The 72,089-nt window shown below is 43.8% G+C and overlaps 2 protein-coding genes across 3 annotated transcripts in view; both read left to right on the top strand.

The window, feature by feature from the left end:
• Nucleotides 1-33,211: 33,211 nt before the first annotated feature.
• Nucleotides 33,212-40,146, top strand: IFNG (interferon gamma). Its single transcript, XM_083179675.1, has 4 exons — nt 33,212-33,341; nt 35,678-35,766; nt 38,255-38,443; nt 40,012-40,146. The coding sequence occupies exons 1-4, from the start codon at nt 33,212-33,214 to the stop codon at nt 40,144-40,146; spliced, it is 543 nt and encodes a 180-aa protein (XP_083035801.1).
• A 23,932-nt stretch (nt 40,147-64,078) lies between these two features.
• LOC146072425 (uncharacterized) overlaps nt 64,079-72,089 on the top strand; it is a 19,995-nt gene continuing 11,984 nt past the window's right edge. For both annotated transcript variants that reach the window (XM_083179674.1, XM_083179673.1), the window contains exons 1-3: nt 64,079-64,633; nt 64,786-64,845; nt 72,064-72,089. The exon at nt 72,064-72,089 is cut by the window's right edge and continues 121 nt beyond it. In XM_083179674.1, the coding sequence (XP_083035800.1) occupies nt 64,490-64,633; nt 64,786-64,845; nt 72,064-72,089 (230 nt within the window). In that variant the 5' untranslated portion in view covers nt 64,079-64,489. The remainder of the gene's footprint in view (nt 64,634-64,785; nt 64,846-72,063) is intronic.

The following is a 72,089-nucleotide window of genomic DNA, read 5'->3' as shown; positions in this document are numbered from 1 at the left end:
AATTTTTTCTGTATATTTGGCTGCGATAATATGCAAATGCTAGTTTCAGCCTTCCTCTTTTGCATTTGTATGTGGCGGAAGGTGCAAGACATCTACTTTCAGTGCAAATGGACAGTGTAAATCTACTATTGGTGCATCATCGCTCTCAACATGGACTTGTGCATTAGCCCATGGTAAGTATAGTGTCTCATTTTCAACTCTGGATAAACATGGCCTCTGTGGCTGTGGTGCTGTGTCTGGAAACACAATGCTTAGCATTAACATACCAATGACACTCCCATGAATGGCCTTTTTAAACATTCACTCCTGGCCACCTCCTATTCAACAACCGGGAACACCCCTAATTTTGCTATGCCATTCTTATATCTTTATTGAATTTTCCAGAGAGAAAAACAAAGACATAGACAAGGGGGGATACAGAAAGGAAAAAAGGGAGGGGGAACAGTACATTCATACAACATGAATAATAACCAGGAGGATACACCATAGCGTTCATGCATTTTGCACTATGTCTGACTAGGTTTTACATCGGAGGCTACCACGAGGCACTAATTCTCAGAACTCGGGGAGTTTAGGAGACTAGTGTCTACCACCATATTGTTATTTATTGTGTATCCCATCTCCTCTCTATTGCCCTTATTCTGGTTGGTGCGGTCGAGCCGCATATGCGGCTCCGACCGCACCAGACGAATCCCCGCCCACCCTACGGTTCGCCACGGCCGTCCGTACACGGACGGCTGGCGAACCGCACGAAAATGGTGGAGGCGTACGCCTCCACCATGCTGGGAGCTGCCCCCTGCATTCGATGGTCGTCGACCATCGAAGGCAGGTCCGCACGCCGCGGCAGCTCCCGCAAGCTGAGACCACACGGACAATCGTCCGTGTGGTAGCTTGTATGGGGGCTGAAAGCTGACATCCGGCGACGTCAGCTTTCCGCCCCCATGAGTGGCGTCATGCCCTCATTAGCATGCGTACGCCCCGCGTTTGCATGGGAACGCCCATGAAACGCGGGGCGTACACATAGGGAAATGAGGGCATGATGCCTCTCACGTCCCCTATACGCCCCCTTTGCGGCGGACGAAATACGTCTGCGGCGAAGGGGGCTGCACATGCGCAGATTGACCTCTGCGCATGTGCAGTGTCAAAACATCGGCGGTACGGCCGCACGCGGGCCGTACCGACCGAATCAGAATAAGGGCCTATAAGTGGACCAACACTGCCACTTCTTATGCATAGGACTAATGGAGAGAGGGTTCAGGGCCTCCGTCGTCTCAAAGATAAAATGCTTCTGGATTTTTTCACAAATTGTGTCAAGGCTAGGAATCCCCGCTGATCTCCACAGTTGGGCTATCGCCGCTTTAATCGCAATTAAGATGTGTCCTAGCACGTATGATTCACTCTTAGACAGGTAACCTCCGTAAAGATGAAATAGGGCTGTTTCGGGGTTAGCTCCGATCGGCACGCCCACCACTGAACTGATCATATCGAACACTGATTTCCAGAGTGGTCGCAGTTCGGGGCATTCCCAGAATATATGGAAAATGGTACCTATTTCCCTGCAATTCCTCTAACAAGATTTAGGTATGCTAGGCCAAATTTTATGCTGGCGATCAGGGGTGTAGTAAGCCCTATATAGTAGTTTGATAAACATCTCAGAATGATTTATGCACCTGGATATCTTAAAACACGACCTATACACCAGGTCCCATTCCTCCTCTTCTAAGGATCTTTGGAAATCCTTCTCCCATAAGGCTTGAGATTTAAGTTTGGTCGGGTTTTCCTGAGTAATCAGGACTACATAACACTTGGATATCCCTCCCTTCTGATCAGGGCAACTAGTTACCTTATGGATGTTGGGAGCAATATGGGGGAATCAGTTTGAGGTAGGGAAGAAACTGGATAGCCAGTTTCTCAGTTGTAGGTATTTAAAGAAATCCCCCTTAGGAATGTTATAGTTGTCCTGCAGATATGTAAAAGGGTCTAGTTGGTGTTCCTTATACAAATCTCCTATCGTATTCAGGCCGCTAGCTATCCAAGTCCCTAGATTCAAATTTGGTATTAGGTACATCACGGACCTCAGAGGGGGGGCAGGAAGGGTAATGTTGTCTCTACCGGACATACTCTCCTGCCAGGCTTTAACCATGGCCTTTACTGCAGAGTTTTTTACGTTCAATGAGAGGAAGGACCGGGGTGGCATCCATAGGAGATCAGTTGGGCTACAGGGCAGGATTTCCACTTTCTCCGTACAGACCCAGGGTTTAGGGGAGTCTAGATTAAACCAGTCCTGCTTGGCTCAGAAGACACGCCCTATGGTATTGTTCAATATCCGGGAAAGCAACTCCCCCATCTAGTTTGGGGCATATTAATATACTTTTAGATATTTTAGGTTTAAGGCCTTTCCAGATGTATTTAGACAAAGACCTGTTTATTCTATTGTACATGTGCTTGGGAAGTAATCTCGGGATCGCTCTAAAAAGATACAGTAATTTCGGGAGGAGAATCATCTTTACCGCTGCGATATGGCCCAACCAGGAGACCTCCTGCATCATCCAATCCCTAGTTAAGTTCTCAAAAGCCTTTAAAAGGGGACCATAGTTGCAATCTAAAACGTCTACCTCGGATGCTAGATGAATCCCGAGGTATTTCAGAGATCTTGCCTGCCAGGCATACCTATATTGATCTTTTAATCTGGCCAATATGTCAGGGGGTGTAAAGAAGGGGAGGACTTCTGTCTTACTGGCGTTCAACTTATAGTAGGAAATGGCAGAGAACTGTGCCAATACATCATGCAGGACTGGAATTGAGGTTGTTGGGTTTGAAATACACAGTAAGATATCATCTGCAAAAAGACAGATCTTGTGGGTCAGACCATCAACTCTCAGCGCCAGTTATCAAAGGGGATTCTCTAATTTTAGCTGCCAGGGGCTCAATTGCAATTGCAAAAATGAGGGGGGAGAGGGGGCACCCCTATCTGGTACCATTAGTAATAGGAAAGCTTGATGAGAGACAGCCATTAGTAAATACTCTAGCTGAAGGGGATGAGTATAACGCCAGAATGGAATCTAAGATCCTGCCTGTGAAACCAAAGTGGAGTAAGACTGCTCTTAGGTAGCCCCAATGTAACCTATCGAAGGCTTTTTCAGCGTCCAGGGACATGAGGAGCAGCGGATCCTTCGACCTGTAGTTGTGCTCAATCACATTAAACATTCTGCGTGTGTTGTCAGGGGCCTGTCTTCCATACACAAATCCCACTTGGTCAGTCCCGATGAGGCCTGGCAGTAATGGGCATAATCTCTTGGCCACAATTTTAGCAAATAATTTTATGTCTGTGTTGAGTAGAGCAATGGGTCTATAGTTCTGTACGTTGGAGGGGGATTTCACTGGTTTGGGGATAGTTATAATTTGTGCTTCCAGCATTTATTTTGGGAAGCAGTTCAAGTCAGAAGCTTTGTTAAAGACTGAGACTAAAATCGGGGCTAGCTCTGCTTTAAAGGCTTTATAAAAGTTTGCGGGGTATCCGTCAGGGCCTGGGGCTTTATCACGAGGCATGGAGTCTATTGCCAGTGAGACTTCCTCTAAGGACCAAGGTCTATTGAGCGCTAGGCAGGACTCAGGAGTTAATTTGGGCAGTTTCAGATCCCTAAGGAACTGTACAATCACCTCCGATGTAGGTTGGGGCGTAGAAGGGTCTTTCTCAAGGTTGTACAGATTAGAGTAGTATGAAGCGAACTCATTAGCTATCTCTAATGGATCAGTGACTTTCTGGCCTTGGTCCGATACTATGTTGTGGATTTTTTCTTTAATTCTTCTACCCCTTAGTTTACGCGCCAACAGACGGCCTGCTCTGTTCCCTAAGACATAGTATTGTTAGTTTAGTCTCTTTATGTTCTGTTGGACCTCAGCTAAGGAGAATTGGTTCAATTTGTCTCTTGCCCTCTTCAAGGACTTAAATACGCTTTTGTCTAGAGGGTTGGATTTATGGAGGGTCTCTAGTCTGACTACTTCTGCTTCGGCCTCCTCAAGTTTTTTCCGATACTCCCTTTTTAATTTTGCGGCCACCTGGATTGCTGAGCCTCTGACAACTGATTTAAGGGCGCACCAGTGATTGAATGTTGAGGTATCTGCGGGAGAATTCTCGCTCAAGTAGTTCTGAATAGTATCCCTAATTGATTGGAGTGCTGCTGGGTTAGACAGAGACTGTCTACCCAGCTTCCACTGACCAGGTTGGGCGCACCTCTTAGTGATGTCCCATGACAAGAAAAGGGGGGAGTGATCTGACCATGTTAAGGGGAGGATATCTACCTTCCTAAATGACGGCAGCGACCATCTATCTGAAATGGCCAAATCTATCTGGGATTATGTACCATGTACATGTGAGTAGTAGGTATAGTCTCTTACTGATGGGTGTTTGGTCCATCAGATGTCGAAGAGCTCATATTCTGCTAATAGTGATCTAAGGCTATTGTTAGATTTTTCTCTAAGGGGAAAGTTAGACGATACGCCTGCTTTCCTCGTTCTGTCTATCGAGGGATCTGGTACTGCGTTAAAATCGCCCAGCATCAACAGAGCCCCCTTCACATGTTTTTGTGTAATCTCCATTAGTTTGCGGCTAAAGGCTAACTGATTGATGTAGCGCGCGTAACAGGCGACCAGCGTAACCTCTACGTCCTCCAGCATGCCCACTAGAATTAAATACCGCCCTTCAGGATCTGCCACTTGTTTCAGTAGAGAGAAAGTATAATTTTGCGATATGAGAATAGCTACTCCTGCTTTTTTAACATGACTATTTGCCATATAACAGTATGGGAATCTAGCGTTAGTAAAGAGCGATTTTTTAAAGTGTGTCTCCTGCACCGCCACAATTTGCACCTTTAACTTGGAGAAATATTTCAAGGCAACCTTTCTTTTGTGAGGGGAGTTTAGTCCCTTCACATTCATCGAGTTAGTATTAACCATTGTCAGTGTACATTGTGGGAGACAGCATGAACGATAAGCAACCTGTACATTTGGTATTTACAGACACCTGGTTTCTAGTATAAGCGCTATAGAAATAGGGGAGGGGAACACATAGGTAGGGTAAAAAAACACAGAAGGAGATTGTGGGGAAACTGAAATGCCCTCTTTTGGGGGCACAATGAGGTGCCATACCATGGCAAATTTAGTGGGGGTGTGGTCAGTGGAAGAACCTACTTCCCCCCACCCAGAATGCACCACGTGACTGTTTGCGTTTCCATCAATGTCTATCATCGTGAGCTATCCGAGCAAAAGCCCAAACCGGAATTAAAGGGCAGGAAATTAACAAAACATAGTTTAACTCTAGGCTAGACTAAATACTCCACAACGCCTATATAACCATAAACAATAAGTCCACTTATATAGGTGATGAAACTGTGTTGAAGATATGGATTTAACAAATCAATCTCTTGGTGGTAAACTTATGACAGACGAGACATCGAAAGTTACAGCCAACGTGGATACGAGAGCAACACTGTGTCGATTTGTAAGTATATTGATAAGAGGAGTATTTAGCTCTCAGAACCAGCCACGGCCCAGTCCTGCTGGAGGCCGCGCTTGGGAGAGGCTATTGCAGGGGAAGGGCCCGCAATGTTCCATCTAGAGAGTAGTTGCAAATCGTCTTCCATTGTGGAAATAGCTATCATTGAGCCATCACGGGTAATCAGCAGTTTAGTGGGGAAGCCCCACCTGTACTGGATGCCCTCCTTGCGCAGAATAGACGTGAGTGGGAAGAAGGAACGTCTCTTAGAGAGTGTGGCCTGAGATAAATCCCCGAACACTTGTATGGTCCCCAAGGTAGAGTGGTTATCCTCAGATGGTCTAGCGGCCTTCAGGATCGACTCCTTGATATGAAAGTAATGTAAGCGCATTAGCACATCTCTCGGAGCACCTTCCGGTGCGTTTCTGGACTTAGGGAGTTTATTAATCCGGTCAATCAAAATATCTGTTGCTTTAGTAGCAGGGAGGAGCTTTTTGAATAACTCTACTGCGTAGTCGTTCAGGCTGGTGTTGGAAATATTTTTAGGGACCCCCCGAAGTTTAATATTTTGTAGTCTCGACCTATCCTCTAAGTCTGCGAGCTTGTCTCTCATGGACTCTATCTCAACTTTAAGTGCTTCATGGTGAGAGATCAAGTCATTGTGTGAGCTCACCACTTCGCCCATTTTGTTCTCTAAATGGTCGGTTCTTCCTCCAAGGTCATCTAACGACTGTTGGAAGGAGTGGAAGGTAGAGCGAAACTCCGCTGCCACTTCAGTTTTAAACTGCTGTAACAAGAGCTTCATTGACCCCACTGTGAGCGCGTCAGAGTCACCCAGTGCGTCCGGTGGAGGGACCCCCTGAGCTCCGTTTTGTGGACCTGAGGCAGACGGAGGGCTTGAGGTGGTAGGACCCATTGTGAGAAGGCCGCTTGATTTTGGTTTAGCAGGCTGTACTACAGAAAAGGCTAATTGAGATGGTTCCTCAGATATCAGGTCTGTTACGTCGGCACAGTGAAGATACTGGGTGAGGGGAATGTAAATTAGGGCTACTGAGTGAGCATTAGAGGGCGACTTGGATCGGCCCTAGGGGGCTACAGAGCACAATTATGTAGGCAAACTTTCAGCCCTTGCCTCAATAACCCAGTGTAGGGGTGCGGGTGAGACATATGACTGAGGCTTGAATTAACTATTGTACTAAGCCTCTGAGTGTCAGCTGTTATCCAGTAGCACCTCTGTATGACTTAGTAGCGGTGTAGATATGCACAGAATTGAGGTGTTCCCCTCCCTGGGTGAGGGTGCTGGACTATTACTAGAGACCGGGGGGCAAACTACAGGGATGCTGTGGGTTGGCACACAGTGCCACTTACTGTTCACCCAGACGTCCTCGGGATGTACACAGGAGGGGTACAGCAGCCCAGGAATCCGTGTCAGTCTCCTCGGAGCTCCGGTCCCAAGATGGTCGCCACTTCTGTGTATCAGATCGGCCCAGCCTGCTCTCCTCGGCTCCCAAACGGGTCCAGGGGCAGTGTGCAGGCTGTTTTCAGCTGCCTCCGGTCCTTGGGCACTCAGCAAGGCTCCGTCCTTCTCCAGGGGGCCCGTGCCTCCCGCCACCAGTCTCCTTCTGGACCGCTCGGCGGATCGCCGCGAAAATCAAGGCCCCGGCTTCCCCAGCGAGGTAGGCCGCAACCCGCAGGGACTGCCACAACGTCCCCCGGCTCCGCAGCTCGGTAACACTGGGTGGGGAGAGGGGAATTATGTGTGACGGGGGCTTTTAGCGTCCCAGAAAACAGGCGCCCAACGCTGTTAAAGGTGCTGAGGGTGGAGAGCTCTCTAGGTCCACGTCCTCACAGCACGGCAGCTTGGCCATGCCCCCGCTATGCCATTCTTAATGCAACTCCCTTTGGAATAGCAGCCAGAGTCATCCAGTCTAGGATAAGGGTTCTAAGGATTTCTTTGCACATGTGCCGTAGCAAATCATTTCTCCACTGTTCGAACATTGCCATTGTATCAACTTATGAATAAAGCCCTATATTTTGAGTGTTGAAATATATTCATAATAGGTTTTAACCGCGCTCTGAATTATTAAGCTGCTCCAATTTAAGGACTTTATGATATAGTATGTTTCAAGGAGCGCTAATTAAAATGAATGTTGATAAATTATGTAGATCAAATAAGCAGTGTGATCTGTGGAAAAAGGCGGTTGGTTAAAATATATGTTTAACACCCTTCTGTGGAGTGGTGGAGTGACCAGTAACAGCCTATCTATCCCTGCTATCCAGCATTGATGTTTAACCAGCTCTGTGGCTAGGTTACCTTTTGGCCGCGGCTTTCCTCTCTTCAAGTCCGTGGATTGGCAGCGGGAGGTGCGATGTGGCACTTGCCGGAGGTCAGCTTTTTGGCTGTAATGTTGGGTGCCGTTGCACTCTTGGTCTTGGCAGGATTCAGTGGGAATTCAGCAGGGGTTAACTGTGCCGGCATCCTGGTGTGCTGTCTTTCTAAACGGCTGTTGTTGGTGGTGGGGGGCTTCTCCGTGCTTGCTATGCAATCTTTGCTAACTCTGTACTATTTACAATAACAAGAGCTGGATCAGACCACCAGCTTCATTCATGAGTCTTGTTCCTTCTTTAACACACCGCACCTGACCAAGCCAGAACCAGCCCTAAAACATGAAAAGTCAAAAGAAGTCAACAACTGGCAGATACTTCCAGTCAGTAATGTGCGGTTAGGGTATGCAAGGAAGGTAGAGACTCACCTGTCATCATCAAGTATACAGATGTAGCCTGCCAGAACCTCCCCTCTGGCGAGCGCCGGTGGACAGAGACTACACTGAACTGTGACGCTCATTTTTTTATTCCATCCAACCAACTAGTTGGATGGTTGGATGGAAGTTGATCTGATGTGTGGCCAGCATTATTCTAGGAGGGACAAAATCCTCCATACTCGAATTTCCCTCTTAATTTATGATTGATATCACCTGTGTTAAAATTCCTTTATTATAAACTAAATAGTTCAACACAGGTATTGCCAATCATTCTTATTAAGAGGGAAGTCCAGAGACAGAGCATTGTGTCCCACTTGGAATTGTCCAGGTTGGGAGGTTTGCATAATCTCATAAACAGCCCCCCCCCCCCCCCGCCTTACCCAGGCCCACCTTTCATAAATGCCCCAGGCCCCTCCAAGCCATAATCTGGCCCTGACAACAGCACTGCATTTAGTTTAAAAACATCCAACTGTCTGATCTTTCTTCATTAGTGACCTGAATATTCATTGTAGAATGAGCTCATAAGAAGAATAAATAGTTCCTAGAAAGTGGTTCATTCCATTTGTCCTTGGTTATGGTTATTCCACAATTTAAAAACATACCTCTGTCCCTTGTGTCTAAGCAGTCAGCTACTTCCCCTGGGATACAACCTATACTAACAGAACAGTAAATTCCCTGCTCCCCTATGTGTTTGCACCCAGCACTGTTTCTGCATAATAAACAAAAATTATACATATATCATAGTTTAGTTTGAGTTGATTGCTGGTAGAGATGTGTAGTTTGGATTTACTTGGTTTGGATTTTTACGATTAGCTATCGGCTGTTTTGGATAGCCAATAAGATCCCTGTTTGAGATCTGGTAAATCCGGGTAAAACCAAATTCGCTGATGTCTAATTTTTTTAGCTTTCTGTCGAAGCGTCATATACTGACAGTAATTTATAAATAAAACACATTTGTTTTTCTCTATATACCTTGGTAATTGTTTTTCATTAAGACATTTGGAGGGTTTTTTTATGAACTCATTAATGTTTATGTGCCAGATACATTTTAGGAGGCAGGGATTAATATAGGAATCCAGTTGTGGATGATAAAGAACAATTTATTTGACTGAAACCAGACAATGATAGGACAAGATCATTTATCCAGAAGTATCTGGACAGGAACTCTGTCCCACAAGGATTAAGGATTTTTATATTCTCTTCCTTTAAAGAATACAGCAAGTTTACAACAGGAACCTTTCTTTAAACAACTATTATTTTTCATTAATGAGCTTGTTAATCATAGTACAAATATATAAAATGAAACAGACAAACTATAAAGTATATTTAAAAAGTGATATGCTGAATGAATAAGATAGAGACATACATAAAAGCAGAGCATTTAAAAAAATGGATTGAATATATAGATAAAACAATAAAGCAAACAAATTCATTTTTCATCCCTGAACGAATACATTTAGGCCGGTTTCACACACTCCGGCTCCTGGCGGACGGTGAAATCCCGCACGGCCAGGGAGCCGTGCCGCACACATTAGTTGTGAATGGACACTATTGTGTCCGTTCACATTGGAAGGCCACGGCCCGGCCGAACGGTTGCAGCAGGATCCCGCCACTGGAAGGGACGGCTGCCGGGCTGTGGCCATCCCCTCCATGATAAACTAGTGTGTGCGGCAAGGCTCCCTGGCCGTGCGGGATTTCACCGACCGGCAGGAGCCGGAGTGAAACCGGCCTTAGAATAAGTAGGTGCCTTCAGTTGAAAATACTCTCTGCCACATAAACATAAAGAGTATGCAGTAAGAAAAAAAAATCAGAGGTTGATTTAAAAAAATAATAATAATTAAAATGTTTGCATTAATTATTTTAATAAAAGGCTAATTGAATTATGAATAAGCTTGGGGTTGTGGTGGTGGTGGTGGTGGTGATGTGATGGAACAGAGCATCAGAGTGAGGTGTGGAGCATTGTGAACAGATAGCAGGTAGGCCAGGCAGGGCAGGGAAGACTGAGATGACCCAGCAGATGCTGGTTGTCTTTACTAATAAAAGAATAATGTGCTTTAATCTGTACTCAAATTTTTTTATATGCACAAGTTGGCAATCTTAAATCATTTCCTAAACCTTGCTCGTCCCTACAAACACATTTTTTTAAATTTCTGTATTGACCTTAAAAAATAAATAGGTTAGGTCTAGATCCAAGTTGGAGAAAGGACCTCAGATTTCATAATCACAGGGGTAGGAGCAAGGTCCAAACAGGATTCTAAATGGACCCTCGCAGACCTGCTTTGCTTGCCACGCTATTGCTATTGCTCTGCTACCCTTCGCTCACCATCTGGTTATGTAAGGTGCTAGGTGGTGGCGTTGATAGTTACAGAGCGAGTACAACGACCCTGCACCTCCCCCTTGGTGTGACAGGTCCTTCTCAACTTGGATCTAGCAACTATTTAAATAAATGATAAAGGGATGATAAAGTGGCCTAACCACTATCTTGAGTGGGCGTGTATTTTCGTTAAAACTCCTGCATAAAATGCAACAGTTTTTGCCTTTCCACTGCTACCTGGGCAATGTATCTGACTTCTCATAACTCCATCAAATGGGGTCAGTTTGCTGATTCATCCAATGTCCCTCCTGTGTCTGTGGGCAGCCTACAGAGCAGGCTGGGCATTGTTGCCATCACATGATACCTGACTCTCCTGCTTGCATAATCCAGTTCTGGCTCCTGACTCCTGTGTTTCTGGTGTCCACCGACTTCCCAAAGAGCATCCTCTTTGGGAAGTCTGTGCAGATGACTCCTCTGCTTTGCTGGTTGGGTGGCACTGAAAGCTGTGGTTTGGTCTCCTGTGAAGTACTGTCATTCTGGGCTACAGTTACACCAGGTGGATTTTTTTTCATATTGGTACAATTTTCTGCTACATTTGTGTAATAGGTTTTATAGAGACACAAATTTTTCCCCAGAATCAAATTAGATTTTGGTCACTCTGTCTCAGGGGCCCAATTTAACGTGATATACGCTATGTCTTTCCATATGTCCAAATCCCTGAACCATGCTAAAATGCTCGAGAAGCTTTTATATATACCATCTACACACTATGGGGCCAACACTATGTACATTCTGATGGAGGAGAAATGGATATGGGGAAGTAGGGCAAGTTTTTTGTTCTTGGCCTTTGCTCTACTTTCTAAGATGAGGTCTTATATTAATAAATTGGGGACAACCATGGCCACATGATTTGCCCCAAGTCTTACCATCTTACACAAAGCCCTCTATGAAATATTTTTTGATACAGGGCTATTTCTGCATATGTTACTCAGTTTCACACTACCTTTGTTCTTAATTTCACAGAAATTCACAATTACATTTTAATGATATCAGCAACTGGTGAGAAGATAATGATGGCGACTTTGGGGTAAATTACTAAAAGTCCTAAAAATGAAAAGATGTGATGTTGACCATAGAAACCAATCAGATTCTGGCTATCATTTCTCTATTGCATCCTAGAAAATTATAGACAAAATATGATTGGTTGCTATGGGTAACATTACCTTTTGTGAAAATTAATAAATATTCCCCATACTATATGAAATAAAAATTGAGTGTAACAATTCTCCCAACTGCTATAGTAATCACTACTATAGTAATCTCCAAATGTCAGCTCACCCGCTGTGTTGCTCCACGTGTGTGGGGGGAACTTGCAGGGTGATGCATTGCGGCGCGGGTTGCTGTGGCGTTCCGGGGAGGGATTGCCGGGTGATGCGTCGCGGGTCGCCGCGTCGCTCCACGGGTGTTGGGTGGGTGATGCAGCGGCCCCGAGTCGCTCCAGGGGGTGGGGGGAATTGTGGCCACAACCAGCGCCGCTCACCTCCATCCGGGGGGGACCAGCTCCAAACTGCCATCCTCCAGTGGCCACAAGACTACCTAGTGGTGGCGCCAGCCCTGAATATAATACATATAATAACAAATATTGACATTGATTTAATATATGTTGGTTTTTGTTTTTTATTTCTATTTTTCTCCAGCAGCGCCAGCTTCACATTATATGCTTTCAGCAGCATCAGATACACATGATATTCACCCCAGCAGTGCCAGATAGACTTGATGTGCCCATAGCTGTGCCAGATAGACATGATGTGCCCCCCAGCAGTGGCAGATAGACATGGTGTGCCCCCCAGCAGTGGCAGATAGACATGATGTGCCCCCCAGCAGTGGCAGATAGACATGATGTGCCCCCCAGCAGTGGCAGATAGACATGCTACGCCCCCAGCAGTGCCAGATACATATATGCCCCAACAGTGCCAGGTAAATAAATGACCCCCACAGTGCCAGGTACATAAATGCCCCCACAGTGCCAGGTACATAAATACCCCCACAGTGCCAAATACATATATGCCCACACAGTGCCAGGTACATAAACATGCCTGGAGCCGGCACAGTGCCAGGTACATAAATGCCCCCACAGTGCCAAATACATATATGCCCACACAGTGCCAGGTGCATAAACATGCCTGGAGCCGGCCCTGGCTGCAGGTCTGAAAGGCATGTGGGCAACGGCACCGTGAGGTATGTGCATAGTGGTGCCACCTTCAAGGGATGGCACAGGACCACAAGTTAATGGTACAACGCATCCACGATCCTCTAGTGCTGGTTCCATTCCTCTGTACACTTGAACTACACCCTACAAGTGATGCCGTTCATAACTCAGCAGTGGTTCATATAACTGACACACTGGGGGATTTAGCTGGGGATGGGACGTCCTTCAGTGGGGTCTTGGGGGAGGGAGCTTGAACTCCAAATGGGTAGGTATAAATATATGGATGTAAGGTATGGGTTTCCTGGACCCAAGGGCCCTCTGAACTACATACCTTGCACACATTAAAGATACACCAATGCATACAGATCAATTGATTACTACTGTATGTCTTTTGAGATGTATTATATATGGATTAAAATTCTGAAAGGAAGAAGTCAGTGAGATTTCTGCAGATGCATATTAAGACATTTATGATCTAGTGCTGGACTGTCTGACTATAAACAGGGGAGTGACTAAAGTTTGGTGTTCAGTTATAGTGATTATTTTGGTGGACATTGAGCTACAGTGTGTGAAGTACTGTCTGTGCACATAACTGCTCCGATAGCAAGTAGTGATAAGAGAAATCCAAACATTGAGTCAAAAATTTATATTTTCATCAAATCTTTAGAAAATGTACTATCAACTATATTGATAATACGGCATCGGTACTTGTTTCCTAGCACGGTGCCCACGATTTTCATCTTATGCCATCGTTTCGATCGCATCGCATGCGACCCAATCGCATGCGATGCGATCAGACCCGATTTTTTATTGTACAGGCACCCTGATGGGTGATTACTATGTTAAATGCACCCCCATTGTTAACGCCACCTCCACTATGAACGCCAACCTGATGCGTGGCGAGCGCAGCGGTACGCGTCCTCCGACCTTTTCATACCCCCACTATCCACGTCGGCGTGGAGTTGATTTTATACAGTGTGGCGAGCGCAGCGAGCCTGAAGCGTGGCGAAGCCTGTACAATTAAAAATCGCATGCCATTGTAATGGCATGCGATGCGACATTAAAATTGTACAGGTTGGGTCTTAGGACCCGAAAATCTGGTCCCATCGCATACCTTAATTAGTGGTATGCGATGGCATACGATGGGCGCCGTGCTAGGAAACAAGTACCACGGCATCCAACATCGCTGTGTTATAAAGTCTTTTAGGCAAAGATAAACCCTTTTGTAGGTACTCATGCTGTGTAACTAGTTAGCCAAAACTATTCCTAGACTACAATGGAAAATACACATCAGCTCTTAACATGCAACTTCTGTGGTTTCGTAGAATGTGATGTATCTTGGGTCAATAACTACAGTATTTCCTATAATCTGACTAATATGAAGAGTAAATACATATAGTATGTGTGACTTAGGAAATGTCATGAACTCATCATTTTATTCTGTTGCTTTTTCTTTCCATATTGCTTTTTTTAATTTTTTTTAAATTACAAACTTTCACTTTTATTCTCAACAGATGCCTTCTGATATAATTTAGATAAAGAACTAACCAAACGAAAGCCTCTAGTGGCCCTCTTCACCCTTCCAGTGCTCCCTGAAAGGCATTGTTAAATATGTCCAGCCTATGGAGGGAATCCAGTTAGGGTGCTAGCTGGTGTTTGTGATGGCTCCTAAATGGCACCCCTTGATGTGTCCCCTTCTAGAGACTGACTCGTATTTTATTACTTAGAGTCCTATGGGGCTGTAAAAATAAATATGTTAGTACATCAGTACTGGAAGTGTGGCACTTACTCTCAGTGGTGCCAGTGTACATGCTAAGAGAGCGGCAGAGAGAGGGTGGGAATGGGATTAAAAATAGGCCCTGGCCCACTGTGGAGACAAAAGTGACATAATGCCACAAGGATTGAGCCAAAATTCACATAATGCCACACGGATTGAGCCAAAATTCACATAATGCCACACAGGTTAAGCCAAAATTCACAATACGCTTCATAAACAGGAACATTGTCCACCAAAGGCGTGCATTAAACATTTACACCATAATGTCCATTACACGTTAAGTTATACACCATTATGTCCATTATGTATTATGCCAAACACCATAATGCCTATTAAAAATTATGTTACATAAGTGCTGCTTATCTACATGCTCATTGCCAAGGGTTCCATGCTCATTGCCAGAGGTTCCATGCTCATTGCCATGTGGGATTACATGCTCATTGCCAAGGGGGAATATATGCTCGCTGTAAATGGGGGACAGCCGCCCCCAGGCAGAAGTGAAAGCCACTGACAGTGGCAGAGATTGGCTGTATTCAGAGCACTGCAGGTCCTGGCTATTTGAAATAATACCCCTTTCACACCAGAAAATACATTCCCAGTTTGGCCCCTTTTACACCAGCCTAGTCCCTGCATTTTCTGGTGTGAGGGGGAGAGAAAACCACCCCCCCCCCCCTTTAACCAGTTATCTAATTTAACTGGCTATATCTTCGGAACGAACTGACCCATTTACATGAGACAAGTATCATATTGAAGAACTTTTGAGTGGACTTTGAATGATTTTTGAAAAAAGACAAATGGTGTGTGTTGCGCAATCAATAGCCGTTGGCACAGGGTTTGTCAGACCCTAATTTTAAAGCAGAAAAAAGAAAGATGTGTGCCAGCGCTTGCTGTTTCAATAATTACATGGTTCTCTAAAATAATTATTTAATAAAAATGAACATATAAATACATACATACATTTAATATGAAAAATAAAAATAAATATGAAAATAAAAATAAATTGAGTGCTGGTGAATCATTTAAATCTCATACATATATGTATAGTCCCTTAGTAGGGAAATGTTTGAGGCTGACTGTTGCAATATTGTATATTACCATCCAATATGTCTGGCAGATTTGTATCCAGAGGTCTGTGACAACAATGGTTCTGTGGTGCCATATGATTTCAAAGGCTCAAGATTCCCATGCGACGAACTTCCTTTTAGGTGTGGACTTGAATTAGGGATAAAGCTGTAACCCAAACGATTATATCCAAATTTTCAAAGGGACGTCTGCGGGATGATGAACTCGGTCACTTTAAGGATGTGGTCAGCGGTTTTGAATGTGCTCAACGCGTTTCCCCGGAATATCCTCCTCTGACTTGCTCAGGAGCAAGTGTGACATTTGGAATTGAATGAGATCAACCACAAGCTTCTGTGATGCCAGAGGGGGAACTGGCAGCCATTGGAACCGGGTGGGGGTCTGAATTAACGTGTCCCATATTATCCTATAGGGAAAAACGTTACAGATTTTCCAGGCAATATCTCCGGTTCCCGAGGGGCTAGAGACACGGGGCTGGGCTCGTTGGAAAGCCCTGATGACAGAAGGGGCACATGCCCGGTGCCCCCCCTGAATCTGCCAATGCTTACCCTGGGATGTGAGCTGCTTACACCTTATGTCATATTCTGTCAGATTCCCCAATGTCTGACGTCCATCATTTCTGTATATACCTTAACACTTGACTACTAAATGTTTATGCTGAAAGATATTTCCACTAACAGCTGCTGTGTCTTTCTTCCTGGCTCTGTCTATTTTTGCATTATACCCTAGAGCCTCGTCATGATAATCTTGGGATGATTTTGGACCATATTATGTGCTTGCTGCTCAATCACATTTTTATTCCAGCTGTGTCCTCCTGCAGGAATGTGACCAAGCCTGAGGATTTGCTCTTTTCTGAGGTCATTGCTTATCCTACTTGTGGGTAGGAAGGCTCTTCCTCCTTTGACTGTCCCTTTTAAACCCCGTAGTTCGCCCACCTCTGTACCTAATACCAGGGGTGGGTTGGGGACTAAAACTGGCCCTGGAAAATTTATGGAATTGGCCTCATGTGGGTGGCACCGAATCAACAATGGGCGGAGTCAGCATAACAGTAAGTGGGATTACATCACTATACCTAGGGAAATCGGCATCAGCAAGGCTAAAGCATCAGCCGGCAGGTGACAAATGTCAACAGGGCGGGGGGCTTGAAGTTGGAGCCATTCTGCATTGTGCAGCATGGCCCTCCTACAATATATTACAAATAGACTATGCTGTACAGTCTATTTATACTTGCGATACTGACCACGCAGGGCTGCTCAAAGGTATTGCAAACCCCTTTGACACTGTGCGATTTCTGCTAACTTCATTTACGATTTTCAATCTATGTATCACATTACACCACACACCGCACCAGGTAGAGTCTCTTAGATACATTGCAACAGGATTACGCACACCGTAATGCCCATTATACTTTGTCACACACTGCAATGCCCATTACATAGTATGCCATATTACATATTATACAACACACAGTAATGCCCATAATATATTATTCCACACACCATTACGCCTATTACATATTATACCCCACACTGTAATGCATATTACATATTATACCACACACCGTAATGCCTATTACATATTATACCCCACACCAATGTTCCCTCTAATTTTACGAAGGCTGTGTGCAGCAAAAGATTTTGGCTGTGCAACTCTGGAAGGAAATTTACATTTTTGTGCGTCACTTATATATAACTGGAAAATGACGTTCAGCATTTGTGTTAACTTTACTTCAAAATGATATTAAACATTTAATCATTCAGAACACAGCACACAATGTAGTTAATGGGTGAAACACACATTAATTGAGCCTACAACTGCAAAAAGGGACCACTGCTGCTTTCTGCGCTCTGTTGTAATGTCTGTGCGCACACTCGTTGAGTTGTGTGCGCGCGCACGTGCGCACAGCTTAGAGGGAACACTGCCCCACACCATAATGCCTATTACATATTATAGAACACACCAGAATGCCTATTACATATTATAGAAAACACCAGAATGCCTATTACATATTATACCACAACTGCCTCTTACCTACATGCTTGTTATCATAAATTACATGCTTGCTGCCAGGGGTTTCTTGCTCGATGCCAGGTGTTACAGCTCTTTGCCTGTATCATTGCCAGGGATAGTTACATGCTTTTTGCCCATGAATGATTACATGCTCATTGCCATTACATGTTCATTGCCAGGAGGAGTTTTATTCTAAAACTAAAGGTGCTGGGCTGGGGGATACAAGGCCTTACATTCATCCAGCCTACCTGGATATTCCCGGTAAATTTATTGCCCAATCTGCCACTGCCCAGTACCCTGCCCTTCAGGCAGTGAAAGGCATCAAGGCTCTTAAGGTACGATAGTGAGATGTGTTTACCTGCCTGCACTCCCTACATTTGCTCTGTTGGTCTGAGGACAGACTGAAGCCCCTCGTCCTTATTGGACAGCATCAACAGCCATTTTTGGCACCTTCACAAGTAGGTTAAATGAGAGGCAATATGAAATTAGACAGGAGTGATTATGCTGGTAAAAATGAAGTTTTGACAAGACACAAATTAGAGACATGGAAATGAGCAGCCAAGAAATACAGTAAACAGAGATTTCAAAGAGCACCAGAAATGTGCTGGGCCAGATACAGTACTTGGCATGTGCTATTAACAGAAATATAGAAATTCAGATTATGCGCTGCATCAAAGATGTCTTTATTAAGACAATGAAAAGATGAGACTTGGGGGGAAATGTAATAGAATGAGAAAATCAGAGAGAAATTTGGTAAGAAATATCCATTTTTTTTAAGCGGCAATTATTTACACTTCAAAATGAAACTGGTTTTGCAGTGTAAATGATTGCCGCTTTAAAAAAAAACCTGGAGATTCTTACCAAATCTCTCACTTTCTGATTATCTCATCCTATTACATTCCCCTCCCTGGAACAAATGTAATAGGGTACAATGTGCTGCTCTTTTAGCAATACCAGTGAAATAGCTGCTAGATTTAAAGCAGCAATTATTTTTAATGTAAAATCAGTTTGCTTTTGCTCTAAAATAAACCGGCACTTTAAATCTATTGGCTATCTCACCAGACACATGCTAGGACCAGTTATTCAAACCTAATTATACTTGGACCTCTATGCTTTACTCAAACATTCGTTTCATGAAGCAAAATCAGTCTTTCTTTTTTCAGAAGTGAAAAATTCAAAACTAGCCATATTAAGCATCCGATCCAGCTTTCCAGACACACAATAGATCCTATGTGTGTAATTTCGCATAAGATCTATAGTAAGATCTGCAACTCCCAGCATACTGGTCATTAGCAGCATCTTCAGATCATGGAGGTTATTCTAATTCGCACGGGGGCCCGATTGCAAATGCACATAGGTTTTTATGCGCATGTGCAACCGCTGTGTGCGAGCTTCCACAGCGCTCGCACACATGAGTCTGGGCGGGGGTGCGGAGGGGCGTTGGGAGGCAGGCTGGGGAATTTGCCTATGGGAACGCCCAGCGTTTCATGGGCATTCCCATAAAAACGCTGGGCGTTCCCATGGTAATTCCCCAATGTCGTGGGTGCGGGCAGCTGACATCAGTGGATGTCAGCTGCCTGCCCTGTCCTCGCACAGGCACCTGCAGATCACAGACATCATAGAGGTGTCTCAGATCTGCGAGCGCTGAAAAAATCATTCACTGGTCGGCGACCATCAAATGATTTCTCCCCTGAACCCAATACTGCGAATGCATGATTATGCAAATCATCCATTCGCATGCCTGCGGGGATTGGATTCGGGGGGTGGGCAGCCGTGCGCGTGGCATCTGGGGTAGTCACAGCCTTGCGAGTCAACCAGAGTAAGGACCCATGTGTGCAGCACACATAAGCTGACGATCAACCTCACAACACGCAGGACAGCGCATCATACCTCACAATGTGCACATACAAAAAAAATCGCATGACCTGTCAAAATCATAGTTCGAGCCTCAAGTATCTGATGTGTGACCAACTTTAACTGTTTACTGCACAAACCGGCTAGCAGAGGTTGTATAGCCAGGCAATGTTTAAAATGGAGGGGTTTGGTGGGGTCGCCATGTGCGGTGTGACATTTGCAGACGCAGTTGCCCAGTAAATTCTGGCATTTTGGCAGGTCTGATTGTGCATGGGCAGGTCTGATTGTGCAATCATTTCTGTAGTATCAATTCCATAGAGCTAAGCATGGCGTGGGATGCCTGGACCTAGCAGCCCTTGTGCACTGCAAATCCTACATCTTTTGTAGATATGCCCCCATTATACATAGCAGTTATGTCTACCACATCTTCTCCATCATTTTGGATCATGACAAATGGAACTTTATTTCCTGCAACACTCCTTCAACAAACTGTTGCCTTTGGTATATATGGGTAGTGCAAATACATTTCTGAGAACAAAAAGGTCACACTTTAAAGAGCTAAATTTCCTCACATTTTAACCACATCTTCATTTAATTATATTTCCTTGTATGTCCCAAAATGCTGCTCGCTGGCAGCTTATTTATATCATATATCTATTTATTACTTATTTACAGTTTCTTATGGAGCGCAGCAAATTCCGTTGCGCTTTACAATAGGAAACAGTGATAAAACAAACTGGGTAGTAACAAACCGACATAGAGGTAGGAGGTCCCTGCTCACAAGCTTACAATCTATATATGTATTATACACACACACCACAATAATGGAATCTTATCTTTGACAATATTCACATTGTAAAGGTCATTACCCATATATTAACAGACACAGGGCAGGATGCACTATCCTCCGCAGCCCCAGTCCGACGCACTTCGCCGGTTACCGCATAGATAATTATCGCATATGCACTAAGACATGCGATCATTTTTTTGCAATGCTCCCGGCGATGTGCAGCAGGTTCCCAGCCGCTCCCCAGCGGCTCCCCCTCCTCCCTTATCCAGGGCTACTGCTTAGCCAGCAGGGACCTGCACCCGGAAGGGGATGTAGGGGCTAGGGAGGAGGAGGTCACTGGGCTGGGCAGCACAGCACTGTCGCGATAAGAAGCCCATATGCTTCTATAGGGTATTGCTAGCTTTTGCTGTCGATACCCCAGCACCGAAAACCTGTGTGCGGGTTTTCCTGCCTATCGAAATGCGGTAAACCCTGATAATGGGGTTTTTACCGCATTTTTGCATTAGTGCATCCCATCCACAATATTTTTCTGATTAACAATAATGATTTGCATTTAAGAAATATGAGTTATATATATTATTTTTGTAATGAATACACATGAGTATACCTGCAATTGAATAATTCTGTTTTCTCCTGCTGCTAAGTTATGCAAGTGAAGGTTGCATTGTGTCTTTTTGTATACTCAGAAAACAAACCATAATGGCGCTAGGTGACATGAAAATGTCTGTAAAGAAGTATTGTTGTTTAAGTTAAATTTAGGGGGGTGCTTCTGATTCATTCAGACAAGGCCGTATTCTGCCCCGTTCTGATGTTAGGGGGTCTGCACATGTGCATATGCAGCTCCCCAATGTGAACGCCTTTGACGACTTGCATAGTGTTTCCCTGTATTCAGTCTGGTATGATGATACTGTATGTTGTTCCGTTGTTCATTACATTGTGTAAACTGCTAGCCAGTCATGCAGTGATGTATCTAGGCTTACACTTATCTGTGCAGGCCCCTTATACACTATGGGCCCGGTTCACTAGACAACTTTGTGCAGCCCAGTGATCAGTAAGCTGCCGCCCCGCCACAGTGTAGCCATGCAAAGTTGGGGGAACACATTTATAATCACTCATCATCAAATAGATCCCCCCCCCCCTCTCATGTGCAGTGGCTCCAAGACATACACAGCACTGTGATGGCCTGGGGAGATGCTGATCAGCGTCCCTTCCTCCCAACAGCCTGGAGCCACCTGTGTTTTTCAGCAGATCTCCCAGCATCCCTCCCTCCCACACCCTGACCGCAATTGCCCGCCGCCTGTCAATCATCTTGCAAATGGCCAGCAAAGGCAAGTCATCGCTGGCTTTGTTTGCAGGGGGACCTCGCGTAAGCACCCAGTGTACAGTGTGCATGTGCAATTTTTCAAACTCGCAGCCCTGTGTATGGGTCTAAATTAAGCTCTATATTATTATTTGCCACTCAGGTGAATTAAGCTGTATGACAAGGCTCAGTGTAATCACCTGGACAGAGAAAGCCACACAGTGGGTATCAGCCGCAATGGCTGCAGTGTGTTTCAAAAAGGAGCTAAACATAAAATCCATGCATGTATTGGTTTTATTTGCATCTTTTTGAATTAAGAATATAATAAACACATATTTATTTTGTTTATTTATTTATTGTATTTATTTCCAGTTTCTTATGCCTCTTTCCCACTGCAGCTAAAAAACGGTAAATTGCAGATTTTCAGCGCAATTTACCGTTTTAAGGCTGCAGTGGGAAAGTGACAGAGTTGAAATACCGTTTAAAGTTAAATGGTATTTCAACCCGTTTTTAAAGTCCTACACGTTAAAATAACGTTTAAGAGGCAGTGGGAATGCCTCTTAAACGTTATTTAGCCTCCAGGCAGTCCCAGTGCCTGATGAGACCTAGTAGTTCTCACTTTGTGCATGTGTAATGAGTGCACGTGCATAATAAAGAGCCGCTCATTACATATGCGCATATGTAATGAGCGGCTCATTAGTATGCACGTGCACTCATTACATATGCGCAAAGTGAGAACTACTAGTTCTCATCAGGCACTGGGACTGCCTGTACCCCGCATGGACCCTGCATGGACCCCCGCTGCCTCCCCACTGCCCTGCATCCCCTTGCAGGTAAGTACAAGGGGAGGGGAGGTGGGGGCACAGGGCAGGTACGGGGGTTAGGCACTCTTTACACTTGGGGGGGGAGGGATTAGGCACTCTTTACACTGGGGGGGGGGTTAGGCACATTTTACACGGTTCACTGCAATGGGAATGGTACTTAAATGTATTTAAAACGGTAATCTGCTGCAGTGGGAATGCTAATACCGTTTTAAATACCATTTAAGATTACCAGAACTTTAAACTGGTCTGCAGTGGGAAAGCAGCATCATATAGAGCAGCAGACTTTTGCTTTACAAATGTTGACAATGCTGAAAGAACAAAGTAGGTAAAACAGATATACATAGAGGTTGGAGGTCCCTGCTGCAAGCTTACAATCTATAGGATATTTCAGTGCATTCATTATTATTATCATCATTAAACTGGAAAGGTGGGTGGAAGGGTGGAAAATACAGTTTAACATTGATAAAAGTAAAGTAATTCATTATGGGAACAAAATTGAACAAGCTACTTATAGGCTACATTGAGTTATTATAGGGTATTCTGCTTTGGAAAAGGACTTGGGGGTCATCATAGATGAAATATTGGGTAATAGTGCACACTGCTCAAGTGCAGCAGCAAAAGCAAATCGGACACTGGCATGCATCAAAAAAGGGAATAGATTCAAGGGATGCCAATGTGATATTGCCTCTTTACAAGGCATTGGTGAGACCACACTTGGAATACTGTGTTCAGTTCTGGGCACCGCACCTTAAAAAGGACATAAATGAATTGGAACAGATACAGAGAATGGCAACTACACTAGTAAAAGCTCTCGAATCACTAGAGTACAGGATAGGCTAACCAGGCTGAATATGTTTTCACTGGAGAAATGGAGGTTGAGAAGAGATATGATGGGGAGGAAATTATATGGAACTTGGAGATGATTTGTTTACTAACAGGCCTATACCTAGGACACACGGGCATGTACTGAGGTTCGAGGAAAATAAATTCCGTACTGAATTAAGAAGAGGATTCTTCACCATTAGAGCAGTAAAATTCTGCAACTCATTGCCGGTGGGGGTGGTTACAGCAACTACTGTTAATTAATTTAAATAAAAACTGGATATATTTTTGGCCACTAAGGGAATCCTATAGATATGACTTGAGTCAGTAGTTACAAGTGAAATAGGTTGAACTCGATGGACTCACGTCTTTTTTCAACCTTAATTACTATGTTACTATCATCTAATAATAGTTTGTGGTATAGTGGCCTGACAGTTGGGATTCCAATTATCAGTATATCAACAGAGGAATCCCGTCTTCCAATACTCGGACAGCAAGGGAGAGTGCAAAGAAGCCCCTTACCGGCTCTACTGCGCTTGTCACAGATTCTATTCTTCATCTATGGGGGTTGTGGACACTCAGTAAATATATTAATATAGAAAAAATTATAACTATTTGTTCTTGACACAGATTTAGTACAGTGATATATAAGTTAACCATAAACAGGAACCAATTACATTTGTAGTCACTTTCGTTGTTACTTGCAGTGTTTCTGTATTAATTGTAGGCACAGCAAGAGAAAGGCCACGTGTTCCTCTGTTGTAACTGTTTGGTCATAGCCTCTACAGATACAGTGCTGAAACTGCTTGTTCTGTCTGGGAATCTCACCCGAAAGCCAGTTTGTCTGTATGTCAATAGTTATAGAGGTTTCCCAAATTTTGATAGGTTTCAACAGCTAGTGGACAAAATAAATTTAACAATTACACAACTTTTTCATAGATTTCAAGAGTCTGAATAGACACAAACCTATTTACTGTAGTTTAATTTACCACAATTTACAATTATTTTGATCCTGAAACTAACAACATGTTTAGCAGTTGCCAAGTTAGCATCACACACTGGAAAACTCCTTCCTGTCACAAATGGATGTCCTGAAGACGGGCTTGACCCGAAACGCCGTAGGCACTTAGTAAAACTACGTTTTTTCTGCACCAAGACCTGGAGTGATGTTCTTCATTTGGATTGTTATATATATATATATATATATATATATATATATATATATTGATTTCTATCTCTTTAAATATTTTTCTTTGTTTGAATGTTCAGCATACATGTATTTGGTACTTGTGTACTAGCACGGCGCCCACGATAATTAGTCGCCCGATTTTTGATCGCATCGCATGACATACACTCGATGGCATGCGATGCGATTTTGCCCCATATACGATGTTAAATTGTATAAGCACCCTAATGGTGGAGTTGATTTTATAAAGTGTGGCCAGCACAGCGAGCCACTGAGCCGGAAGCGTGGTGAGCAAAGCACGCCCCGCGAGCGGACGCGTATACCTGTGAAGTTCTGCGCGTCCACTCGCAGGGCTCGCTGCGCTCGCCACGCTTCGGGCTTGGTGGCTAGCTGCGCTCGCCACACTTTATAAAATCAACTCCATGCTGACGTGGATAGTGGGGGTATGAAAATGTCGTAGGACGCGTACCGCCGCCCCTCGCGGGCTCGCTGCGCTCGCCACGCTTCGGGTTCACGTTTATACTTGGGGGGTGGAGTGGGGGTGAATTTAACATTGTAAGCACCCATTAGGGTGCTTATACAAGTTAAAATTGCATCCCATCGCATTGTATGGCATTGTATGCCATATACAATGCCATACAATTTTAAAATTGTATGACATTGTGGAACATCACGCGATATCGCATCGCATGTGATATGGTCTGCGATGTGATGGGCGCCGTGATAGTACACAAGTACCATATATTTTATAGATTTTTTTTTATATGTTGGAATTTGTATAATTAATCAATAGGTTATAGTAACTATTTGTCTGGTTGCAAGTATAAAACATTGATATACATTTATAGGAGACAAATGTTTTCCATTGCTGTCATTTGCAATTTTTCTATCTAATTTTTATGTCCGATTTGTACCATTTTTCTTTTATGTAAAAACTATGTGTTTTCTTATAATGTAATAATTGTGTATTGTTTTTATGGAATTGTTGATTGTACATAAACAGTTTGCACAATGTTATATTTATTATTCTGGAGACAGACAATGGTTGAAATTTGCATTGGCTTTATATGTATAGCCTAAAGTGTATATAAATATTTTTCTTTGTTTGAATGTTCAGCATACATGTATTTGGTACTTGTGTACTAGCACGGCGCCCACGATAATTAGTCGCCCGATTTTTGATCGCATCGCATGACATACACTCGATGGCATGCGATGCGATTTTGCCCCATATACGATGTTAAATTGTATAAGCACCCTAATGGTGGAGTTGATTTTATAAAGTGTGGCCAGCACAGCGAGCCACTGAGCCGGAAGCGTGGTGAGCAAAGCACGCCCCGCGAGCGGACGCGTATACCTGTGAAGTTCTGCGCGTCCACTCGCAGGGCTCGCTGCGCTCGCCACGCTTCGGGCTTGGTGGCTAGCTGCGCTCGCCACACTTTATAAAATCAACTCCATGCTGACGTGGATAGTGGGGGTATGAAAATGTCGTAGGACGCGTACCGCCGCCCCTCGCGGGCTCGCTGCGCTCGCCACGCTTCGGGTTCACGTTTATACTTGGGGGGTGGAGTGGGGGTGAATTTAACATTGTAAGCACCCATTAGGGTGCTTATACAAGTTAAAATTGCATCCCATCGCATTGTATGGCATTGTATGCCATATACAATGCCATACAATTTTAAAATTGTATGACATTGTGGAACATCACGCGATATCGCATCGCATGTGATATGGTCTGCGATGTGATGGGCGCCGTGATAGTACACAAGTACCATATATTTTATAGATTTTTTTTTATATGTTGGAATTTGTATAATTAATCAATAGGTTATAGTAACTATTTGTCTGGTTGCAAGTATAAAACATTGATATACATTTATAGGAGACAAATGTTTTCCATTGCTGTCATTTGCAATTTTTCTATCTAATTTTTATGTCCGATTTGTACCATTTTTCTTTTATGTAAAAACTATGTGTTTTCTTATAATGTAATAATTGTGTATTGTTTTTATGGAATTGTTGATTGTACATAAACAGTTTGCACAATGTTATATTTATTATTCTGGAGACAGACAATGGTTGAAATTTGCATTGGCTTTATATGTATAGCCTAAAGTGTGGCGATCACAAGAGATGTACAGAATATATTAATTATATCAGGTTCCTAAGGAGTTAAGTGGCAAGATACTGTCTGGATTGCCTCTCTCCAGTTAAGCTATTTAAGGGTGGGAGACCGACGCTAGGCCAGCCCTCTGACGAAGTCTATGACGAAACGCATTGGGGTGTGGCCTGACCAAAGAATCCTGGGTGATCTCCTCTGTGCTGCTGGACTACCTCCGCCAGGGGAAACCACATCCAACTGCGGTCGAGCTGAGTGTAACCGCTCCAACAGCCCTTGTGCGGGCAGCACAAATTTATGTGAAGTATCAGTGGTGTTTAATACCGCTGCTTGGGGTACGTAATTTCTGCCTACAGTGTTTTATCTCGTGTGTCTGTCAATAAAAATATTTTAAATTGATTCATGCACTATGGAGCGCCCTCTCTTGTTGTTGTTGTTGTAGCCCCCAATCCCACTGACAGCCCAGCAGGCAAGAGACCGGTGCACTGTTGACAAACAGAGGAGAGTAGCGTGTCATGATTGACAGGCAGGATACGCCCCCTAGCAAGCGGCACACACCTGTGGAGAATGACGAAAGCAGACTGACGTCATCAGGGAGCGCGGAAATGAGCCGGCGGGCGTTCAGAGTGGAGGAGGGTAAGTCTCTGACGATATCACTATTTTGGTATATATGTGGTGCACTGTCACTTATTCCTGTGTATGCATAAGTTCTTGATAAAAGTCAAAAGACTGAAACGTTGAACTGCAAATGGAACCCCAGAGTGGTCTCTATTTTTTTTCACCAGTCCTGTGAGTGCCGCCACCCCCAACCTGTATTCTAATTAGTCTGCCACAGCACCCAGGAGGGCACCCGGGCAAGTACTTTTTAGCAATGGTGTGGAATGCCAGCCTATATATATATATATATATATATATATATATATATATATATGTTTGTATTAGAGCATGTGGTCACAGGCCACTGTACACCAACCTGGGAATGGCGAGTGCGGTGGTATATATATATATATATATATATATATATATATATAGTAGTCCAATCTGGAGTAGCACTCCTCTCCTAATAGAATGTCTGGTGCTCGCCACAACCCACTCAAAGCAGGTAACAATACATACAGCGTAGAGGTGGCACTCGGGTAATCAGCAGTAAGACATGGACCCCATTGTTAGGTCAACATTTCGAAGCCTTTAATTAGACGCTTCTTCCTCAGGACCAATATACAAATAACCACAGTGAGAATGAACATATAAATACATACATACCAGCACGTCCACCGCCGCACGGCATCCAGCACGCCCGCCATGAGGTGACGTCATCAAGGCCGGACAGGTCACGTACATCCACGCGTAGTAGCGTCATGACGTTGCGCGTAGTAGCGTCATGACGTTGCACTTACTCCCGGTCCCCGGCACTCCACCTCTCGGTGTCACGGCGTTCCCTGGTTGTCATAGCAACCGGAGCTGCGTCTGTAAGACAACACAAAAATGCTAAAGCAGCGGAAAAAAGAAAACAAAATGTGCATAAAAATACATGTTGACATTACATCACAATATACAAATCTCTGAAGTGTATACTCTAATAAATATAATAGATACACTATAACTACATCCGTGCCTGAACTCTGAACAGGATCATTAAAAACGGACACGAACCAGATAAAACGTCGAAACAGGATCTAATACTGTAGTTTCCATAGTAGGACACACAGGCATCAAATAAAGCAATGGAGGCCAGCTGATTCATTCAGCCCTCTCGGTGCCAGTGTCCCCAGTCTGTGGATCCACTGAGCCTCACACCGGAGGAGCTTCAACGACCTATTACCACCTCTAATGCTTGCTTGCACATATATATATATATATGTACAAGAGATATTGTTCAGTGGGAAGGCACTTGTGGATTAAGCAACATCATTGATCAGAGAGCAGCAGTCTAATGTTCATCTTGCAGGGATGCACAGACCTACCAGCAAATGAGACACACTGGGGCAGATGTATTAAGCCTGGCGAAGAGATAAACTGGAGATAAAGTGGAAGGAGATAACGCACCAGCCAATCAGCTGTGTTTGAAATAGGACAGTTGGGATCTGATTGGCTGGTGCGTTATCTCCTTCCACTTTATCTCCAATTTATCTCTTCACCAGGCTTAATACATCTGCCCCTCTGTGAGAATCTGTATTCTGCACAAGGTGCAACACTTTTAAGTCGAATATTTGCCCATGTGATATTGACAATTGCCTGCTCTCAATCACACTGACGCACTCCCTCAACCCATGGCCTGGGCACTATCACACTGATGTGCTCCCTCACCGTGCGGCCTGCGCTCTTTCACACTGATGTGATTCCTTACTATGCAGCCTGCGCTGTATCACACTGATGCACTCCCTAACCTTGTGGCCTACACATTTGCACAGAATGGGAAAATTATTATCAATGTTTAGAGTTCATGCCATCTATATGAAAGACAACATAGGCTATATGTGAGGACTAGTCTTTAGGAAAGGAAAACTTTGAATTTAGCTTAACCTATAATATTGCAGCTGGTCCTGACCTATAAGTGTTCTTTCATATGAATGAAAATGTAATTGAATCAAGATATCTTCTTGTTCTCGTGGAATGTCTGGAAATTTAGGGAGAACTGGCCACCCTCCCACATACTTCCCACTTCCTATTCAAATGGGCAGGTCATGATCACACTTTCACAACATCATTTGTATGATGCCACAATTTTTGACATTCAGACATGGGGTGATGGGATTCTAAATATGTGCTTTGCCCCTCCCCACATACCTATATCTCCAGTCCAAGACTCTCCTGGAAAGGCCCGCCAAAAAGTCAATTAATTTGATTCCAATAAAATAAGGGCAAGATGTAATAGGATATTTTTAGTCTTTTGAGATTTTTAGTAAAAAAAAACAGCGGAATTTGCCTGTTTTGTGTAATTCGCCCATGTAATAGTATGCGAATTGCAGTAAAAATCTCACTTTTTGCCTCAAAATTTGCCCATTTTGACCTGAAAGATATTTTTCACTTTATTTTCTAGTGTGTATGGGGCTAACCTCTGCATTCATCATGTAGTGGTAGCATATAAAAATACTAAACTAGACTTCATTTTGTCAGGGTTATATTAGCTAGTAAGAGAGCCCTGAATTTAGAAGTCTATTTAGTAAATTAAATAATTGTTTTTTTTACTAGCCTGTAAGTTTCAAGATAAATGGACATAAATTTATCCACTTTACAAAAAAAGACATCTTAGTTCTTTGCAGTAGAAAACCCCATGTTTTCTTGGGGCCGCTCATACCAGAGCCGACGGATATTTCAAATGTGGCACCCGCCACCAGCCAATCAAGGCTCACTGACCAGCAGCCACTGTTAGCAATTGGCTGATGGATTGGCAAGTTAGTCTGTGTTCTATTTTAAATGTCCACCGGAGTCAGGCAGAGGGGAGCAGGAGTGTGCTCCCCACTCTTCTCCCCGACATAGCAGCAGCAGCAGCAGTGACAGTGGCAGCAGATGTTGGGCTGGACTGCACTGGATGGTGAGTAGTACTGTGGGCATTGTATAAGGGGCACTACTGGAGGCATTGTGTAAGGGTAGTCCTTGAGGGCATTTTGTAAAGGGAACTTATAGGGTAATTATGGTAACTGGGTGTGTTCACACTGGGAACTAAATTGCCTAGAGATATCCTTGTTACCAATTGCCATATTGGGCGGAGAGGGTAAATTTATAGTTACACCTAAGTTATAAAGTCTCAAACCAATTTCCCAGAATTGCCTGCTAAGCAGTTGGGTCACACCAGCATGACATTTGTGACATTACATAGTGGATGTTATAATGGTAGTTGGACACTGTAATGTGGCATAGTTAGGGCTAAAGGCCACAGTACTGTGGCATAAAATAAGCTGGATTGCATTGTCATTTAGCGTAATTAGATCTGCTCATTGTAATGTACAGTGCATTATAATTTGACATAATAAGAACTAGGACACTAGCGTGTAGCGTGGCATAATTTGAACTGAAGGGCACTTATTGGGTGTGGATCCTATTGTCGACCCGACTCAAAAAACTGTGAAAAAACCCATGTCAACCTCGCGACCTGTCGACCTAACCCCTGTCGATCTACGCATTTGTCGACCTGAAACCATGTCGACCTTGTCCCATGTCGACCTAGACACCTGTCGGCCTTCATCCATGTCGATCTAGAACCCTGTCGACCTTGTTGCCTGTCGACCCAACGGTGTCGACCCAATGACTGTCGACCTAAGTCGGGTCGATAATATGACTGTATCACCACTTATTGTGGTAAAGTATGAACAGGGAGCACTGCAATGTGCCATAATTTCAATTAAAGATAATGGCCCTTATTCTGATTGACGCGGACTTTACCGCATACTTTCGGTTCGCGTCTTTTCGGCGTCTGCGCATGCGTGGAGAACGCAACGCGCATGTGCCACGCCTTGACTCCGTACCTGTTCGGCCAAATCCCGTCCAAAACTGTTCCCCGCAATCAGTCGGGAAATATGGGCGTATTATGGGCGTCATGCGGAATGACACATGGGCGTAGTTTCAAAGTGGGCAAAACGGGGCGGAAACATGGGCGGACACGGGGGAGTACACTTATGTTGGGGGGCGTACATTCGGATACCACTCCGAATGCACGCGATCAAAAAGGGAAGAAATGTGCGGTGTCCACAAGTGTACTATTGCTTTGCGGACACCACTCGTTCATGCGGTAGGCGAACGTACGCCTAATGACTACAAGCATTAACACCTGAACCCAATAGAATCGACTCCTTTACTCATTACTCACTAATAGGACGCTTGTCAGTGCTTTAATTGAAACCATTGCACTTCAATTGCTGTAAGGGTTAATGTGTGCAATGCATGTGTTAGGCATGCTTGTAAGGATATATTGGCATCTAATTGATTCCAATTCCAAATAAGAAGTTTTTTATGAGGATAGGTAATTGAATAAGTGGGTCATGTGATGTATTGCAGAAGATACATAGTGGGTTGTTTGGCGTAAATACTCCGCTTACGTGCGGTAGCACCGCTTGCCTCCCGTTCGGATGCGGTATTCCCGAGCATACTCTGTAATACTCTGTAATACCGTGCAGAATCGGAGTGTTTCCCCGCACACGCATGGTTTGTATGTCGTCCGTAAACACGCCCTGTTCTTAAAGAGTGAGTCCGTCCGAATGCGGAGGACCCGTGGGCGTTTCTACGGACGATGGCCGCACGCGGCAGAACACCGTGGCGTGCGGACCGCTCCGTAAGAATGCGGGAATATCCGCACCAACCAGAATAAGGGCCATAGTTTGTCATAAGGTTTATTCTAGTTCATTCTTTCTGACAAAATCCTTCTTAGATGGACAAAACCATGTGCACTGCAGGGGGGCAGATGTAACATGTGCAGATAGAATTAGATTTGGGTGAGTTATTTTGTTTCTGTGCAGGGAAAATACTGACTGCTTTATTTTACACTGCAACATAGATCTCACTTTGAAGAAAAACCCCACCCAAATCTAATTCTCTCTGCACAAGTTACATCTGCCCCACCCGCAGTGCACATGGTTTTGTCCATCTAAGAAGGATTTTGTCAAAAAGAATGAACTAGAATAACCCCCAATGTGACTTTGGGATACTCTGTGGCATAATGTGTGCTGGCAGTCCTACAATGTAACACAATGTAAATTAGGGAACTATGATGGTTCATAAAATAATCTAGGGAATTACTATCAGTCATAATAATTGAGGGACCACTATGGTTCATAAAATAAACTAGGGCACTATTATGGGACACAAAAAGGATTAACCGCAGTGGAGAGGTGTCTCTCAAAAAGCACTGGGACAGGAGCACTTTCAATATATAGTTATTGGGCCCATGAAGTTCTGTTCATGCCCCTGCCATATTTTTTTATAGTATGGCTGAAAGCTGATATAATAATAGTGTGGACCAATGTCCAGGACATTTAAGAAAAGTGTAAAAAACGTGACTTGCTCTAGTTTTATTAAATGGAATTGTTTATTGGCTGGTGTACTTTTGTAATTAGTAAATAACTTCATTTAATTTAAACTTTTAAAAAGCAACAGCAGTATAATTGTGAAAGCTATGAAAATATGATTGTGCTACTAGTATATTGTCAAAAATACTAATTTTCTTTTGCACTGTGACATTTTTTTGCTACAGTATAAGTGCAAAACCTGTTTTTTTCTTTGTACATTGAAAAAAAACTCATCACACCTTTTTTTTTTTTATCGCACTTTACTAATTCATGTATTTCCAGCAGTTTATGATATAGCTGGGTGTTCTAAGGATTTCCTGATTTCCCAAAGATCAATATAACTAAGGTGGGCATGCTTGCTTTGTCATTTAAAGGAAACTAAATCTTCAAAGCAGAAAACCCCAGAAACTATCTACTAATAGAAAAAAAAAAAAAAAACAAGAAGCATCACACCACATAATCTAACACCATCTCTTTTTTTATTTTTTGTAAAGCCTGTGAAAATTTAGTAACAGTGACGAAACAAGAAATTCGTGTGGGGTATAAATACCTCCTGTATTCTTTATGAAAGACATTGGCTTCTTGACAAGAGGCAAACTTGGTTCGCTAACCTTGACCTTAGACAAATACACTAATTTTGGTTGTGAGCACAGACCACATCCTTCGTAATGATGAAATACATTAAGATGTTTCTACTTTATTGTACCATCCTTTGTTCTGTTAGGCAAATCAATGGATATAACATAGATCTTATGGCAGCACGCAAGGACATTGACAACCTGAGAAAATACTTGGTAAGTATGACTGATTTTAATCATATATTTACCTAATTACACAGAAAATGATACTTGTTTATAAAATTACAAGCGCACAAAAATCGCTCAGACCTTTGTTTTCATTATTTTGGAGCTACTAGTTTGTCAAAGCTGATTGGCTATGATGGGTTGCTGCACAGGTTCTCAAACTTCGTCCTCAGGACCCTACACAGTGGACATTTTCCAGGACGCCTCAAAGTAAAATAACTAGTTCCACCTGTGGATATTGTAAAATGTGTCAGTCGGTAATGAATGCACGTGTGCAGCGGCCAGGTGACCTGGAAAATGTGAACTGTGTGGGGTCCCGAGGACCGAGTTTGAGAATCAATGGGTTACTGTACACTCATACATTAGCCCTATTAAATAACATAGATCGATAGATAGATAGATAGATAGATAGATAGATAGATAGATAGATAGATAGATAGATAGATAGGTAGATAAATAGATAGATAGATAGATAGATAGATAGATTTACAAGTAAATAATGGAGGTAGGTCAGTAAACCATACTCAAACTTGTGTTATCTACAGTATATCCCAATTATTTGTTACAACCATAAATAGAATGATTCCTAGCGCAGTGGGTTATTTTGATGCTTTAATGCTTATAGTGGGTAGTTGTGTAAGTATCGCTTTTGTGCTGGAAACTGTAATGGAAATAGTTAACTTGTCTATGTGGTCAGACATGTAGAACCTGTTGCTTATTACAGGAGGAAGTGATATTTAGATTAGCAGCAGAGTAGCCACATACTGTGAGCGTGCTGTGCATCATAATTATAGTGTCACTGGACACCTTATCAAATCATTACCATAATAGTATTCTAGAATTGCCCACTGAATACTATGATCAGGTGACTGAAAATGGAGCATCTCAGTGGTTAAATGCACCAACTGTGAAATATTAACACTTATCACATAGATAATGTCTCTGATTTTAATATTATATATTAATATTATAGATGACTTGTTAACCTTTGAAAAGTTGCACTGTCTGTCTTTCATATTACCTAAGAGCTTAATGTAAACTCTGTTTATTAGGTAAAATGTTGCTGCAATATTTTTTTAATACTGTACAATATGTTATGTTTGAGACAAAATGCTTACTTGTAAGTATTGTATGTAGTACATTAAATATATGGTTCCCTTGAACAAGAAACACTTCAACTTTAAAGAACCATCAGGGGTTACCAGACCTGGTAGAGAAAATGGGAAATGGGCTCTTAGCACGTCATGTAAGGATAAATTGTCACAACAGTATATGCTGTGACAGGAAGTCCTTACATATAAGTCCTTCTTTGTATGGGCGAAATGTATCAAATGGAAAATGCGGTAAAACCCCGGTTTTACCGCATTTTCCTATGTATCAAAAATGATACCGCAGTGTAGGGTATCGCCACCTTTGGGCGGCGATACCCTATAGAAGACTATGGGCTTCTTTTCGCCGCCCGCCGCCGCCGACGCAAACCTGCCGCCTCGCCGAACCCCCCTCTGGCTTACCTTCCTGAAGGGTCCTCCTGGACCCTGGAAGGTAAAAATCTCCTCCCCCTAGTGACGCAGCCGGACATCCTTCCGGCTGCAGGGGGGAGGAGGAGGCGCCGGGGACAGCTTGCTTAGCTGTCCCCGGCGTGACGCCGCGTGAGGGATGCAGGAGCCGGCTGGGAGGTGACGGAGACCCCCCGCACACCACATTCCAGGTATTGCGGGGGGCCTCCGTCACCGCACCGCGATGCCAGCCGCATATGTTAGTGCATATGCGGCGGCATCGCGGTGGGGGGGGGGGGGCGCGAAGGGCGGTGATGTATTTTAATACATCCCGCCCTATGTCTGAGTACTCCTGAGGACAATATGACATGTAAAGAAGGACGTATACAGTACAATCCTTATATACAGGATGTACAGTAGCTACCAGTGACATCACATTGTTAGACCAGATATAAGTTATACAGTATAACAGTCTTTACATAGACATGTTCAACTATTTTCCATCAGTTAAATCTACTTTATATTGTTTGAATTCTTTTTAAGGAACCAAAAATATTGTTGAATGGTTTCCATGAAGGCATTTGTTGCCATGGCTATTTTTATGACCACTATAACTATACAGTATCTGTCAATTACTGTGTGCAATTCCTCAAAGAGAGATTCTTTCTTATACTTGACAATATTATGGCGACAGTCTGAAATCAGGCCAAGAATTGACTATTTTTAAATTGCCCAACTAAATATTTCACTGGTAAATTAGCAAGTAAAACAATTTGAACTTACTAGACGCTACCTTGATATATTTTCTGCTTTTATATCCTTTTTTCTAATAAAGGTTTTATTTCTAATTTACAGAACTCCAAAGACTCATCTAGTACTGAAGACAATGTATTATTTTCAAAGCTGCTAGACTCTTGGACAGAGGTATGTAAAAAGACAATAGGTTGTGCATCATGAGCTTGTAAATACTCTAGTGCAGGGTTCTCAAACTTTTTGACTGGGACCTCTTTTGAAAATAAAAATTATTAAAGGGCCCCAGAAACGTAACGCAGAATGGTCGGCATGCACAGACTGCACATGCACAATGCACAGTAGCATTGCAGAGACAAAAATTGATGTGAGCAGATTGAAGTAACAGGCACTTTAACTGAGGTTGTAGGCTTTTGTAGATTAAAGACGTCATCAGCCTTACGGTCAGCAACTTGGGGTCATGACCCCATGTGGAGATGGTTGCAACTCACTTTGGGTTCCGGAGCCACATTTTGAGAACCGCTGATCCAGTAGTACAAGGAAAGTCAGCATGTTGGAAGAGTGCTGAAATGCTGAGTTACAGTTTGGTACACTTGAGTGCAAACCTGCTCACATCTCTAATATTGACCGCTTTTATTATTACAATTTTTTGTGGACTGTATCAGTCAGTAGTTGTTGCTTCACTTTTTGTGTGCTTAAGTGTATTGTATATTATTCAAGACGTTTTGCAGAATATTTGTTGCCCATTTCGGAAAAAAAATTAGAATTTACTTTTAATAGATTCAAAGATTTAAAAATAAAATCTAAAATAAAATAATAATAAAATGTATTCCCTTGCAATTATTATTTATAAACAACTAGTGAGGTCTTAGAAACATACCCCTCTATTTATTAAATAATCACCAATGATTACAGGAACTGGTGTGGGCCATTTATTCTATAATCGGCAATAAGAATATTGTTGTTCTTCTAGTGGGATAACAAGTTCGAAGAAAGGTTGTTGCTACTGGGACAAAATGTCTAGCTTCAAATTAGAGCACATATTTTATTTATTAATGTTAATTAGCTGCTGCGGATTTTCTCACGCTGAGCCCCACGTTTCTCCTCATCAAATTCAATTATCAATTTTACTAAGAAGAAATTGCATTTTCAGAAAAAAATGTTATTTTTTTAAAATATGTGGATACTTCAAGAAAGCAAATGCAATTTTTTTGACAAATAAATATTTTGTTGTACTTCCTTGACATTACTTTCAAATAGTAAATATTAGGATTCGAAATGTAGGTTTTACATTTTGCTTATTTCAATTTAATCTGTTTAAACATTGCAATGTGTATGAATAATACAGAACCTTAACAAAGCAATAAATAAAATGACCACTTTTTAAATTTTGGATCTGGTGATCATTAGTTAGCAACAAGGAGGGCATATGGTTTGTAAGATGGGACTTATTCAAACAAGTCTTCCCCACCTGTGGGGCAAATATACAGTGCACAGGAAACAAAAAGAACGTTTTTCATAGTTTGGGCTTATTATGGGGAAGATGTATCAAACCTCTATATAGTACATGAGCAGATGAATTTGTATTAGTAACCAAGTGCCTTCAATACTGTATATAATTGTATAGAATGTGTTTGAGAAAAGAGAGTTATAAGCTGGTTTGTGCTATGAACAGCTTCTCCTTCTCTTCTTTTGAAATCATAAGTAAAAACACAATCCCGGATAAGTGCAGTTGGCTGCAATTTAGAGAAACACATAGATCTAGGACAGGTTATTAAATATATGTGTTTTTTGTGATCCCGGCCACCAAAAAAAAATGTGTGTTTTCGCCCCAAACCAGAAATATTTTCAGGGTACAATTGACTTGCCCAATAAATCAGGTAAGCCAAAAAATTGGGGAGAAATTCTATTTAGGCAATGTTAAATATTACTAGTCATGTACACAGGGCCGGTGCAAGGAGCGCCCCAGGAGAGGGGGGGTGGGGGGTGGGGCCGAGGGTCCGGGGGTGCAGCGGCCTGAGAGGTACCTGCTGCGCTGTCTGGTTGAGTTCTCCCCCCCCCCCCTCGGATGGAGATGAGCGGAGGTGCAGAGACTGGAGCTGGCAGGAGTGGGCAGGGGGGTCCGTGCCATGGGGGGTACCTGCGGTGCTGTGTATTAAGCTGGCGGGGTCCCTGCAGTAATTAGGAAATAACTAGCGCTATCCGCCGGGCGGCAGGGCAGGAAGTGCTTCTGATTTTGAAAACATTGGCACACGCTGATTGGCAAAATTTCACCAATCAGTGTGCGGAAAGTGTTTTCAAACCCAGCAGCGCTTCCCACGCTGCCGCCTGGTGGATAGCGCTAGTTATTTCCTAATCACTGCAGGGACCCCACCGCTGCCAACTTAATACACAGCGCCGCAGGTACCCACGCAGCATGGACCGCCCTGCCCGCTCCTGCCAGCTTCAGTCTCGAACTGCCGCCCTCCAGTGGCCGGCGCCCTAGGCAAATGCCTAGAGGCTGCCTAGTGGTGGCGCCGGCCCTGCAGGTACACCAAAAGTGGTTTTCTTCAATTTCAAGTTAGCACTTGATCAGTTAGAGTTAGGAAATATATATGTTATATATAAATATATATATATTAGTAAAATATTCTGTTTTACAAATTCTTTTTTAACCCTACAGGAAGGCGAAAAGAAACTATTATTGAGCCAGATTGTTCCTATGTACTTGAAGATGCTTGACTCTATTAAAAGCACTGAACTAAAAGACAGTATTACTAATCTGACACAGATGCTTCATTCATCATATGATGACTTCATGATGCCAAGTGACCAAAAATTTAAAGGACTAAATGATGTGAAAAAAATTCAGGTATGACAAAACAATTTTCTGTCCTGATTTGTTACTTTCTTTCTAATTTTATTGAATGGGAATAAAAAAAAATTGTATTTCTCCGTAAAAGCCTAATGTAAAATTAGAATAAAAGAAAACATTAACTGCTTTTCTTTAATATGTTAAAGAAATTAACAAAATGTGATGAGCAAAGTTTCAATACAGGTCAATAAAAAAAACTTCAACATCCCACATTTGGCATACATTTTAACAGATGAATTTAGGTATAAATTTAACTCGAAAGTAGAATTACTGTACTTAGCAATTGTCATCCCAGACCTAATTATAGACCATAAATTACCGAAAGTAATAAATTACAATTGTACAGTAGTTCAGATGACAATCTGTATAACGGTTCAAAAATGGAACTTGAACATTATATTGATAACATTTTAAAACCACTAAATTAGAATTGTAATATATTTTTTCATCACTACTGATAACAAAATGCATTGGCGGCTGATGCTCAACCTCATACATGGGTTGTCTGCATAGTACACCCATCTCACATTCACATTCACAACTAAACACTTTAAAATTGAATATATAGTTCTGATTATATAGTTTAATGTAAATATTTGAACTGATAAAACCTGGGAATAACAGAATCTCAGTCAGGCACATGCACATCCATGTTACAAGGCTTTTGTAAGTGAAATGCTGTAAAGTGCATCGTGCCTCCATGTGGAGTTTGTGGTTGTGTGGCAATGCCTGTTATAAACCATGGATGGTCACAGTCCCTTGTGTACAGGGATAACAGAGGTCAGAGTGCTGTCAGTGCTGGTCTTTTCTTTTAGCAAGAATTGTCTGGGCGACTTAAATCAATGGGCCTTGATTGGAGAGTTTAATATACTGTAGTGGAACAAGCCACCATCAGACACTGAATGAAACGTTTTATCCTTGTTCGAAGGACTTAATAAAGACAATAATATTTGCTATAAATGCCACACATTTTAGGACAGTTTCTTTTTGTAATCTAGTTTGTAATTGGAGGGATGGTACTCTCTAAACAGTATGCTGAGTTGGACCATCTTGTTGTATTAAAATATTCTACAAAGGAGTATATGTAGAATTATTTCCTGGGTATAGAAGGAGATGCAGAAAATGAACTGCAATGTAGTTCAGTAGTATGAAAAAACAGTACAGAGGCAAGTAACATTTTTTTAATATTGAGAGACATGTTCAATTAGCTGTGGGCTTGTAACACTACCCGGGGAAGGTATTGCATTGTTGGCTGCAATAAGCCCTCCCAAGGTAAATAGGGCTTTTTGTCCTACTGCATCCACTGCAAGTAGGTTAACCCATAGCTCCAGACACTTAACCCAGAATCTTTGGGTTAGTTCATCATAGCTGTGGGCTTTCCGTGGGAGTAAATGGGCTTAAAACTGCTGCATTCTCAACACTTAATTGAACTTGAAGTGTATGTTAATATCAACTCTATACAACTGCATACAGGACACATACATTTCAAAGAAGACCTCAGTTCTCAAATACTGTACATTATGTTTATATACCCTGGATTTATTTAGTTATTTTTCTTTTAATAGCTGTCAGATATCAAAACCCAGCGTGCAGCCATCAAAGAACTTTTACGCATACTCCGAGAGATTTCCATCCTGAGTCAGAAAAAAGAAAAACCAAAGTGCAAAAGAGAAAACATACGAAGGAGGAGAGGATGTTAAAGAACGAGAGTCTCTTAAAGTACTACCATAAATAATACTAGTTAATTTAAAATGAAGGACATATTTATTTATATTGTATTTACTATAATAATTTATATACAAAGAAACCCTAATTTATATTTAAATTATCTGCTGCTAATAGAGAAAATAAAAAATATATATTGTTTACAAATATTTCTCTTACCTGTTTTACTTTTTGTTGCCATTTTTGGTACATTGGAATGGAAGATGGTATGTTTGAAATAAATTAGTTAATATACTCTTTACTTTACCATTCGTTTATATTTTACATACTATAGTAACATAACAACATAGTAGTTTAGGTTAAAATAAGATTTAATCAAGAAATCCATTAAGTTCAACCTTTTACATATCCCTTTAGAGCAGGCATTCCCAACCACGGTCCTCAAGGAACACCAACAGTGCAGGTTTTAGTGATATCCAGGCTTCAGCACAGATGGTTTAATCAGAATCCCTCAGATACTAATTAAGTCACCTATGCGCAAGCCTGGATATCTACAAAACCTGCACTGTTGCTGTGCCTTGAGGACCGTGGTTGGGAATGCCTGCTGTAGAGTGTGTTGTCTAAATATTAAATCCCCATTTACATTTTTTACTTCAATTCCATTTCCAAATTTTACTTCAATTCCACTTTGGGTTAAATGTTGTTTATAGTTTGTACCCTTGGATGTTTTTGTCCAATAAATGCTTGTCCAACCTTAATTTAAATGTATTTACTGTGTCTGCTGACACCACTTTTTCCTGGAAGAGAAATCCATACCTTTACTGCCCTGACTATAAATGAAGCCTTTTCTTCGGAGGGTAGGAAATCTTTTCTCCTCCAGGCAGAGTGCATGCCACGTGTCCTAGCCTCCGACCTCAAAGAAAATAGGGTTTCTGATAGTTCAATATATTGTCCCCTGATATTTTTGTACATGTTAAAGTTCGATATATTGTCCCCTGATATTTTTGTACATGTTAAACATGTGTCCCCTTATACATCTCTTTTCCAGCGTAAAAAATCCTAATTCGGCTAATCTGCCATAATAGCCTAATGACTCCAACCATTTTATTAGTTTGGTTGCCCTTCTCTGGAATTTTTCCAGTTCTATAATGTCCTTTTTGTAGTGAGGAGCCCACATTCTAGATGAGGTCTAACCAGTGCCTTGTACAGTGGCATAATTATTTTGGTGTCCCAAACATTCATGCCCTTTTATACAGGCTAGTGTCTTGTTGGCCTATTGGCTGCTACATGACACTAAGCTTTTCCCAGCCTGATTTACCCAATTCTACCCCATTTAGATTGTAAGTAGCACACTGATTATGTCCCCCAAGATGCATAACCTTACATCTATCAACATTGAACCTCATTTTCCATTTTTTTTCACCCACTTATCTAGTTTATTTAAACCCTTCTGTAGTGTGGAGCCATCTTTATCTGTTCTAAACACCCTTTGTGTCATCCGCAAAGATGGATACAGGTTGAGTTTCCCGTATCCAAAATGCTCGGGACCAGGAGAATTTTGGATAACGGATAATTCTGTATTTCGGAATATTTTAATATTTCAAGGATGTATTTTGAAGTATCTTGCATTTATGCTGTATAAACACATCAAGCACATGAAATGCACACAAATTTATTTTATTTGTTCAAAAAACAAGGTTTCAAAACATGAAACAAAATTTGTGTACTTTCTCAGATATTGAATTTGAATGCCAAGCAATAATTTTCTTGTACATATATAGTGCCAGTTACAAATCATTCCCTCAGTAGTGCTGTTACAGATTTTTTTTTTACTTTCTGGAATGTATGGTTTTCGGAATAATTCGGATAACGGATATTCGGATACGGGATACTCAACCTGTACTTTGCTTAGTATTACCTCATCTATATTATTAATAAATATGTTAAATAGAAACAGCCCTAGCACCGATCCCTGTTGTACGCCAACCTAAAAAATGCAGGGTATACCCCTAGATCCAATTCCTCTATTTTTATTATTATTATTATTATAATTATATTTATAAGGCGCCACAAGTGTTTCGCAGCGCCGTACAAAGGAACAATACAGGGAGACAAAACTTGGCATAACATTGAATAAATAACAAAAATACAGTACAAATAAAGAGCACCACAGTTCAATACACATTACAGCTTAAATGTAAGTAGTGAGGACCCAATCAACATACAACTAGAGGCTTGAGGCCAATGATGGAGATGAGTATGAAGATGGTCACTGAGTGTTGGAGTAAAGGAGAGCTGTGAGTGAAATGTGAAGAGAAGTGGGCTTTGACAACAGGAGGGAAGAGGGCCCTACTCGGAGGAGCTTACAATCTAGTAGGAAGGGGAGACAGACAGATTACAAGAGGTGCAAGCGAGGGGGTGGTGGTTAGATAGCAGGATGTAAACAGGCAAGGGGTCGGAGAACCAGCTGGTTTATGCAGTGGAAGGGTTTGATTTGGTGAATAGGTGAGTTTTCAGTGCCCGTTTGAAGCTTTGCAAGGTTGGGGAGAGTCTAATGGAGCGAGGGAGTGCGTTTCACTGAAGGGGTGCAGCACGGGCAAAGTCCTGTACTCTAGCATGGGAAGCAGTGATCAGCGTGGAGGAGAGACGACAGTCGTCAGCTGACCGTAGAGGGCGGGAGGGTGTATGAATGGAGATGAGGTTAGAGATATATGGAGCAATGGAATTAGAGATGGCCCTGTATGTGAGTGTGAGGTGTTTGAAGAGGATTCTGTAGGGTAATGGAAGCCAGTGCAGATTTTGTTGAAGGGGAGTAGCAGAGTTAGAGCGGCGGGAGAGGAAGATAAGCCTGGCTGCAGCATTGAGGACAGATTGGAGAGGAGCTAGTTGGGATTGAGCGAGGCCGGTGAGAAGAGCATTACAGTAGTCAAGCCGTGAGATGACTAATGAGTGGATGATCAGCTTAAGAGAAAGGGCCTGATGCGAGCAATGTTGCGTAACTGGAACCGGCAAGAATGGGCCAGGGCTTGGATGTGGGGTGCAAAGGAGAGGGAGCCAAGAGTCAAGAGTGACACCCAGGGGGGCGTGGCCTGGATGCCGAGCAGGGAAGACGTGCTACTCGGGAGCTCCCTAGAATCGACACCAAAACCAGCCAAATCACCCCTCTCTTCTACAGCCCCTCTCCCCACAAAGCACCACCTCATCTCCCCAGTGCCTCCGACTACCCACGATCCCCGCCGCAGAGCCGGGAAGCGCTTTTCAGCGCTTCTGCAGGTTGCGGCCTAGACTGGGAGCCGGAGCCGGGGCCTAGATTTCCGCGTCGCGGCCGGATCGCGCCGCTCAGAAAGCCGGAGTGCACGGAAGCCTCCTACCTGCCGCTGTGACCCGCTCAACCCCCCGCTGCCGCCCGGATTGCCGGTCCTTCCCTCCGCCGGAGCAGCATTGCGGAGGCGGCCGCACCAGGACCTGCACCCCGTCGACACTGCCCGCGAAGCTGCGGGAGAAGCGTGACTGACTGTGAGTACTTGGGGGCGGGGGAGCCTGTCCCCGGGACACCGCAGCCACATTAATACCAGAGACCAGGCACCTCCTGGCAGGCCCCCACCGTTGCCAACACACTGCAAGCTTTGCCCTGCACACCCATCAGAGACCCCTGCAGGGGCCTACTCCAGAGGAACTTTAGGGCCTCTCTATCCAGCTCTGAACCCTCACCCCACAGCACCCACACAGTGGGCCTGCACGGGGAACCCCCCATCTGAACTTCAAAGCTCCCCTATAGATAGGGGTGCCCTAGGTCTGCCCACCAAGTTCAAAGCACTCAGACACCTCTCTCCACCACCCTGCCAAAGCCCTGAAGACAATCAGAGGGTGCACTATACGCCCCTGGGCCGACCCCTGCCTGACCATACCCAGGGCCTACAACCTCGCAACCACTATAATCTACATAGGAGGCTCCCGTCTGCTTGACAAAATGTAATCAACATACCTCCATGGCTGCCACTCCCTAGCGCTCACCACCTAATGTCAAGCATTCCTATCTAACTCAGGATAACCTCCCCAGCGGTACCACATCTTCTTCTTCCCCCAACCCCACTGTGTCTACAGTATCAAGATGCCTTCCAAGAGAACCAAGGACAATGTCCCTGTGAAAATCTCCATGTCCTCCAGGAGATCCTCCCAAATCCCGTTACCCCACCCCAGCTCCCCCAAGCACACACCTTCCCCCATGGCAACAATTGGTGAGCTGAACCACCCTGGAATGCCTGGGATAGATGCCGACTCAGATGAACCTGTCACGGTCAAATCTCTCTGTCAGGTCTTCTCCGCGTTTCAAGCAGAAATAGCCAAAGACCTAAAGCTCGCCATCCGCGAAGTGAAGACGGAGCTAGTGGCGATAGGTGACAGAACAGACCACCTGGAAAGGAAAATGGAGGAATTGGTCACATCCCACAATGACCTTATATCCTCACATGATCGCCAGCAAGAAGAGATAGCCCAGTTCAAATCCAAACTTGCGGACCTGGAGGACAGATCCAGACGCAACAACATCAAGATCAGGGGCATACCCGACTCAGTTGCCAACTCTGAACTCGAAGAATACGCCACCTCCTTGTTCCGCAAGCTTCTCCCCTCCGCTGACCCCAAAGACCTCCTCATTGACCGAATACATCGGCTACCCAGGCCTAAGACAGTCCCAGCCGACCTGCCTAAAGACACACTCCTCCGTGTCCACTTCTTCACAATAAAAGAACAAGTGCTAAGAGCAGCCCGAGAACAAAAGAGCAACGACACCCTGGGCGGCCTACAACTGTTTCAGGATTTCTCCCCCGCTACCCTGGCGAGCAGAAGAGCATTTGCCCCTATCACCTCGGCACTTCGCTCCCACGACATTCGGTACCGCTGGGGATTCCCAGTTAAGCTTATCATTTACCACGAAGATACCACCTACACCGTGTCCTCCCTAGATGCTGGAGTCAAGCTTCTGTTGGATTGGGACATTTCGGTAACCAGACCCCAAGAATCAAGACGCCCGAAGACCCTACGCACAGAATGGACAGACACCTGAGGAATTATGTTGCGTCCAGCTAGTCCCTGCATTATACTTCAATGGACTTCCTTGCCCCTCCCCCTGCTTCCTCTCCACCGGGATGAGGACTGTTTGATAAGTATTATGTTCAATATTTACTCGTTAATAGAAGCAGGGCCCTAGGAACTTAGTTCATTAGATGTATACTTTTCATTCCATTAGATGTTTACACCGGTATCGGTCTGCTTGTTGCACGACCAAACTGCAGGCAGTTACACACTTGATACCTGGTTATGTTATAGGTTAGAGTATATAGTTGTAATACTGCTCTTAGTATTGACTAACCCACAGTTTGTTTGACTCTATATTTATACAGCTTTCTTTTTTATATGTTTGAAGTTGTGAGTGGCGGCCTTGGTTCCTTCCTTTTCAGGTGACCAGGCCACCCCCTACTACTCCTATACTACTGCAAGAAACCCCCGTTTCCACCCCCCTGCAGTAGTCATGCGGGTCCCATATGCAGGACCCTTTTGTTTTACTTTTCCTTTTCCCCCAATCCTTATTCTGTTCTGTGTCCCCCTCCCGCACCATACCCCCTCTCCTCTTTTCCCCCCCCGCCCCCCGGACTTCAGTAACTGTTGCCGCTCTGCCCCCAGTCTCGACTCGCCAACTGAGTACCCTATGGCGGTCATTAGCACCCTCTTGAACCCTCCTAATGCCTAAATTCCTTTCATTAAATGTCAAAGGACTGAACTCTCCCAATAAGCGTAGATTAGCCCTGTCTTACTTCCATAGGCAGAAAGCAGACATTGTTGCCCTGCAGGAGACGCATTTTGCCTCCCCCAGACCCCCTACCTTTAAAGACTCAAACTACCCAGTGACTTATTTTGCCAATGGTCCCGCTAAGCGGAACGGTGTGGCGCTCCTATTCAATAAACATACCCCCTTTGTCCTCCATTCCCAGTTAGCCGACAAGAATGGCAGATACTTACTCCTGACGGGCCTCCTTGAAGACAGACTCACCACTATCGTTTGCATTTATGCTCCCAACTCCAACCAGATCCCCTTTCTACGCAAGCTATTCTCCCTAGTTAGAAAAGAAGCCAAGGGCTCCCTGATACTTCTGGGTGATTTTAACTTGACCCTAGACCCTACACTGGACAGGTCCCGACAACCCACCTCCCGTCAATCCTCTGCCACCAACGCATCCCTAGCATTTCGCAACCTTCTGGGAGAATTTGACCTCTATGACACCTGGAGAACGACCTACCCAACTGGACGGGAGTATACTTTTTACTCCCCTGTACACAACACTTACTCCAGGATCGACTTTGTCCTTTGCGACAAATGGTCCCTGCAACACACTGTAGGAGTCGACATCCTCCCAATCACATGGTCCGACCACGCCCCTGTTGTCTGGCATTGGGACTTTCGCCCGTCCAAAATCCCCCCCAGGCCGTGGCGGCTATTCCCACATTTATTAACAGACCCCACAGCGAAAAATACCATCTTAACGGCAATCAACTCCTATATGTCTAACAACTCGCCGAACGACACATCCACAACCAACCACTGGTGCGCCTTTAAAGCGGTCACCAGAGGCGCAGCTATACAAGCAGGGGCCAACTTAAAGCGTAGAACCATGATGGCTCAAAAGGCCCTAGAGGCTAAATTGGTCGCCCTCGAAGCCCAAAACAAAACCTCTCCCTCTGGCCTGTTAAAGAAGGAATTAGCAGCTGTACGTAGCCAACTCCAAAAACTTCTACATGCGCGCACCCAAACAGCCCTGAACAGGCTACGACACAAATTCTACCTCTCGAGTAACAGGTCAGGCAGAATGCTTGCCCGTAAGCTTCGCGCCCAACAGGCCAGGAACCAAATCAAATGTATCAATTCCCCCACCAATGAGAAACTCTGCAATCCTAAAGCTATTGCCAACCAATTCGCAGAGTATTACTCTAAGTTATACAATCTTTCTACAGACCCCTCCACGCCACAGCCCACTACTGACTCTATCTCCAGCTTCCTAGATGGCCTACAGCTCCCCTCCCTCACCCCCGACCAATTAGAATCCCTCAACGCCCCCTGGACACAAGCAGAGGTCCATTCAGCGATTAAATCTCTCCCCCGTAATAAGGCCCCTGGACCCGATGGGTTCATAGCAGATTTCTATATCTCTTTCAGTGACCTCCTAGCCCCATACCTTACTAATCTTTTCAACGAATTATCCTCAACTGGCTATGCCCCCCCTGAACTATTAGAAGCCCGCATAGTAACCATCCCAAAACCAGGCAAAAATCCGGCCCTATGTCAAAACTATCGCCCTATTGCCCTATTGAATAATGATATCAAACTATATGCCAAATTATTAGCCCTCCGTATCAATAACTTCTTGCCCTTGTTAGTGCACCCGGACCAGACGGGATTTGTCCCTGGCCGACAGGCTTCGGACAACACCAGGAGAGTCTTCGATCTGATTGACTCCCTCTCTGCCGAACAGGATCTCCTCCTCCTATCGCTAGACGCTGAAAAAGCGTTCGATAGATTAAACTGGAAGTATATGCAGGAGGTGTTGACACGCTTTGGCTTCAGAGACCGGATTCTCAAGTCAATTCTATCATTATATAGCTCCCCGTCGGCCCGGGTGTTCAGCAACGGTTTCCTATCAGACCCTTTTAAGATTTCCAACGGCACCAGACAGGGATGCCCTCTCTCCCCATTGATTTTTGTTCTTTCTATAGAACCCCTGGCCGTTTCCATCCGCAACAACCCCGACCTGCCGGGTCTACGTGTAGGCCCTGTTAGCCACAAGCTTAGTCTCTTTGCAGACGATGTACTGCTTTTTGTGACCAGCCCTATCACCTCCCTCCCATTCCTCCATACAGCACTCACTTCATACAGTGCAGCTTCCTATTATAAACTTAACACAACAAAAACTGACGCCCTTCCAATAAACCTTGCCAGCTCCTTACCCCTCCTCAAAGCCACCTACAAATACAATTGGCAAGCCAAGTCGATAAAATACCTAGGCATACATATCACACCCCACATGGCCGATGTCTTCGAAGCTAACCTAACCCCACTTCTCACATCCCTGGCCGCTATTTCTAAATCCTGGCTATCGTTTGAAATTTCCTGGTTGGGTCGCATGGCGGCGTTTAATATGTCCCTGCTTCCCAAATTAATGTATTTATTCCGCACGATTCCCTACATTTTCCCCAAAAAATCTCTGCAACTTGCTTCCTCCATCCTGACAAAGTATGTCTGGTCAGCCAAGCCCCCAGCAATGGCTCGTTCCAAAATGTCGATCCCCAGAGCCTTTGGAGGACTAGACCTCCCTGACCTATCCCATTACCAGTCAGCCTGCCTACTGGCCCCAATTAAATGCTACACTGACCTCTCCTCCCCGAGGGCTTGGGTAAATATCGAACAATCCCGCTCCCCCCATGTACCTTTATCAGACCTGTTTAAGATGCCAAAACACGTCAGAATTACCCCTCCGAACCTACTCCCTTCCACTAAGGCCACTCTACATGTGTGGGACCAACTGTCCACTACCCTCCCTGACCCGACTTTCCTTATCACTACCCTCCCCATCACCACAGTGGCAAAATTGATCCCCAACCTCCGTCTGACTGTCTGGAAGTCCTGCGGAATTGTCTCAATGGGGGACGTCCTGGAAGCCCGCACCATGATTCCTTTCACTACCCTCCAACACCGCTTTTCACTCCCCATGACAGAACAGTACCACTATTTACAGCTAGCACATTGGTGGAAAACCAACTTCCACAGTTACTCTACACCGGATGCTCTCTCACAGGTAGCTCTCTCCAGACCGGCCCTGTTACATTCTAAAGGAGATATCTCCTTTTGGTATAAAGTACTGGTGACCCCCTCTGAGTTTTCTAAGACCTCTGCCCATAGGAAGTGGGAGGCGGACCTGGGAGAGACATTTTCGCCTTCCCAGTGGCGCCGGATCTTTCTATCCTCCTACTCAATGTCCCGTTGCCTCAACCACACAGAGATGCATATTAAACTCATCAACCGCCTCTACCTGACTCCCGACCGCCTTCACACCTTCTGGCCATCTTGCTCCAACCAGTGCTGGAGACGGTGTGGCTGCGTGGGCAATATATATCACATCTTCTGGTCCTGTCTCAAGCTTAAGTCATACTGGGACGATGTATTCAAGTTAATCGATAAGGTCCTTCAGCTGAAACTGACCCCAGCACCAAGTATTGCCCTGTTTCATCTGTTTCCCGCTGAGGTCCCGCCAGGAAAAGCATACGTGCTCGGTCACATACTTATTGCGGCCCGGGCAAACTTAGCCCAACAATGGAAACAACCCTCCCCCCCATCCCTCCTCCAGGTCATTTTGAAAACTAATCACCATTTCATTATGGAAACCTGCTCACTATCTTCCCCTCCGGGACCCCCCCACTCCCATCCCCGTTGGCTACCATGGTACATTTATACCACAGAGGGAGACGGTGCCAGTTTTTTACCTTCCACAACCTCCCTACCCCACACACAGTTTAGCTTGATAGAATCCCCAGAGGCCTCCCCATCCCAGGTCCAAAGCCTAGGGCCTGCTCCTTCCTCATCCACTGATTGACCTACCTATAGCTCTTAAGACTATTATGGTCAGCAGGCTTTATCTTGTCTATCAACATGTTTCCGAAACTGGTCGCTCTGCGTAGCGACATGTAATGTTTTGTGTTGTCTGCCAAGTTGTAATGTGATATGATTGAAGTCCATGTCCCCCCCCCCCCTCCTCCCTGAAATGTCCCCCTTTTCTTTTTTGTACCCCATATAAACTTTCTGTACCAATAAAAATTTATTGATGGAAAAAAAAAGAGTGACACCCAGGCAGTGGAGTTGGGGAACAGGGGAGATGATGGTGTTGTTAACAGTGATAGAGATATTAGTAGGGGGCATAGCTCTGGGTGGGGGAAAGATAATAAGTTCGGTTTTGTCCATATTCAGCTTCAGAAATCGCTCAGACATCCAGGTAGAGATGGCAGCGAGGCAGTTGGAAACTTGAGAGAAAACAGTGGGGTACAGATCAGGAGAGGAGAGGTAGATTTGGGTGTCATCTGCATAGAGGTGATATTGGAAGCCAAAGGAGTTAATGAGTGCACCCAGAGAGGAGGTGTACAGAGAGAACAGAATGGGGCCAAGGACGGAACCCTGAGGGACCCCGACAGGAAGGATAGAAGGTGGTGAGGTAGAGCCAGAGGCAGAGACTGAGAAGGAACGGTTGAAGAGGTAAGAGGAAAACCAGTTGAAGACTGTGCCAGAGAGGCCAATGTTTTGGAGTGTGTGGAGGAGGAGAGGGTGATCCACAGTGTCAAAGGCAGCAGATAGGTCCAAAAGGATAAGCAGGGAGAAGTGACCCTTGGATTTGGCTGACAGCAGGTCATTGGTGACTTTCACTAGGGCAGTCTCAGTGGAATGAAGTGGGCGAAAGCCAGATTGAAGGGGATCTAGGATGGAGTGGTCAGACAGGTAGCTGGTGAGACGCCTGTAAACCAGCCGTTCTAGTATTTTAGAGGCAAATGGGAGAAGAGAGATAGGGCGGTAGCTTGTGGGAGATAAAGGGTCCAGGTTAGGTTTTTTAAGAATAGGCGAGACCAGAGCGTGTTTGAAGGGTGAGGGAAAGATGCCAGTAGAAAGAGATAGGTTAAAGAGGTGGGCAAGGTGGGAGCAGCCAGTGGGGGAGAGGGAACTGAGGAGACGGTAGGGGAGAGGGTCCAAGGGACAGGTAGAGGGGGGAGAGGATGAGATGAGGGAGTGGACTTTCTCAGCTGTAGTAGGGCAGAAGGATGACAGAGTGGGGTAGTTGGTAGGGGAGGATGATTGGGGTGGGTGGGCAGCAGAGGGGGTATGGAAGGAGATATCATGTCGGATTACCTCAATTTTAGAGAGGAAGAAGGAGGCAAAGTCAGTGGCAGTGAGGGATGAAGGGAGGAGGGGTGGTGCAGGGCGAAGTAGAGTGCTGAAAGTTTCAAAGAGATCAAACTCTGTTGATCAAACTCTTATGTGGCAAAGTATCAAAGGCTTTTGAAAAATCTAGGTAGATGACATTTACAGCATACCCCTTATTTAGGTTCTTACTGACTTCCTCATAAATACTTATTAGGTTAGTTTGGCACAAATTAATTTTTTACAAAGCCATGCTGGTTTCTACTGATTATACTATGCACCTATATATAATTCAGGATACAGTACCATCCCTTAAAATTCCCTTAAATAATTTCCTCACAATTGATGTTAGGATTACAGGTCTAAAATTTGTTGGGTCATCTCTTTTTCCTTTTTTGAATATTGGTACTATTGCCGGTATTCTCCAGTCCTTTAGCACCATACCAGATGGTTTATTTATTTATCAAATATGTAATACAGAGTATTTGTAAACTCCTCCCTTAGCTACATTAGTACCCACGGATGAATCCCATCTGGCCCTGGTGATTTATTTGTTTTGACTTTGAAAAGCCTCTTTTGGTTTGTCTCTGCAGTAAAATCTTTATTTAGTTCTAGTGAGCTCCATCCATATGTGGTGCCTGTAGATTCCACTGCCTGCTCCTCCCTAGTAAAGCCAGATTAAAAAAATATATTTAACAGAGTAACTTAAAACTTTATCCTTGGTAATGATATTCCGTTAATGTAATGCTAATTCCATAAAATTTTCTTAATATTTTGCTATTTGTATATTTAAAAAAACTTTGTGGGATATGTTGTGCTTTCAGTGACTATTAGCTTCTCATTTTCCCTTTTAAGGCACAAAAGAAAAAACAAGTGCTGCGCCAGTGATAATTTAAACAAAAATTATGTAAAAAAATTGATATTTTTAATTACTAAAACATATGTAATGCATTAAAAACAGTATAAGAACAATACTGGGACCTGGATGGTAGGGAAACAAATGGAATATAAACCTGCTCTGGACTGTCCAACTCCCATGATGGAATCCAATTATAATCCAATTGGGCCAATGGAGGCAAAATACATTTGTTTAAATTATCACTGAGCGCAGCACTTGTTCTTTCTTTTTTTGCCTTCTTTCAGGGATCTCACTAATCTCCATAAAATGACATAAGCGCTCTTTACAGAGGAGAATTCGTTTTTCTCTTTATTTCTTTTCACGTCATTTTCCCTTTTAGCTGCTTTAATTTTCCTTTTGCAAACGGTATTTAACTCTTTGAAGTGAACATCTCCTCATCACCATTAGCCTTGTATATTTTAAATGCTCTCCTCTTATTGTTTATTGCTTCCCTAACTTTTTTGTTCAACCAGGATGAGTTTGTTTTGTTGATATTACACTTATTTCCCTTTGGGGTAATTTTTTTAGTGTATCCAGCAACTTTTTAAAATTTCTTCTGCATTTTTCCCCTTAAATAGAGCTTCCAACTTTATTTATTTTAGAGAGTCCCAAAACAATTCAAAACTAGTTTTCATAAAAGTATTTTAGATTGTCGATTATAATGTTGTTTACAGAAGCAAATTTCCAGTGGAACCATGTTGTGGTCACTAGTTCCCAGTTGTTCTATTACCTCTTCTGACTGTGGCCTGGCTAGCTGGCTCATCCAAATCATCTGGTGCTAATACCCACTCAACCTCCAAGGCCTCCACTGTGAGATGGAAGCTAGCTTCCTATTTGGCAATGTCCTTCAGTCTTGCGATGGTTTGCCTTTTTCACATATCTAGGCTTCCAAGGCAACCAACCGTTTTAATTTCGCACAGATAGTGTATATTCATTTCCGATCTGGATTCTGATTGAGAGTTAGATATGGAGGAGTTATTTTGTTTCTGTGCAGGGAAAATATTGGCTGCTTTATTTTTACACTGCAATATAGATCTCACTTTGAAGTAAGACCCCACCCAAATCTAATTCTCTCTGCAAAAGTTACATCTGCCCCCCCCCCCTGCATTGCACATGGTTTTGTCCATTTGAGAAGGAATTTGCTTTTGCGAGGGAACCAGAATAACCCCCATTGTCTGTTACATCCTGAATACAGGGTACTGTACCCCGACAAATTGCTGGGTGCACACTCCTACTTAACAGGGACAGAGCCTTTGCTGACAGCACACAGACTAGGAGCTGGGTAGTAGCACACAGAGGGGCTCAGTCAGTCCTCAGGTCCAAATTTGGCCACATGATCGTGTTTGGCTCCGCCCTGCACCTGCAAGATCCCACCTTCCAATTGGGTTCTCTCGGTTTGCAAATGGATGTTTATGGATGCACATCCATTTGCATCTGACCAATTATGGCCAAAACCATTTGGATTTGACTCACCATCGAATGGTTTCTTCTCTTATCCATGCTGTTCACAGCTGCCGCGTAGCCGAGGAATTAGTTGGTGGCTGCATTGCTACAGGCACACCCGGTCTGCTGCTGACATCATACTCTCTCCCCTAGAACTCCCAGCATTTTGTACAGGTGCGCATCTGTGTCAGTAGAAATATTTGTAGAAGCCGCTTGCAGCTGGACCTCGCCCATGTGCACTGCTGTCAGTTCGTTTGCGCTCATTTTTGATAATTGCCCACTCTGTGATTTCGGACCTGTGTGATCCAGTTCATACAGCTCTATACTCTGCAACAGGGATTAGATGGGCCAAGTGGTTCTTATCTGCCGTCCAATTCTATGTTTCTATGTAATATCAGGTGATTTTTATGATCTGATTAAAAACACGATGCTGTGGATGTCTAGTGATATTGAAGTGTATTATTGAAATAAACTGCAAGTTGTGCTCCACAATTTGCATCTTTCCAATACTCAGCAACACTTGAGAAATGTTTTCTACGAAGAGCTACTACCTGAGAGCTAAGAAGCTGTGCTCTGCAGCGCCACCTACATGCAGCACTACAGCATTACATACAGAGCTGCCTCCCTGCATTCCCCAAAGCTCCGTTCTATATATATAAAAAACAACTGTCAGTTGCCTTGAATGATTGTTTGGTACTTGGAAACCCCCTTGTGTCACATATGCAGGAAGGCCCTTTCAGAGAGGAGGTCCCAGGGATACGTACCCCCAGATGCCCCCCCCGCACCACTTCCTTTTTAATCTGTCTCTCCATATATGTACACATGTACATTTATAGGGCCAGATGCACTATACTTCAAAAGTGATAAAATGGAGAGTGATAAACCACCAGCCAATCAGCTCATACCTGCCATGTCACAGACTGTGTTTGAAAAATGTCAGACAGATGCTGATTGGTTGGTTGTTTATCACTCTCCATTTCATCACTTTTGAAGCTTAGTGCATCTGGCCCATTATCTGTTTTTTAGTTTTTTTAGGAATAAGCAAATGGGTAGTGTTCTAGTGTATTTTTATTTATTTATAAAGATTTTAGGTTTTAGTAGTCACAGCAACATCCAAAAATTGTGTTTATGGATTATATAGGAGATGGGTATGGATAATTAGATAGACAACAACTAGGTCAACAAGCATTAGGTCGATACCACTAGGGTAACACGCATGAAGGTCGACAGCACTGAAGGTCGACATGGGGTTAGGTCAACGCAATCATTAGGTCGGCCTGGGGAAGGTCGACAGTCTAAAGGTTGACATGGGGTTTTTCACTTTTTTTGACCCGAATGTTAAAAAAGTCGACATGGACACTAAAAAAGTACACCACGTCCCCTTGCATGGCTTGCTGCGCTCGACATTCTTCGGGTACAGGGCCTTGCTACGCTCGGCACACTATTTTATTCTCCCACCATGCTCTAGTGCAGGGGTGGGGAACCTCCGGCCCGCGGGCCGGATACGGCCCCCGCACCCAGTTTGTCCGGCCCGCCCGCCTGCCTATATTACAGCCGCCCGCCAATACTACAGAAGTATCATCCGCCCGGCCGCCTACATTTCATACCAGCCGCCGGGGATGGCTGCTGCTGCTGCCGCCGAGGAGATGTGCAGAAGATGCGCCCGCAAATCACTGCCGGCGCATCCCCTCCACAGCCACTGTGATTGGAGGGCGCGTCTTCTACACATCTCCCCGGCGGCAGCAGCAGCAGCCATCCCCGGCGCCTGGTATGTAATATAGGAGGGCGGGCGGCTGATACCTCAGTAATATAGGCGGGCGGGCGGCTGATACAGTACATCAGTAATATAGGCGGGCGGGATGGCGGGCAGCTGATTAATCGATAATATAGCCAGGCGGGTGGCGGGGGAGATATGCAGAAACGCAGATACGCCCGCCAATGCTGCTTCTCTCACCCTCCCTTCCCCAGTGACTTACACATCCAGGGGTTGTCATTTACCCCTGGATTCACCCCCAAACAGGTTAATGTGATTATGTCTGATTCTCATAATCAGACATAATCACATTAACCTGTATGGGGGTGACACCCCCCCCCTTCCTCCACACTGTCACTTTTTATGTCGCTGCCCGTGTGTATAATGCCCACAAGTATATGCCGCTGCCCGTGTGTATAATGCCCACATGTATATGCCGCTGCCCTTGTGTATTATGCCCACATGTATATGCCGGTGTCCTGTGTATAATGCCCACATGTATATGCCGCTGCCAGTGTGTATAATGCCCACATGTATATGCCGCTGCCAGTGTGTATAATGCCCACATGTATATGCTGCTGCCCTGTGTATAATGCCCACATGTATATGCCGCTGCCCTGTGTATAATGCCCACGCGTATATGCCGATAATTGATAATTTTTATATGGCCCCCGAAGGGTTTTCAAATTTTCCAAATGGCCCTCGGTAGAAAAAAGGTTCCCCACCCCTGCTCTAGTGGATGGTAGGGCAGGAAATACCACCTGTCAGCACATGTCAACTTTTGAATGTCAACCCTCCCCATGTCGTCCTAATGCTTGTGTCAACCTAATGACCCTGTCCACCTAACCCCATGCGGACCTTCAGTCATGTCGACCTTCATAAATGTCACCCTAGTGGTGTCCACCTAATGACCATAGTGACCTTATCCCACACCACACCTGGCTGTGAGACAGAGCTGCTGTTGGAATGGCCGAGTGAGGCTGACTCTCCAGGTGTATGTCCCTCGTTGTGGGTTCCAGCGGTAGGGGCTTGGGGGACGGGTCGAGGAGTGTGGTCACCTTTAATACATCACTGTATGCTGGCCCAAAGAGCACTATGATGTCTTGGTAGCTGTAGTGGGGATGTGGGGCAAAATCTAGCATTTTTTTTTCTGGGGGGGGGGGGGGGGCGGGGGTGGATTATTTGCTTTAATAATAGTCTTTTTAAGAATGCTGTGTGTATGTGTACTATGTACTATGTATGTATGTATGTATGTATGTATGTATGTACAGTCAGTATTTACTGTACGTATACGTTGTGTATGTATGCTATGTTTGTGTATTTGCTGTGTGAGGAAAAAAAAAGCATTTTCTTTGGTTCTGCAGCTGCACTTTATTTGGGTTGCACTCTAATGTAACATGCCATGTGTTCTAAAGAAACATTGACCGTTGAATATGGTTTAAAAAGGATATTGCACTTTTAAATATGTACCATCATTAACAATACTATGGAGTGCCGCCTCCTCTTTGTCCTGGGGAACCTGGACTAAGGAGCCGAATCAGACCCGATCGTAGGGCTGCAACTTTTTGCAGCCCTGCGATCAGTTAGCCCCCTCCCCACCTGAGAGGAGGGCCGCCCCTGTGCATGGCTGCGAATGGCTTGATGACATCAGCTTCTGTCCCACCTAATGTCCGGTCCGACCTGCATTTCTATGAGGCACTCCCAGAAACTGCTGGGATGCTGCCCACAATTGCTAATCAGCCAGCGTATGGCTGCGATCACAGGCCGTTGCTGGCTGCGGCTGCGTGGAGGGCTCACGCATAGGCAGTGCAGACCATGGGGCCAGTCCAAACCCACTTATTAAGGTGCAGACCCCTGCAGCGAGCACTTTCAACAAGATTTTCACTCGCCAGGTTGTTCACATAGTGATTGGCAGCCATGGCGTATTCCGGGTTGGACATCTGGTGTTTCACAAAAATGGTGGGCGCACCCATAGAAATGCTGGGTAGACCCCAGAGAATCCCCAGGGGATCCATATGTGCAAAAAACCTATGTATATTATAAGATATATTTTAATAAATTTCTATTGATTGTGCTTAGCCATACATTTTCTAATTTAATTTGGTGAAACCCAAGTGCTGTTATCCTTTTCTTTCAGTTAGGGTAGTACTTTGGGAGCATCACAACCAGGGCCGGGGTAAACCCTGTCTGCACCCCAGGCAATCCCCCCTGCCAGGAGCCCCCCCCCCCCCTCCAGAGCTGGCCCTAGGCATAGGCAAACTAGGCAAATGCCTAGGGCATTTGGAATGCCTAGGGGCACCAGCAGCTTCTGCTGATTAAAATGATATGCAGCATGCCTATATTCTGTGTGTGAGTGAGGCTGTATCTGCATATGAAATAGTGTATTCATGAAAATCACTGTAACAAAGCATTCCGTATGCAGGTACAGCCACAGTCGCACACAGAATATATTCATGCCACATATCATTTTAATCATCGGAAGCTTCTTGTGTGTCCTGGTCACATAACAATGCAAATAAGACGAATTTTCAGCAAAAAAAGCCCCCAACGTTAGCAGAACTGGCCAGGAGCTGCATGGCCTATTGAGGCAAGATGCATGAGGAAACATCTGTATCCAAGCAGAGGCAGAGGTCACAGTGTTAGCAGCTGTGCGAGTGCTGTCTGCGGGTGGTATGGCTGTGCAATAGTGTTCGGCATATGTGTAAGGAGCATTATGTGTGTCTTGTATAAATGCATTAATAATGTGCAACATATGTATAACAGGCATTATGGTGTCATGTGTATAAGGGCATTAATAATGTGCAACCAGGGCCGTTTCTAGAGGCGGACAAGCCGTGCAGCAGCCCGGGGCGCCGCACGGCTTGTCCGCCTCTAATAAACAGCCGTGGCGCCCGGCAGCAGCTCCCCCCAGCGCTGCCTCCCTTCCTCCCCCAGTCTCCGGCTCGCCTCTCCACCGTCCTCCGCCGGCGCCGCTGATTGTCATTTCCCAGGGGAGGGGAGGGAGCGCATCGTGCGTATCTCCTTCCCCTCTCTCACTGTGTCACTGGGCTGTCAGCCAATCAGGAGACAGCCCGCGATGTATGAATGGCTGACAGCTCAGTGAAGGGGAAGGAGAGACATGCGATGCGCTCCCCTCCCCAAGGAAGATGAAGAAGAGGCAGCAGCAGAGCAGAGGCGATGACAACAGGGGGAGGCACAGTGAGTTACTGTATGCTGCTTCCGGCACTGTGGGGCATATTGGCACTGTGGGGCATATTTGGCACTATGGGGGAATATATCTGTGGCACTGTGGGGGCATATATCTGTGGCACTGTGGGGGGCATATTTGGCACTGTGGGGGCATATATCTGTGGCACTGTGGGGGCATATTTGGCCCTGTGGGGGCATATATCTGTGGCAAAGTGGGGGCATATATCTGTGGCACTGTGGGGGCATATTTGGCCCTGTGGGGGCATATATCTGTGGCAAAGTGGGGGCATATATCTGTGGCACTGTGGGGGCATATTTGGCACTGTGGGGGCATATATCTGTGGCACTGTGGGGCATATTTGGCACTGTTGGTGCATAGCTGTCACTGGGGGCATATATGTGTGGCGCTGTGGGGGCATATGTGTGGCACTGTGTGGGAATAGCTGTCACTGTTGGGGCATATCTGTCTCTGTGGGGCGCTGTGGGGGCATATGTGTGGCCTTTGAGGGAATAGCTGTCACTGTGGGGGCATATATGTGTGGCGCTGTGGGGGGCATATCCAGAACTGTGGGGGCATATGTGTGGCACTGTGGGGGCATATGTGTGGCACTGTGGGGGCATATTTGGCACTGTGGGGGCATATCTGTGGGGACATATCTGTGGGGGCATATTTGGCACTGTGGGGGCATATATGTGTGGCACTGTGGGGGCATATCTGGCACTGTGGGGGCATATTAGTAAATGGCATCAGTTGTGCGGCAGCGGCTCGTGGGGCATAATGTGTAATGGGCATTACAGTGTGGGGAGTATTGCGTAATTGCCATCCCAGTGTGGGGTGTAATGGGCATCACGATGTGAAACAAAAATGTGTCATTTTTATCACGGTGTGCGGCGTAATATGTAATTGGCATCACAGTGTGTGGCATAATGTGTAATTGTCATCACAGTGTGCGACGTAATGTGTAATTGTCATCACGGTGTGCGGCGTCATGTGTAATTGGCATCACGGATAAATAGTGTATAATGATTCAATTTGCCTGTCATTGTTTGGCCTTTGGCCGTGAGGCGTACTAGGTCACTGTGTGGGCCTTTATGTTTTTTATGTCACTGTGTGGCATAAAAAAGTGCAGGAGGACAATGACAACTTCTGCGGTAACCAATGTCTGGTCATGCAGGTCGCAAAAGTGTGATGTAAGGTAATTGTTTTCCGGCTAGGCCACGTCCTTATATTAAGCCACACCCCTTTAAATTAAGCCACACCCCTATTTCGGCGCGCGCCTCCGGCGCGCTCAATTTCTTCTATGCCATGTTATGTATTTGGGGGGGGCGCATTTTTTTTTTCGCCCTGGGAGCTAAATTGTCTAGAAACGGCCCTGTGTGCAACATATGTGTAATGGGGATTATGTGTGTCATGTGTATAAGGGCATTAATAATGTGCAACATATGTGTAAGGGGCATTATGTGTGTCATTATGTGTGACTGCTCACAGGGCGCAAACTGCTATTATATAGGCTGACTTATTGCTGCTTGGTGGAGACCTTTTCCATGACAACAAGCCGTCCCGGAGAACCCTGCACACGTGTATCGAGCTGCTGAGAAAGTACTGCATGGGGGACCGGCCAGTCCAGTGTGACCAGTCTGTTCATTTCAGTTACAGCAATAGGAGTTCAAGCAACAGTCGAGTGAAAAATCTGCTGGACATATCAGTATTGATTACATTGTTGTGGACTGTACTTTTAAACATACAGTGTAAGTTGATCACCTGCATATGGTGGTCTCATCAGTCTTTCTTAATTGTAAGCTGTATCACTCACACTTTCTTGCCTTAGCGCATGGAACTCCAATAATTTCTTTCTACTGTGTATTTTTGTCAAGTTTTGGTGTAACTTGTTTTGGCTGTTCCTAGCTGCTTTGGTAACAAATCTTTGCGCAATTGTACCCGAAAAATCTTTCTGTCCCCATCTAAGCCTGTTAATTGCTCTTCCCAGTCAGATATTTCAGGTTTTGTCTGACTTAGAGTTTTTCTGAGGGTAAGTAAGACACTGGATGCCTTTGACAAAGTCATCTGTGGATGACGAAAAGTGTCAGGCGCACACCCTCCACTGGACCCTGTGGATTAAAAAATACTTTTTCTCAACTTGGACCAGCTCTCTCCAAACGGAGGAAGCCGCCGATAGATACACAAGGCGGAGAAACGCGTTTTTGAGCTCCATTGCTGCATCATCCGTCCATACCTATTTCCAGCCGGGTCACATTCACAGTGGACAGCTGATATCTAGTTAACCTACTGGTAAAGGAGGAAAAGCGACTTGCCACCCACAGAATTACACCTGCTTAAGGAGGCATCCCTATCCACAAACCATTGCTGGAGAACACTGACTGTGACATGGACTGGTAATTATACAAAGGATTACAAATTACAAACAAAGAAATAACTATCATGCCATAATATCTCAAGCCTGCCAAATTGCCTCAAACACCCAGCCAGCTATATATGTTACTTGTTGTTTGTCATGTATGTGGATTTTATGTATTATCCAATGTTGATATGTTGAAGTGCACTTCATATTAATATGTATCATATTTTTAAAATAAATACAATTTAACATTCTAGCAAGTGTGTGTGTAAATATTGCGAAAAATAAGGCAGAACTGCGCTTCTTAAAGTGACAGCGTCCCATATTCTGGGATTAAGTCACTCCCTGTTTGTATTTTTCCATTATTAGAAAGAGGCCACACATCCTATTCAGTAAAGAAGCAGCAGCCTTGCCTTATTCATTAACTGTGTTATATATCACCTGGTACAGTACCCACCGCGCTCCTAGGTGCCCCTAGGGACACACTTTTCTTTTTCTTATCTAAACTCCAACTCCACAATCAGGTCCTGTGTAGGGGTGATTATTGTCTTATTGAATTTTATTCCATTAACCTTGCTTTTATTTGTGTGTTATATGTGTTTTATTTGTATACATTTTTTCCATGGTATGGTATATTAAAATAAGTATGTAATACCCAATTGGTCAACCATTTTTAAATTTAGTAGATAGCGCTCCACCACCTACACATTTTTTTTCCCAATATAGCCTTAAAGGGGACCTACCATCCCCAGGTGTGAGCAGCTCGGCAACCTCAACCCATCTCCATAAGCGCCTTATATAAACTCTGCCATCTCGGTGGTAGGGCTTATCATTTTTTCCTTCTTCAAAGTTGCACTACTTTGTAGCATAATTTGAAATGGGGGTACTATTGTGCGGCCATGCCCCTTCCCAGCAAGAACACACCCCTGTTTCGGACGCTCAGGTCCTTCGTCAGACGAAGGACCTGAGCGTCCGAAACGCGTAAAGTGTGTTGGATCCCCCACTGTGGACTTCCGCTGTTGCATCCCCGTTGTTGTCGAGGCGTCCTGAGCCGGCAATCGGACCCTTCCAACCTGTCACCACGCTACATCTCTGGTGGTGAGAAGAACTTTACGGGAAGTTAGCCCAGCTGTTGTTGCCTTGTGGGATTTGTTTTCATGCGTTTTATACCTCATATGTTTGTGAGTGTTTTTAATTGAATAAATTGTTCATTGTTCCTATCAGACGTATTGCACCAAATTTGTCTGAACTGTCTCCATTCACCACACATCTCTTTATGAGGATGTTTGGAGGCAATTTGTATTGTTTCAGGTCTCTCCAGCATCTGAAGTCTCTGGATTTACACCTGATTAGGACACGTATTAATTTCATTTATTTGATGTGCACCGATTGTGAACAGGAGGGAGCGCTAATGGTTCTGTAATATTGTTTGTTCACCCTATATATCAGTGCCAGTGCCATGTTAATTGCAACAAATTGTAGGGGTCTAAAGCTGTGTACATGTGAGAGGGGTGTAGGTGCGGTGCCTGCTGCCGTGCAGGTGTCTCCAAACCACTTACCTGGCTCCGCACCCTCTAACCATCAGGCCTTGACAAACCACGGTCCTGGAAATCTCCGGCACCCGGACACGAACACCTAGGGGGAAGGAGAGTAGGTGAGAGCTGTTCCTCCTGGATGGAGACCAATGCGCCCTCTGTCCTGCAACATCTCTACAGAGGCACTCTCCAGGCTCCGGAAAACATCATCATCGGCGCACGGCCGCAGAGCCCGGTTTGTCACCTATGGGCACTCGCGCATCTAGGTGAGGCCTTGACCTTGCACGGAGGTGCGAGGTCCACGTACTCCCTGAATTTAGAAAGGAAGGGAGACAGGCAGGCACAAACACACACAGATAGACAGACAAGATAACACTCATCATCGCCAATCTTGTACCTTCTCCAAAACGTCCCTTACAGGTCCCTGTAAGGAAGCGACAACACAAAAACAACACCGTGCAGGGCCTAAAGCTTACTAGTGTGACACGTAACTACATCATACAGCCCTCAAACTGACTATGTGTGTGTGGTGCAACACAAACTAGCAGTACTAACAATTCTACAACCGGGGATGCCCTGCACGGAAAACATACAATACAGTACAAGGTATGAACACAAATCGTCTCTTTAAACCTCTGCCTATTTTCAGGTGTCACTACTCTCTTCCTAACTAGAGCTGGCCAGCTTACACACTCTAAATATTCCCGATCCCTACTAGGGGCCTAGCCCAGAGATGGTCTCTGATGAACAGTAGACTCTGCCAGGGCATCCGCAGATGAAAACAGCTGAAGCAAGTTCCTGCGACCAGTGACCATAAGGGGGCTGAACACGGGAGCGTGCACCCAGCAATTTATCGCTGCAGCACAAACAAATCACTGGCAATATGGTCGCTCAGCGACCATATTGCCAGCGATATTGCACGGTGTACTCAGCTAAAGAGATGGGAAACAGAAGGTTTAGCTTTGCCCAGGACCATCTTAACACATGGGCTTAATGATCAGCTGCCCTAGGGCCCCACAATTCTAGGGGCCTTTGAGCAGGGGTTTGCTGATGCCTCCGGAGTTTATGGTGAGGCTAGTAGAGATTGCTCCCTAGCTGCCTTAGTTGTGAATTACACAATATAAGAGCTGCTGGGAAACATCTACTGGCCTGCAGCCAAACAGTTATTGGTTGTAAGGATGCTAATTGCTGGATGGTTGATAGCAGGCAGAGAGACACTGCAGGGAGTTATGATATTTTTATTTTAACTTAAGTAGGGGCTCCAGTGCATTGCTATGCCGAGGGCCCACAATGCCGTTAAGACGGCCCTGGCTTTGCCTATGCACAATTTTAAAATAAAAGACCCTTCATTGGAATAAGAAAAAATATATAAATATCTTCATCATGTTCTGTGCAATAAGGCTGCTACTTCCATGTATTCCTAATGGTCACTTAAAAAACAAAACTGCACACTTGTTATTTGTGGCCAGATATTTTTAGCGTTGGATGACCTTAACTAGAAAAACCTAAATAAAACTACTGGATTTAAAAAAAAAATGTTTTTAACTTAGCTATAGAGTAGTAGAGTAGAGCAAAAAATTCAGAATGAACTAGAATTCATTTTTCAGGTTCAGATCTGGAGTTACCTGACCTATTTTGTATATGCAAATTTTTTGAAAATTTATTCTGAGAAAATCTGCATCTGCAGGAATTTTTTTTAATTCTATGATACCATGACAAATATATAGCTGTGTGATTAAGATTTAGAAGCAGGTTTGCTGTTATCTGACCTACATATCATATTCTTTGTGGGTGTTTGTGCTCATTCTTCTTATTTAAATGCATGTCAGCCTGTGTGTAGCACGCAGACTGCTGATGATCATCCCTTTACAGATAACAGCTGGGTGCCTTCAGACGTTCTGTGACTCCTATGCAAGCAACATTTATCAATAAACACTTTTTTTCATCACAGCTTTTTTTTTGCTTTGCCAAATCTACATTCCTTAGCTCTTCAGTCCTTATGTAAATACTTCCGGTTCCTGTAAGCATTCCTCTGCCTGACATCTCTACAAACTGCTAAAAATAAGTACAGTATCTAGGAGAGGACCGATGAGGGACATTATGAATGTGGAGCGGAGCTGCTGATGGTTGTGTACACCTGTCACAATGGAGAGCTCAGTGTTGTAGGCAGCTGAATGAACAGTAGAAGGCACACACGCTGACAGCACATGTGAGCAAATCCCAGCATGAGTCGTGCCTCCTGCTCCTAGAACATGAGACTGGCTGTTACTTCTATTTGCCTGTTCTTCATGTCACTGGCGTTCTCCCAACACATTCAAAAATCAAAGAACTGTGCAGTCGAGCTGAAAAAACCACATTGTATAAACCTCCGAAACTTTGGCCTCAAGCTTAAAGAAGTAAGTAAACCAATATTGTCTTGCTTCATTCATATTTATATATTTATATTTATTTAATGTATTGTTATTTATTAGATCATTTGGGTGTTTTTGTGTTTTCATTTATTATCATATTTCTGAAATATATAATTGCGCTGTTGTTGTTTTTGCAGGACGGGATGAATCATAAGTATCGTATTCTCATTTACAAACATCATTTTCAAAAACTAAATGTAAGTTTATTTTTCTTGATCAAAGTGTTTATTCTACAAACTCGCATTGGCGTCTGTTTTACACAATGACGTTTTTGTTAGATTTTTTCCTATTTTTTTGGGTGGGGGATTTAAGATTGCTGTAACTATAGTCATTGTTTCTCATTTAGATTAATTGCACTATTTTATGATATTCATTTATACATATAATTGTAGTTGCCAACTATGTTAACTTATTTGTCAGATACACTTTGTTTTTGGTGAGGTTTGTCTATCGGCCAAATGTTTTAGCCGGCAAGTTATTGCAAGAGAAACTGGCACTGTAAATCTAATGGTTAAATAAAACAGCAGAACAATTTTAACATGCTTGGGATAGGCATATGACTGTCCTTGTAAAGAACAAATGGTCAAAAAGAGTTGAGATTATAACTTAAGGATAAAAAAAGGGGCAGAATAGACGGCCAAGTGCTTCTTATCTGCCGCCAAATTCTATGTTTTTGTGTTGATTGCCAAACTTTCACTTGCAAAAGCTTGCAGGTTATTGCATTTGGCGCTATGTGTAACATACAAAGTTGACCATACTTTGGGCCTGTTTAAGAGTAATTATGAGCTGACTGGGCATATGCCGCAGCAATGGTTTTGTGGCAGTGCTTAAGATGAGGATTTATTTAATTGATTGACAGTCGGGTAATGCTTTTGGGTGGCAGTGGAGGTTTTGGGACACAAATGTAGGCATTCTGTGGCCATTTTGGGGTTGTGTTTCTGTCTGTGACAGTGATCCTATATGCAGTAGAAAGGACTCTGGTGTCTTACTTCCTGCAGCCATGAGTCAATACTCACATCCAGTGATCTGTGGCAGACCACGTGTCTTTGTATGAAGATGCTGATATTTGAGAGGCTGCCAGTAGGCATCACGGTGCATTTCCAGGCGGCTGCAGCATATTTTCGCACATTAGCTGCATAAAACTCACATAAATAAAATTACCATACATCTCTGAATCAGGCCCATTGTCATTACGCAGATAAATCTGTGCTAATTAATATTATGTCACAGATCTAATTGTGGGAAATGATGGGAAATAAACCAAGGATACAAAGGTAGGAAAGTGTTACTGAGCATTTGCATACGGTTAGAAACAAGGATCCGAGGCTTGTTTCACAACAGAGATTGTCAATGACAGTATAGACATTTTAATAAAAATAATTGTAGGAGCTAGTATTCTATTTTCGATAAAGATGATTGCGGGTTCGGTTTTACTCAGATCTCAAAGCAGGATCTTATTGGTCAACCAAAACACGTGACTGCAGATATCCAGTCGGAAAAATCCAAAATTGCAATAAGAGTAAATCCAGGTAAAACCGAACCCGCTCATCTGTAATTTTAGACCACTTGTCTGCAATACCAGCTAAATATGAGTTCACCTAAATAAATAACACTCATCAACCCCTTTCTGGCAGTAGATTCTTAGCATATGAGACTACTGGACATGCTTTAGATATAGATATATATATATATATATATATATGTAAATAATGGAGATATTTTTAGCCTCAGTGTATTTCAAAGAAAATAAATGTATGTTTGTATGTATGTGTGTGTGCGTGTGTGTGTGTGTGTGTGTGTATAGACAGGGGTAAATGCAGATTTTTTTCTGGGGGGGTTTCCAAAAAAAAAAAAAGCACAATGACACAATTTCTATAGACTCTTTCATATTGACCTGCCTCCTGCTAATTGACCCAATTTGTATGCAGAAAACATAACCTCCCCCTTTTCCCTTCTGTGAACTTGACATGGTTTCTGGTTATTGCTCTCTTCTCAGCACAGGCATGATGATCATTCCCACAGTATCCTGTAAATGTGGTAGAAGAAGCTGGTATACTGGGCATGTGCAGCAGCTCTGCTCTGTCCCTTACACTGCATGATGTGGTGGCAGCTCTAATAATCATATGATATACCAGTGCTAGTGATGTCATAATATAAAGCACTTGCCAAGAGAAGGGGGGGGGGGTTTCCAGGCAACCAGAACCCCCCCCCCCCCCCTGTATTTGCCTATGCAACCCCACCTATAGACAGACAGCACAGGTACTAACATGCACACACACAGACAGCCAGGGACAGAAAAAGGGAGGGACAATAGGGGGAGCCATTCTGGGGCCCCCACATGCTCGCTGACTCTCTCAGCTATGCCAGTGACAACGCGTCCCCTCTACACTAACATGTGCTCGCCTGCCGGCCGTTCAGAGTGGCTGAGCAGAGTGGCACTGCCCCTTTGTGTCCTAGAGTAGGTGCTCTGCTCAGTAGGCTGGCCTGTGACTGACTAACTGGGGATCCACTGGCTGTGGAAAACAGTGCAGCTGGGAGGGGACACGCAGTCACTGGCTGAGGGGCAGTAGCACCATCAGTGGGCAGTGGCAGGCCCCAATAAATGGTATGTGGCAGAGGCTAAAACCTAGAGAAGAGGGACATGGCTAACATTTGGGGAAGGGGGACAGGGCTGACTCTGAGGGGAAGGGGGACTGGGCTGACTCTGAGGGGAAGGGGGGCAGGGCTGATGCTGGAAGAAGGGGGACAGGCCGGGGTGTTTGTGTTTGTCAGTGATTTCACTTGTGGCGGGTCCCACAAAGTCTGCAGACAGTAGAGGCACATGCTCCCCTTTCATGTAGGTCAAGGAGCGATAATGAATACTGTCTGTCCCCACAGCTCACTGCTGCACACTGTCAGTACTGTGGGGAGGAAGTTTCTAGACAGTGCCACTACCATGCACTTCTCTCCTCTCAGGCTGTAGAGGGTCAAGCCCAACCATTCTATGGAAGACTGAGCTGATCATCTTCCTACCCTTCCACAAAAAACCGAACCAACTCTCATCCTAACCTTCTATTTATGCTCACTTACATAGTTACATAGTTACATAGTAGGTGAGGCTGAATAAAGACTTGCGTCCATCTAGTTCAACCTCTGTTTATAGTAGCTAATCCCTTATGTTACTTATTCATACCCGTGGATGTTTTTAACCAATAAATGTTTATCCAACCTTATTTTAAACGTATTTATAGTGTTTGCCGACACCACTTCTTCAGGAAGAGAGTTCCAAAGTTTGACTGTTCTGACTGCAAAGAAATTTTTTCTTCTAGATGAACAAAATCTTTTTTCTTCTAATCTAAACTCGTGCCCTCTCATCCTAGATTCCTGTCTAGCAGAAAAAAGGGAGCTTGACAGTTCCTTATATTGGCCCCTGATATATTTGTACATGTTGAGCAAGTACCCCCTTAAACGTCTCTTCTCTAGTGTAAATAGTCCCAGCTTGCTTAATCTCTCCTCGTAGCTTAAAGTCTCCATTCCCCTAATAAGCTTAGTTGCTCTTCTTTGGATTTTTTCTAATTCTATGATGTTTTTTTTATAGTGTGGGGCCCAGAATTGTACTCCGTATTCGAGGTGCGGTCTAACCAATGATTTGTACAGAGGCATAATTACTTTTGAATCCCTAGTTTCCATGCCTCTTTTAATACATGCGAGAATTTTGTTGGCCTTTTTAGTTGCTATATTACATTGAGCACTACACCCTAGTTTGTTGTCTATTTGGACTCCTAGATCCTTTTTGAGTACTGAATTACCCAATTCATCCTCGCTTAGGTTATAACTAGCACACTGGTTATGTCTCCCAAGGTGCATAACCTTGCATTTGTCCACATTGAACCTCAGCTTCCACTTTTTTGCCCACTCATCTAGATTGTCAAGATCATTTTGAAGTGTGGTGACATCTTCTGATGATTTAATAACTCTGCTCAGTTTTGTATAGTCCGCAAAGTTGGATACATTGCTGAGTAACCCTAACCCAATATCGTTAATAAAAATGGGCCCTAGAACCGAACCCTGTGGCACTCCACTTAGTACTGTATCATATTTGTAACGGCACTGTTCACAACCACTCTTTGTTCTCTATTACACAGCCAGTTCCCTACACATCTGCAGATATTTGCCTCTAATCCCAGGTCCTCCATTTTATTTATCAACCTCATGTGTGGTCTGGTGTCGAAGGCTTTAGCAAAATCTAGGAAAATCACATCTACAGCATTTCCATTATCAAGGTTTTTGCTAACCTCTTCATAGAAACCAAGTAGATTAGTTTGGCATGAACAATTTTTCACGAACCCATGCTGGTTATAACTGAGTAAACTATGAAGGTCTAAATATTCCTGGATCCCATCTCTTAAAAATCCTTAAAATAGTTTACCCTCTATTGATGTTAAACAAACAGGTCTGTAATTAGCGGGATCCTCCTTTTTTCCTTTTTTGAATAATGGCACTACCTCTGCTATTCTCCAGTCTTTTGGTACCTTTCCTGATGATAGTGAATTATTGAAGATATAATGTAGAGGGGTACTTAATTCCATTAGTACCCTAGGATGAATCCCATCAGGCCCAGGTGATTTATTTGTTTTGATTTTGCTGAGCCTCAATATTATTTCCTCGGTAGATAAATCAATATTGAGGTCTGGCTTGTTCATCCTATTTGTGGTATGTGTGCATTCCACAGTCTGCTCTCCCTTAGTAAACACTGATGAGAAGAACTCATTTAACGGTTATGCTTTTCCCTTATCCTCCGTAAAACTTTTTCCAGTGATATCGGTTAGTGGGCCTATGTTGTCCTTAATTATACGTTTACTATTTATGTATTTGAAAAACTTCTTGGGGTTAGTTTTGCTTTCAGTGGCTATGCGCTCTTCATAATCTCTTTTAGCTACTTTGATTTCCCCTTTGCAAATTTTGTTTGATTCTTTGTAATTGGTGAACGCCTCCTCATTTAAGTTATTTTTATAGAATTGAAATGCTCTTTTTTTATTGTTGATTGCTGACCTAACTTTTTTGTCCAACCATGGTGGCTTTTTTTTATTGAATTTACCCTTATTTACTTTAGGAATGTAATTTTAAAGTTAATGATTCGAGTACATATTTTAGAGTATCCCACATTTCCTCAGCATTTTCCCCCTCAAAAACAGTTTCCCACACAATTCTTTTTAGGGCTTCTCTGAATATTTCAAAGTTAGCTTTTCTGAAGTTTAGTATTTTTGCCGATCCTTTATGATGTAATTTACTGAAGTTGATTTCCAGTGAAACCATATTGTGGTCACTGTTCCCTAGATGTTCAATTACTTTTGTGTTTGAGACTAGATCTATGTTATTTGTTAATACCAAATCCAATAATGCCTTATTACGAGTTGGAGCTTCTACCGTTTGTGTGATAAACTGGTCTTTAAGTAAGTTTAGGAACCCACTGCTTCTTGCCGTTTTACATTTTACGTTTTTCCAATCAATATCAGGTAAATTAAAATCCCCCATAATTAATACCTGACCCTGATCTGATGATTGTTTGATTTGGTTTAAAAGAAGAGACTCGTCCCTTTCGTTTATGTTCGGAGGTCTATAGCATACCCCTATTAAGATTTTATTAGGTTTTTTTGTTATTGTCGGTTAACTCTGCCCACACGGCCTCAATGTAATGTTCCTCTGTACCTGTACTCATTTCTTTCTCACACAATGTTAAGTTATTTTTTACATATAGGCACACACCCCCGCCCTTTCTATTCTCCCTATCTTTTCTGTAGAGTGTATATCCCTCCATGCTTAATGCTCCTTCTGTGTCACTCCACTCTATCTGACCCTCCCCTTTAGAATGTAAGCTCTCAGGAGCTGGGCCCTCTCTCCATATGCACTTTTCTTAGAATATATATACAGTATATCTGCCACCATTATAATTGCTTCAATGTCATGTCCCCTGATGCAAATATCCATATTTACAATCTACCTAAATTGTCTTATACTGTAATTCTTTATCAGTGGCGTAACTACTGTAAGGCAGCCCCTGCAGCCACTCAGGGGAGCAAGCAGCAGCAGGGTCTGTGTGGGCGCCAGCACCCGCTCCATGCACTGACATGCTGCTGCCTGCCGCTACTCACTGAATGAGCACTGGACTCGAGTCAGATGCAGCGCGGGTGGGGCCATGGCAGAGATGACAAATTCCCCCACTGATTCAATTGACTGAAGCGTGGCGAGCGCAGCGAGCCCTGCGAGGGGACGCGGATTACTTTACATGTATTCTGCTGCGCTCGCCACGCTTCGGGCTTGGTGGCTCGCTGTGCTCGCCACACTATATAAAATCAACTCCATGAGTAGTTGGATAGTGGGGGTATGAAATCACCCATGGGTGACTATACAATAAAAAATCGGGTCTTTACAATGAAAAATGCAATGCGATGCGATGAAAAAATCGAGCGCCCAGATATTACATAAGTACCGATTTATCTTATGTGCAGACCATCCGACCTCCAAATCTGATCTGATGTGCATACGAACAAGCATCAGATCAGATCGGATGTCATACTCTTTGCAATTTGGGCCTATTTCACCCTATTTCTTGGCTGCTGGAATCAGGTGAAATCAGGCTTAATCATGTAATGTATGGGGGAATTAGCATTCCAGTTTTTAGTGATATCCATGCTTGAGCACAGGTAACTTAATTATTACCTTAATTATTTTGATTTAACCATCTGTGCTGAAGCTATGTTACATAACCTGTACTCTTAATATTGTGCCTTGAGGACAGAGGTTGGCAATGCCTGTCATTAAATTATTTTTTTCTAATTGGACAAAGGCATTTAAAAAATGTACCTAATCAGGTTCCTGGGTCATTTGCTTTTAACTTTTTCTGTATTTAGTTTTCTGTCCCTCTTTATTCACACTATACAGTACATCATAAACCTTGCTTTGAAAATACAGTAGTGTGCATTCCTTTCTATGCTTTTACATCTTGCTACATTGACAATTCGTAATTTAATCTTTCAATGTGGGTAAATTAGATGTTTATCAAAGTTACTAAGGGAGTTGATCCTTTGTGTACTTTTAAGTAGTGTACACACGATGCGATTTACTTCCTATTCAATCCCATCCTGATCGAATTGGCATTGAATTGCATGGAGCCGTGTAAACATTTAATTTAGACTATATAGTACAGATCTGAATTATATAGTCTCACCTGCAAAGTCTATTTTTCTATTTGATTTCGATGCCGCAGCCCCACACATCAGGATCGAATCGAAAGCATTCAATTTTGATTCGATTTTGCTTATATAAGCAAAATTGAATAGAAAAATAGACTACATCGAACTGTGTGTATGCCCTATTAGCACTTGTCTGAGCAAAAAATTAAATGTTTCAATTTTTTTTTACTCTTGACCTTACAGAAAACAGAGAAAATATGTGTTTTAAA

This window comes from Crinia signifera, chromosome 4 (genome assembly GCF_055691185.1).
Source record: "Crinia signifera chromosome 4, ASM5569118v1, whole genome shotgun sequence".
Lineage (NCBI taxonomy): Eukaryota > Metazoa > Chordata > Amphibia > Anura > Myobatrachidae > Crinia > Crinia signifera.
The sequence above is the reverse complement of the archived record's forward strand: the minus strand, read 5'-3'. Positions and strand labels throughout refer to the sequence as shown.

What these genes read in the sequence shown, in the direction of transcription:
- IFNG (XM_083179675.1), top strand. Translation starts at nt 33,212, where the DNA reads ATGATGAAATACATTAAGATGTTTCTACTTTATTGTACCATCCTTTGT. An exon ending in CCTGAGAAAATACTTGGTAA is followed by an intron (nt 33,342 to 35,677) that starts GTATGACTGATT and finishes TTTCTAATAAAG; the next exon opens with GTTTTATTTCTAATTTACAG. An exon ending in ATGATGTGAAAAAAATTCAG is followed by an intron (nt 38,444 to 40,011) that starts GTATGACAAAAC and finishes TTCTTTTAATAG; the next exon opens with CTGTCAGATATCAAAACCCA.